The sequence below is a fragment of the Rousettus aegyptiacus genome, unplaced genomic scaffold (assembly GCF_014176215.1).
Source record: "Rousettus aegyptiacus isolate mRouAeg1 unplaced genomic scaffold, mRouAeg1.p scaffold_m13_p_1, whole genome shotgun sequence".
Classification (NCBI taxonomy): Eukaryota; Metazoa; Chordata; class Mammalia; order Chiroptera; family Pteropodidae; genus Rousettus; species Rousettus aegyptiacus.
This window is the reverse complement of record NW_023416284.1, coordinates 22,073,715-22,145,803: the sequence shown is the minus strand read 5'-3', so window position 1 is coordinate 22,145,803 and position 72,089 is coordinate 22,073,715. Positions and strand designations below refer to the sequence as shown.

General features: G+C 35.7%; 3 protein-coding genes across 6 annotated transcripts; 1 reads left to right on the top strand and 2 right to left on the bottom strand.

Moving 5' to 3' along the window:
• Positions 1-3,007: 3,007 nt before the first annotated feature.
• Positions 3,008-3,469, bottom strand: LOC107512065 (calmodulin-like). Its single transcript, XM_036220135.1, has one exon. It carries the CDS (start codon positions 3,452-3,454, stop codon positions 3,023-3,025), a length of 432 nt encoding a protein of 143 aa, XP_036076028.1. The 5' UTR covers positions 3,455-3,469; the 3' UTR covers positions 3,008-3,022.
• Positions 3,470-27,354: 23,885 nt separating this feature from the next.
• SFPQ (splicing factor proline and glutamine rich) lies at positions 27,355-42,288 on the top strand. Of its 3 annotated transcripts, XR_004954259.1 has the most exons (13): positions 27,356-28,256; positions 29,120-29,308; positions 29,655-29,956; positions 30,060-30,155; positions 30,651-30,847; positions 30,945-31,029; positions 31,359-31,476; positions 31,819-31,867; positions 31,944-32,065; positions 34,419-37,561; positions 40,663-40,709; positions 41,344-41,431; positions 42,198-42,286. XR_004954259.1 is itself a non-coding variant. In XM_036231543.1 (10 exons), the coding sequence occupies exons 1-10, from the start codon at positions 27,444-27,446 to the stop codon at positions 34,554-34,556; spliced, it is 2,109 nt and encodes a 702-aa protein (XP_036087436.1). In that variant the 5' UTR covers positions 27,355-27,443; the 3' UTR covers positions 34,557-35,412. The 3 variants fall into 3 exon arrangements, 1 of the variants encoding a protein (XP_036087436.1); XR_004954260.1 differs by lacking the exon at positions 34,419-37,561 and having other exon boundaries at positions 27,355-28,256; positions 42,198-42,288; XM_036231543.1 differs by lacking the exons at positions 40,663-40,709; positions 41,344-41,431; positions 42,198-42,286 and having other exon boundaries at positions 27,355-28,256; positions 34,419-35,412.
• Positions 42,289-43,359: 1,071 nt separating this feature from the next.
• Positions 43,360-71,526, bottom strand: ZMYM1 (zinc finger MYM-type containing 1). Of its 2 annotated transcripts, XM_016147279.2 has the most exons (10): positions 71,435-71,526; positions 61,461-61,642; positions 60,309-60,381; positions 59,864-60,113; positions 54,459-54,633; positions 54,151-54,363; positions 53,304-53,457; positions 52,325-52,462; positions 52,120-52,157; positions 43,360-51,651 (listed from the first exon to the last, which is right to left on the bottom strand). In XM_016147279.2, the coding sequence occupies exons 2-10, from the start codon at positions 61,554-61,556 to the stop codon at positions 49,339-49,341; spliced, it is 3,450 nt and encodes a 1,149-aa protein (XP_016002765.1). In that variant the 5' UTR covers positions 61,557-61,642; positions 71,435-71,526; the 3' UTR covers positions 43,360-49,338. The 2 variants fall into 2 exon arrangements, with proteins under 2 accessions (XP_016002765.1, XP_016002766.1); XM_016147280.2 differs by lacking the exons at positions 60,309-60,381; positions 61,461-61,642; positions 71,435-71,526 and adding an exon at positions 56,409-56,559 and having other exon boundaries at positions 59,864-59,962.
• Positions 71,527-72,089: the final 563 nt, after the last annotated feature.

The following is a 72,089-nucleotide window of genomic DNA, read 5'->3' as shown; positions in this document are numbered from 1 at the left end:
TTGTCAAAGATTTTAGTTGTATCACTAATTTAAATCTTGTTACTAGATATTAAAAATGAAAGTAAGGTTCAGAAAGGGGAATTAATATCTCAAGCCAGGAATTAGAGGAGTTGGGATTTGAACCCAAGTCTGTTCTAGTTCAAAGCCTGTTCTCTTAGCCTCTTCTTTTGCCGGTCTGGAGCCAGTCTGGTATATTGGTGTGGGGGAGGGGCAGTGGGGGGGGAAGCGTTCTCAGAGTACAAGGTCAGCTTTCATTCAAATACAGCCTCTGCCACTTAATAGCTGTTTAGCCTTATGAAAGTTTCTTAACCTCAATAAGGCTGTTTTGTTACCTACAAAATAAATTTCCAGTAATTCTTACCTCGTATAGTTGTTTTGTTTGTTTTTATATGATTTAATAGACTGTGTTTGTGAAAATTATTTAGCAGCACTTAGTAAATTATGGGTGTATCCTCCATACATGGTAGGAAGATCGGGGCCTGAAACTCAATCTTTCATCCCCCTTTCCACCACCATCCATAAACCTGCTCCTCATTTTGTGTCTCTTTCAGGGTTATGGCATCAGCCACTCTGCCTGAAAAACTAAATCTTTTTTAATTCTTATTTGTCCTTCCTTTAAACTCCATCACCACCCACAGCTTCAAAATCAAATCAGTTATCAAGACCAATCAATTCCACTTTTGCAATGTTCTTCATATCTGTCTCCAGCATTCACTGCATCGACCATAGATAAGACCCTCATCAACTGTTAGAACTATTTTCTTTTTCTTGATTATTTCAGTAAAAATTTTGAGTATAATACATATTCCTGATGTGAAATTTTTAAACGATATAAGCGGTTATATAGTGAAAAGTAACTGTTCTTTCCATTATTGTTTCCCAGACATCTAGCTCTCTGCCACAGAGGCAGCCAGATATTCTCATATATCTTTCCAGAGGGTACACATCTACAACACACACACACACTTACTCATATTTTTCATAGATAATGGCATACTATATACAATATTCTCTTTTGTTACTAATAATATTTTTAGAGATAATTCTATATTAGTACTCATTAAACCTGACTCATTATTTTCAAAGGTTTCATTCTACACCATTGTATTTCTTTGATATATGTGTAATTTTTTGCTGTATATATATATATGTAAGTTTTGCTATATGTAAGTTTTGCTATATGTGTGTGTGTAACTTTGAACAAATATACATACATTTGTAGTATAAATTCCTAAAAGTCAAATGTCTAGGTATTTTGATATATAATGTTTTGTAAAGGTCTGTTTATCCATCAGCTATGTACGAAAGTTATTATTTTTCTGTACTTTTAACAATTAAAGCTTCTTGTAGTTTTGAGTAATCTGAAGTTTCTACTGAGTTGAAACTTTTCCCCTGTTACCTTTGTTACTTCTTTGCACTGAGATTATAGAATGTTCATTACAACTGTTTTAATAGCTTCCGCCCTGCCTCCAGTTCTTCACCATTTGGGGCTTTCCATTTACCATCTTCAGAATTATATTCTTAAAAACAGTTCTAATCATGCTGCATTCAGCTTCTGAATCACCAGTTCTCCAGATCTTTGTATCAAGACCCCTTTACACTAAAAAATTATTGAGCTTCTGTTTATGTATATGTACCATATTTGAAATTAAAACAGTTTTAAAATATTTATTAGTTTACTTAAAATTATAACAATAAATCCAGTGTGTTAATATAAATATTTCATGAAAATGACTATATTTTTAAAAACAAAATATTGGTATGAAAAGTGGAATGTTTTACATTTTTGCAAACCTCTTTCATGTCTGGAAGACAACTGGATTCTCATATCTTCTGCATTCCTTTTATTGTGATATACTGTTTTGATCGAAGTCTATGAAGAAAATCTGGCCTTATACAGACATAGTATTAGAAAAAAGAGTATTTTAAAAGCCTTTGGATGTGGTTATCCTTCTTTAATATTACGCCAATAATAACATATAGTAGTTTATTAAAGGTTAGTTTCAATGTGGAATCTGAAACCGTGTCAATGAATTCTGTATTCTGTATTAAAATTCATTGGTCTATCTTCTACCTTGAATGGAAGTCCTGTTTAAAATTAATTTTATAGCACCATGCATTGGTCATTTGGAAAATATTAGTTCACTACATATTCTAATCTTCCAAATGTTGACATGTTTCATTACAAAATATCAAAAATCTCATTCATTAATGTGTCCACCAATCTTATCACAAATGTCTTCAAGCGCAGTAGTCCCCCATTATCATGGTTTTACTTTCTGTGGCTTCGGTTACCTGAGGTCACTTGTGGTCTGAAAATATTAAATAGAAAATTCCAGAAATAAGCAATTCCAGAAATAAGATTTTTTTTAGGGGGTAGGGTAAAATTTTTTGTCAGAAAACAAATATGTAAGTTGAAATGGATTTGAGGCATATTGTGCCATAAAGGGATCTTCTAAGTGACTAAACAAAGTTTAAAAAGCAAGTAACAATAAAAGAAAATGTTTTTTGGTACAAGACCAGCAGTACAGAAAAATAGTGTATGAGTACCTGGATAATTCACCCGTATTACAACAGAGCAACTTTTAAGTACATATTGTTGACTGTTCATAGTCCACACAGTTACAACTCTGCACTTCAACAACATACTGACAGTTCCTAAAGAACACTACTTTTAAAAAAACTAAAATGAAATGCACTAATTTAGATCATTAGATTGGTAATACTAATCATAATGACATTTTAAAAATACATATATATATTTGGTTTAAAAAAAACTGCTTTAAAAAAAAGCATAACCTCAATGTTCCCTCATTTGACCAACTCTATGTAAGTTTAGATGTACAAAAGGGCTTAGATATCTCCAGAGTAAGCCACAGTCAACATGTTACTTGATCAATTTTCTAAAATAAGGTTTCAGGGCAATGACAGTAAGATAAGGAAAGAAAACATGAGGAATAAAGTCTTAATTACTATAAAGCATATTTTTTTTGGCAGTAGGGGGAGACCTTTTATGGATAAGTTATAAAGAAAAGGCAAATGAACAATTTGGTACAAAAAATTTAACACGTTCAGTACAACATCTTCCCTGTGTTGTCATCATTTGGACAAACTCTTTATAGTTTACTTGACCATCACCATCAATATCTGCTTCCCTGATCATTTCATCAACCTCTTCATCTGTTAACTTCTCTCCAAGGTTTGTCATCACATGGTGAAGCTCTGTTGCTCTAATATAGCCATTGCCATCCTTATCAAACACATGGTAAGCTTCTCTAATTTCATCTTCACTGTCTATGTCTTTCATTTTTCTTGCCATAATTGCCAGAAACTCTGGGAAGTCAATTGTGCTAGTACCATCAGCATCCACTTCATTAATCATGTCCTGTAACTCTGCTTCTGGGGGATTCTGCCCAAGAGATTTCATTACAGTTGCTAGTTCCTTCGCTGCCATAGTTCCAACATTATCCTTGTCAAAGAGAGAAAAAGCTTCTTTGAACAATTCATAAGTTTTAAAATACGCACCATTCTGAGTATTGTGATGAAATCTTGTGCCATCCCATTCTATCCCACCTGGGATGTGAATCATCCCTTTGTCCAGTGTATCCCCATCACTTCACCTCATTACGTAGATATTGTATCATCTTATGTCATCATAGGAAGAAGGTGAGTACAGTACAATAAGATATTTTGAGAAAGAGAGACTACATTCACATAACTTTTATTATAATATATTATTATAATTGTTCTATTTTATTATTAGTTATTGTCATGAATTTTTACTGTGCTTAATTTATACATTAAACTATCATAGGCACATATGTATAGGAAAAAATGTAGTACAATATATAGCGGGTTCAGGACTACCTGAGGTTTTAGGCATCCAGGAGATCTTGGAACACATCTCCCACAAATAGGTGGGGGCTACTCTGTCACAAAGCTGTCAAAGTCATGATGGCAGATACAAATTTTGGAAAATTTTAATTTCACATGAAAGCTTGAATTTTATTATTGACAACAAATACTGTCAATTGTTTTCCTTGAAGTAATAGTCTCATTTTATTCAATTTTGAAAAAATGTCTGTCAAATATCTAATTCTATATTACCATAGTTTGTTCGTCAATCATTCTTTCAAGTAAAAATGGTGTTCCATGGAAAAACCAGCTAGATCTGCTCCCAACTCTAACAATTCCACAAGTTTTTTTCCTTGAAACAAACTTCTTGCTTTAATATGCAACTTAAGTGCTTTATGCTTTTATCACATTTTATCACAAGGAATATTCAAAAGATATGTACTCGAGAGTCAAGATTTAATAAAGTTAATAATTTTTACTGCTTCATCAGGAACATTTGTTTTACTGTGATTGCGTGGCAGTAAAAAATACAGATTCACTAAAGAACGAAAAGGACAAACTAATAGAAAACAGACTCACAAATATAGAGGACAATCTAGTGACAGCCAGGGGTGAGGATAGGGGAGTAAGCGGGGAGGAGGGACTGGGAGAAAGTGGTGAAAGAGGTGAAAGGTTAAAGAAATACAAATTAGTAGTTGATAGATGGTCATTGGGGGTGGGGAGTGTGGCATAGGGAACCCAGTTGGCAGTAATGTAATGGTTATGTGTAGAGTCAGAAGGAAGATAGAGTAAACAGGGGGATCATTTAATAAACTATTTACATTTCTAACCAATGTACTATATACTTGGAAATAATAATAAAATATATATTGAAATTTAACTTTGGGTGGGGAAAACACAATGCAATATACATATGAAATATTATTAAATTGTACACTTGAAACCTATATAATGTTATTAACCAACATCACCTCAATAAATTTAATTAAGAAAGAAAATAATAATAATACGGATTCAGTTTGGGGCCACCGTGCTATGGCAGCAGCTGATTAACCCACCATTGATTTGTAACATCAATGCAAATTTCAGCACAGTTAAAAAGGCAAATAACAGAATGTAAAATGATAGAGCTACGATGGAAAACATAATTAATTATTAATTTAAAAATTAAACATAGAATTTCCACATCAATCTCACTTCTGGGTATATATCCAAAAGAATTAAAAGTAGATCTCAAAGAAATATTTGCATGCTCATGTTTAGCAGCAGTATTTGTAATAGCTAAGAGGTAGAAGCAACCCAAATGTCTATCAATGAATGCATGGAGAAACAAAATATAGTATATTTATACAATGGAATACCATTCAGTCTTAAAAAGAGATAAAATTCTGACACACACTATAACATGGGTGAACCTTAAAGAATTATGCTAAGTAAAATAGGCCAGTCATAGAAAGACAAATACAGTACTGTATCATTCCACTCACAAGAGTATCTAACGAGGTCCAATTTATTGAAACAGGAAATAAAATGGTGGTTTTCAAGGGCTACTGGAAGGGGAAAATGGGAAGTTATTGTTTAATGAGTACAAAATTTCACTTTCACAAGATGAAAAAGTTCTGGAGACGGATGATGGCGATAGTGGACACACAATGTGAACACACTTAACACTTAAAATAATTGAGATGGTAGATTTTATAGTATGTGCTTTTTACCACAATTTTAAGGGTAAATAATGTATTATTATTATTATTATTATTATTATATTATTGTTATTATTAAAATAGTTTTGATCTCATAGACTCTCTGAAAAGGTCTCAGGGACTCTCATACACCACATCTAAAGAACTACTGTTCTAATCCTTGTGTTAGCTTCTAAGTGCCTTCAGAATAGAATCTATACTCCACAGCATGGCCTTGAACACCATTCGTGATCCAGCCTCATTTCCCTCTCTTTCTCTACCATCTCTGTGCTCCAGCCACACAGACAGTTGCTGTGCCCCAAACACAAAACACACTTTCACATGTATGTGGCTTTGTTGAAGCAACATTCTAGGGATTCCTATTTAAAATCCTACTAATCCTTTAGGACCCCGCCCAAACACCTGCCCTGTCAAATCAGGTCAAAATCTCCCTTCCTTTGTGCTCTCTGGACATTTGCTTCTACCTTTACCTTCCCATTTATTTCTTTTGTTTTCTATTATGGTCGTTTGTGTGCCATTAGATTGCAAAACCTCCAGAATAAGAGCCTGTTTCCCTTACAGCATACTTAGTATAATGTCTTCTTAGGTGAACCTGGGCAAGTTGGCGTCCCTCCTAACTTCAATTTCCACATCTGCAAAACAGGGATGACACCCATCTTGCAAGTTCCTGGGAAGATTCAGTAAGGTCATGCCTATAGATGATTAGCCCAGTGCCAGGCACATTATAGGCTCTCAGTAAATGGGACCCTTTTTCCCCTTAGTATGTGTTGAATGAACAGATGAATCAATAGATTTGAATAGGGCTGTATTGTAAAATTCACAACAAAGGGATTTAGAGAAACATTTGAGATCTTGATAAAGGTTATTAATAAATAACACTGGGATTATGACGTCCTAACAGTTGTTGTTAGAATACCTGGATCAAATACTTTGTTTCAAAGGAAAACTAGTCATCTTCCATGGTCCCCTAACTTTCCTCATGCAGGTTTGGGCTCATGAATCTTTTTAGGCTCCTCCAGAGAACCCTGGGCACTTAAAAGTTGGTAGGATGATCTTTTAGGCAATAGCTGCAAATTAGAGAAAACCTATGAGATATTTAAAATTAAATGGACTTATCATTTAAAATATTCAAAGGAATTAATTGTCTTACTCTAGGAATATGTAAGAATGCAAGATTTTAAGATTATTTCAAGTTTAAAGTCCCTAAAATTCAAAATTTTAGATGGAAGACATTAACATATCCTAGAATCTCATCAAATTCAATGGTTTTAAGAACTAGGAGGAAATGACATATATATATCTCAAGAACCAAAAAATGTAAAATTCAATCAATTAATTAACTTGAGTAGAATATGAAAAGAAGGAAAAGTTATGAAATGTGTGTATTTTAATAGGCTGTGTTATACTCCACTTCAAGTTAATAAGTCATTGATGTAATAATTTTAAATAAGGTTCAGTATGTGTGTGGTCATTCATGATCTCAGCAAATGTCTTTCTTTCTGGTCAGTATCTTGTAATTCTGAGTTTTCAAATTTAATATAAAAAGTTTATGAGAATCAAATTATATTATTAATATTTTTCTGTTAAGACGGAATCTACGATAGAATATTAATATTCAGCTATCAGAAAAGATGAAATACTGCCATTTGCGACAACACAAATGGACCTTGAGATTATCATGCTAAGCAAAATAAGTCATACAGAAAAAGTTGAGAACCATATGATTTCCCTTCTGTGTGAGATATGAAACTGAAAGCAACAAAAGAACAAGACAAACAAACAAACAAAAAATTATAGATGCAGATAACAGTTTAGTGGTTACCAAAGGGAAAGTAGGTCAGGAGAAGGTAAAAAAGAGTAAAGGCACATTATCTTAAAATTTCAGATTACCAGCTATAAAAAGAAATGAAAGTTTCCAGAGAGGAGGAAAACAGATAACATCCTAAAATTGGAATGTAACACTGGAAGCTAAAAGGCAATGGAGCTAGCCTTTACAAATTCTGAAGGAAAAAAGTGGGGCATCAATCTAATTTTTGTCACCTAGCCATATTTTTGTCAGGCTAGAATTAAAATATTTCCAATCAACAAGGATTCAGTAGATTACTTCACATGTTCCCTTGACAGAGAAACTACAGGAGGCTGTGCTCCAATAAAATAAGGGAATACACTCAGAAAGAGAAGAAACAGATGTAGGAAACACAACACAGGAAACACAACACAGGAAAATGGTGAAAAGGAGTCCTCTGGTAATAGCTTGTGGCAGATCTGGAAATCTAGCTTTTACTCCAGAATAGAGCAACAGAAAGCTCTGGAATAGAGATTTCTGAGAGAAAAGTGAAGTTGATAGAATATCTGATATATCTGACCAGTTAAAAAATAATGTTGATAGACAATAGCAGATTCCATAGAACCTATAAAGCAAGTTAAAATTTATGAATATTGAAAACTAAGTAAATGTAAAAGTGAAGCAATAATTATAGGAAAAACAATAATAACAACAACAACAAAAGGGAAAAGAGTAACTGCAATCATAATATACTCCATGGGTACAGAGGTGAATAATGCTTATGAAATCATAGTAATGCAAATATTGATTAATGATTTAACAAAGAATTGCAATGCTAGTAGAATGAAGAGAGGAAGTGGGAGCAGTAAGTATAAGAAGCTAAATCCTCACTTACCATAATAGGAAATCAATGAATCATCTCTGAACTTAAAAAATCAAAAAATAGTGGTATGAACATACGATTAAAAGACATAAAAGCACAGGCATACCTCGAAGATATAGAGGGTTCAGTTCCAGACCACCACAATAAGCCAGTATCACAATAAAGTGATCTTTTTGCTGGTGGAGGCAAATTTGTAAAAACTGCACCATCTCTCTGTCCGAAGCAATAAAGCAAAGCGCAAAAAAAATGATATATGCCTGTAGGTACCAGAAAAAAATATGGGTAACATAGTCAACAATCTGGGGAGTAGAATTAGTGGGTGGGGACAGGTACAAAAAGGATCTCTAGGTTTCATGATAAGCCTGTTTAAACTGATATTTTAATTACTTGTATATATAAAAATTTTGCTCATTTTTTAAAATGAAAAATGATGCTGCAATAAGTATATGTGGATATGTATACATATATGTGTATATATGTGTATATCATTGTACTTACTTCTGATTTTGCCCTTACAATAAATTCCAAGAAATGAAATTTCAGGGTTGGGAGCATACATTATTCAAGGTTTCTGATACTGGCTGCCAAATAACTTTCCAGCAGTACTAGGCTGATTTTTACTCCTCTCGACAGAGAACTAGCCTGGCCTATCACCTCCCTGAATCAGGTTGCCCGCAGCTCCAAATCCAATTTAACAGAAGGTTATTCTTGTTGCCTCCTGGGTCATTTCTCTGCCTTCTATTAAAAACAGATTTCTGAGCTGGGAAGTTTGTTTGATCAAAGATAAGCCTGAACCAGGATTTCTATTCTACATCTATTATTGCCTGACTATTTGGTTTTGAACACATTCCCCCTTTTCTGGCCTCAGTTTTAGCATTTGTAACTGAGGACCTTGGACCAGAACAGTACTTCTCAATATTTTTACCAGTAAGGCTCCTCTGTTGGATGCCAGTTTTTAATCTACTAAACAAATTGTATTTATTCTCTTTTCTGGTGTGTATTACTATACAAGGGGACAGTCAATAAGAATTTCTGAATAGCAGGAGAGAGATATCTCCTGTAAGCTAAGTGAATTAATACATTCAAGCCAAAAATATTTTATTATCCAGCTTGCACTGCTAGGCTGAAGCAAATACATAACTGTGTTGGAATCCTCACACGCTCCTTTGCTGTTTTCAGATTTCCCCAGAATAAATGGGATGGGATAACTCTCTCAGATTCAATAATCCATTTTCTTTCCTTATACGCCACCATTATCAGAATTTATTCTGTCAAGATTGATCCCCAGCTAAATCAGTTTAACAACTGACCTTGTGCATATTTGCTGGAGCTAGGTTACAATAAAGACCACTGGAGTAAAGATTAGCACTTTGCCCTGCAAAGAAAGAAGGAAGGAAGGAGGATTTATTGTGAAGTTAATGCAGCTTATGTTTCAGGGAACCTCACTGGCAGGGGTTCCTGTGAGAGGTGGGAATTCCTGGGAGTTGTAGTCTGGGAGTTGAGAGGAAGCAGTTTGCAATCCAGAAGTTTTTCTGTGTTAGCCTCAAGATCTCAGAAAAGAGAAATCCAAATCTCTGTGTCTTCAATAATTTGTCTTGATCCATTTTTTCATTCTAAATAAATATTCACGTTGATAGTGTACCATACGTTTGTATTCTTTTTCTTGGAGAGGGCCTCCAGAATTGTAAAAGCACAGGTTCTATAAAACCTGGATCTGCTGTATATATAGAAATATATCCCTCCCTACCTAGATAAAAGCTAGATAGAAGCAGAAGAGTAATGGTTTTCTTGCCTCTCCATGTTTGACCAGTATATCTGGGCAGGCATGTTCTAGTCCTGTAACATGAGAGCGCATAGGTAACCAGTAATTCCTGTGTAGTCCCAGATTCCTGCAGCTAATTCTCTAGAGCCACTGAGAGTCCATGTGAGCAATGGACCATTCAGATTTCTTAATTGCTTTCAAATCTTCTTCTCCCCAGGTTTTTGTCCTGTCTTCTAATATGTTTCAAAAGTAATGTGTTTGCTTTCCTATGCCTGGCACATCTGAAGGCATGCAATAAATAATTGTTAAATGAATAATTTAAAAGAACGAATCCTAGCCTTTCTGGTTTCCAGCCTCTGACAAGAGTGCTAACAAGCTAAAAAATTACAAAAATATGGGCGATCATAGGAAGGAGGATAACAATTCTTTTCTATTTATTCATTAAACCAGTGATTTACAAACTTAGTGTGCTTTAGAGAGTCTTATTTAAAATGAAGATTCCAGGACTGTGTCCCCGGAGGTCAAAATCAGTAGTTTGGGAAGGAATTCAGGAGGCCACATTTTGATTAAGGGCCCTGATGATTCAGATGTAGGCCACTTCTTCAGAAACACTGTGAAAGAGACCAGGTCTTGCTGGGTATAGAATTTACTCATCTTTTGAAACCACTCCCTATGTTGCTAATTCTGGTCCAAGATCTTTCTGGGGGTAATTCCAGAGAAGATTTGTCCCCTTGAGATTGGTAACAATCTTGATTTCTTTTTTTTCCAGGCAAATAGTCACAGCTGCTATTGTGGAACCAATGCAGACCTGGAATCAAATTGTTACATCCCTCTGAGTCTCAATTTATCCATGAAATAAGAATTCAATGCCACTTAAAATTAATGTGAGGATTATATACACTGTATGATGTGAAATTGTTGTACACAACACCCTAGTACATACCAGCTGTGCGTCAACGTTTGTTTTTATCTCATTCTTTGGCCTGAATGAAATCGAGGATGAAGAGTCTCCCCTGAGAACAATGAGATGCTTAAAATTCTCCCATTTTAGACATTCACCTCTTAGGCTTCAGCCTTTAGTCTCTGTTTAAATGTAAATGGCCCTGAGATTAGTAACTAGATGTCCCACTGTTATTTATACCTTAATCAAATATGGCTCGTAAATTGTTTTGAGAAAGCAAAGACAGGAGGATGGCTTGGGAGTGCCATGAAGGGAAAGGAAGAAGAGGAGAGGCTGAGGGATTGGGGAAGAGTGTTGAGGGAAAACTAAAGGCACCTGAGAAAAACTTTTCCAGTGTTACAGTCTCATATGGGGCCAGGAAGCCTGATGCAAACAATGGTTTTCAGCTTATACTTCTGGTTGCCATGTGAAGAAATAGTCAAGGAGTGCCAGACACAAGAAACTGCCACCTCCTCTATTGGTGGGAAGGTTGTTCTTAGTGTAAAGGTGCTGAAAATTTTAACAGTTAATCTGAGGGCAGGTCTGTCTTTGGAAGAATATTTTGATAGTACTCTAGAAGTAGAATGTAAAACTCTAGGTTTGATAAACTACTTTAAGTGAATTAAAGAGTTTGGTTTTGCTCCTGAGAGGGAGAGGAAAGGAGAATGGGATGGGATAAAGAAAGATAAAAATGGCATGAGCTTGGGGACTATGTGGAGTGTAAGTGGTTAGTGTAAATTCTTTAGCAGTGGGGTAGTCAAATGACACTAGAAAAAGGAATGTCTGGTGTTCATAATGAAATTTTGAGTGGTAATGTGATGAAGGTAATGATTAATAGCCACTAAGTGTTCAATTTTCCACATGTATCTTTCATCCTTAAGATGCTTACAATCCAATTTTGGCAGACATTGCTGGTTTTTTCCCCAAAATCCAGTCTCCCTTTCTTTAATTGTTAAAGAAGTTTTATTTGAGCACAGAGCCACCTACACTTCCCAGTCTCCCTTGCAGCTAGGCGTGGCTATGTGACTAGTTTCTGGCCAACGGAATATGAGCAGAATGAATGAAATGTGCCACTTCCAGATGTATCTTTAAAAGATGTGTTTGTGACGGCAGGCTCCAGAGCAGGAATCCCCAGTCCCCAGTCCATGGACTAGTACTGGTCCTTGGCCTGTTAGGAACAGGATGCACAGCAGGAGGTGAGCAGCGGGTGAGCTAGCGAAGCTTCATCTATATTTGCAGCTGCTCCCAGCGCTAGCATCACTGTCTCAGCTCCACCTCAGATCATCAGGCATTAGATTCTCACAGGAGCACTGGTCCCTGGTGTTAAAAAGATTGGGGACCACCGCTCTAAACAACCCATCTTAGCCAAGCAACCATGGAAGCTTTCGTTATAGCCATGGAAACTGCTAATTAAGGAATACAAAACCATAAGATAGAAGGAACTTGGGTCTTTTACCAACCTTGTGAAGCAAATCGCCCTATCAGCTCTGGACTGCTGTGTTTAAATCTTTTTCAGGGGAAGAAATTAGCTTCTATCATGTTTTAACATTTTTATTTCTTTTTGGAGTGGCAGCCAAACTTACAATCTAAACTAACATAAAAAAATGTATTATATATGTTCTTAGGCAGAACTTTAAAAAACTCATTTATTTTTTTCATTATAAAAATAACATATCAACATATCAACAAGTTATATAAGTACTCTTACTATATGATGAAAATGGTACTTCACTTCTGTGGTCTTCCTCTGAAAAACTTGTAACATCTGTCTAACTATGAGAAAAATATCAGACACATCCAATTGAGGAACATCCTACACAATACCTGCCCAATGCTCCCAAAACTATCAAAGTCATCAAAAACAAGGAAAGTCTGAGAAACTGTCACAACCAAGAAGAACCTAAGGAGACACAATGACTAAATGTATGTGGTATCCTGGATGGGATCCTAGAACAGAAAAAGTACTAAAAACTAAGTAAAAACTAAGTAAATCTGAATAAAATATGGACTTTCAGTCATAATAATGTATTAATATTGGTTCATTAGTGTGATAAAAGGTGTTAATAAAAGGGAAACTGAGTGTGGGGTATAAGAAAACTCTCTGTTCTTTGTTTGCAACTTTTATGTAATCTAAATCTACTCTAAAAGAGAAAGTTTATTGAAAAAGTAATTTAAAATAATTTAAGTATTTTATTTTACTTAAGTAAATTTAAAAATAACATGCCCTGTTTTGGAATATAAGTTGAAATGAATTTTAAAAGATCACCCCAATGGAGATGGCAGATGAGTTCATAGATGATGGAACTGAAACTCCAGGATTGGGAAATATGACTGTTATATAAAGATCGTCAGTAGTAGAAAGTGGGAAAAAGGGATTATTCATATTCTCATTGTGGGTAATAGAGAAATCCTAGAGATTCTTGAATGACTTCATGTTAATAAATATTAATCTTAAGAAGTAATTATTAGGACTTTTAGATTACTACAGTAATTAAATATGTTCAATATATACTTCCTGGTACATTTAGTTTGCCATGTTTTCATTTTTATAGTTACTTGAAACTGTAATGTTCCAAGGGTTAAGAAAAAAGTGATGTAAAAAAAACCAACAACCCTGCAGTTTATTTTGTAAATAATGTTAAAATTATTTTAAAGTCAAAAGGATAATAAGATATGGACCAAAATCACTAATGTTTTACAAGAGGAAATTTTACTATAATAAACACTACAAAACATTTTAAAAATCACACCAAATGCCATAATTCAGCCCTTCGCTCTATCCTTGTGTGTGCGTGTGTGTGTGTGTGTGTGTGTGTGTGTGTGTGTATTTAATAAAAACTACCATACCATATACCTAATTTTCTGTCTGGATTATTATACTTACCATTTATCATTAAGCATTTTTACTTACATTCATTTTCTAGCCCTTCAAGAGAACTTAAAAGCAATGACACTCTAATAACACCAAATGTATTTGGTTTATGAGGAACCAGGCAGGGCCCCTTAGAAAAATGACTAATTACAGGGCTGGGATAGAATGAGCCTGAAAATATCTTGCTGTGCCAGAAAGTAAGTAGTACTCAAAGAATGATGGAACATATGAGCCAGTTTGAAGGGGCTCCCACTGGTCAAATCTGGAACAATTAGAGAACCAACACTCATTGATTAGTCGAACATTAGCAATAGTAATGAAAAATAATCCATTGAATATAATAAGAAAATTGGTTTTCTGGTTTATTCTACCTCCCACACCTTCGTCAATATTAGCAATGCTTTACTTTTTGCCAATCAAAAGGGTAAAAAGTAGTAGCTCACTATTGTTATACTTTTAGGAACCATTACTTACTGGTAAGAGTTATTTATTAACCATGTGTGTTTATTTCTTCAGTGAATTTTTGAATCACATTTTTTGCTAATATTTCAGCTAGATTATCTGTGTTTCTTATTGATATATAGAACTAGACTGCATTAATTCAAATTCAGATTCTACCACTTAATAATCTTGAGCAAAGTATTAATCTTATCGGGCCTAGGTTTCTCTATTTGTAAAAGGGAGATAATGATGCCTGCATCGTAAGATTATTAGGATGCTTAAATGAGTTAAGACATGTAAAATGTTTGGAACAGAAAATGGCACATATAAAATGACAAATAATTGCTGGTTATTATTATTCTTCAGGTAGAAAGTTGTTGTTTTTTTTTTAATGTAGTCAGATCTAGTTAACTTTTTCTTTATGACTTCTTGGTTTTCTTTCTTATTTAGGAAGTTTTGATGTTCCCCAAGAATGTAAAAATAAAATTTTCCTATATCTTCTTCTAATATTTTTATAGTTTGCTTTCTATGTTAAAATCTATAACAATATACCTGGCATTGTGATAAAATGGTAAGCAAGACCAAAGACTTGTTCCTTGCCCTCCAAGAACTTACACTATTGTAGAATAACAGACAAAAACAAAGAAGCCAACTAATAAAATGATAAAATAATTAAGTGCCATGAAAAAATATAAACATCATTAACTTTCCTACATAGTTGTAATCGTTTACATCCTCCCAAGAAAGGCGTTTCTTCATTGTAATGTAGTTTATACTTAGGAAAGCAAATAGAAAAGAAAAAAAGGAGAGATGATAATAACTCTGTCCCAGCAGCTTTTGGTTCAATTTGCATCTGTTTCCCTCAGTCTTTTCTAGGCTACTATTGTCTCCACTGTTCCATTTGTTAGTGGAGGACCCTTATAACCTTTTGACTGTACCCTTGCCACTGTCCCCTGAACATTCCTCTTAGGATCTTGTAGGCTTTGGTACAGAACCAAGAAGAAATTACGAAGATTCAGGATGGACGAGATGTAAAGAAAAACCTGGACTGGCTCAAAGGGGACATAGGTGAACTTTCAGAGTACAACTGCAGTTGTGTGGTTGTGACCGGAGCTAAATTAAAAGCCATTGAAACTCATCTTTTGTTGTCTATGATTGTGGACTCCGCTGACTTGTCTAACAGATCAGTCCTTTATTCCTTTTTAAGGGTTATTCTTCATTCAACTTAGCAAACGATCTCATTTCCATAAGTTGAAATCTCTTCAAATCTAGAAATTGAGCCACTATGGTTTCACCAAAGCAGAAGTTCTGACCAGATGGGTACATGTCTCTTTTTCAAAGATGGAAGTTACTTTATTCTTATAAAAACAAGCTTTCAAATGGCCAAATAGGAGAAAGGTATAAGGTTGAAGCACGATTCAAATGGACTGGAAATGGTGGATTGTCAAAATGTACCAGGGTGGCTGAGCTGTTAAAGACAAAGGATATAAATTCAGTTGCAATCTACATATTGGAGTTCAAGTCTACATTCTAGTAAAATAATAGCATATGTTTTTATAATATATCTCACATGCAAGGTACTCTTCTCTGTGCTTTAAATGTTCATTTAATTCTCTTGATGGTAAAAGTAAGTACTATTATTATCATCCTCATCTTATAAATGAGGAAACCTCTCTCAAGGTCCAAAGAGAGTAAGGGACTGGGACAAAGCCATATAACTAGTAAATGGCAGACTCAGGATTCAAACCCAGACAGTCTGGCTCTAGGGTGCACATCCTAAAAGCTGTGCTTACTGCCTCTCGGGAGTGAGTTTGTCTCTATTTCCTGAAACATTTTTTGGTTTTGTTGTTGCTTTTATTTCATAAGAAAGAAACTGATTGAAGACATCTAGGAGTAGACAAGTCCATGAGAATTTTGACAGGATGAGAAACATAGCATAGGACAATTTTCATATGGAGTTGGATATAACATCCCAAGAGATTGGAGGTGCTGTTTTAGAATTAAGGTTTTTGAGATTAAAAAAAAAAAAATCATGATTTTTAACTTGTGAGGCTGAGGTAATATTCTGAAAATTATTTTAACTTAGAAAAGATAGTCGGGGCAGAAGGGGCCATTCTCCGCCGAGTGGACTGCAGTTGGAAGGCAATGGGAAAGAGAATGGGGGCAGTGGACAGTGGCGAATAAGTGCTAAAATAATTCAAAGGAGTAGGAGGCAGGTGATGGATTTAATCCAGTTTTGCAAATACATTGTTCAGAATTTTTGACCATTGAGTTTTACAGTCTTCTCTTATATGACTGCATCTTTTCCACCCAAATAATTGGGGTCAACTGCGGAAAACAGAAAGAGCAGGCTGTCTGACTTTGTGCGGTGGATCACTGGGCTGCTTCAGAAGCATCGGATTCTCACTCCCTGGAGGGCTCTGAAGAGGCAGCAGGCACGTGGTTTGTGGTCTAAATTCAGCAAGCAGTGAAAAGGCAGTGGGGGAGGTGGGTAATCAGGATTTGGGGGAGGAGCGACTACGCAACCTCTGAATCTGGTTTTCATGGGCATTCGTAGGAAAATCTCTCCATTTACCCCTTAGGTTTACCTTCCCTTTTCATCATCTTTTACACTCTGTCCAATCGGATTTGTGTTTATTTAAAATCCAACCCCCTCTGTTAGACTCAGTTCCTGCTGTCAGCCATCCACCAGGCCTGATGAATCCAGAGTCCTGTTTCCAGCTTTGGTCTGGTTGGGGTGATTCACAAAGAAGCCCCAGGGGAGGAGGAGGATGCACTTAGCAGGGTCTATTAGTGTCTGTGAAGAGGGCTGGGAAGAAATGCTGCTGCCTGAGGTGGGGGAGCGGAGCCCGGCCTCCCCGATGACTCCTGTCCCAGACTTTCCCTCTGTGAGTAGTGTTCCTTAAATTACCCCCAAGGAGAATGTATTTTCTTCCATTATTGTAGGATATCAAAGAAGACTTAATTATAACTTAAGTATAAGCCTAATAACTCATTAGACTTTTCCTTCAGCTAACACAGCCATTGCTTAGCCAAAGACATACTTGTACTTTACATTTATCTCATGTATTCTTACTCCATGAGAATTCTAGAAATGAAGGAAACTGGGAGTCCAAGAGATCTGTATTTTCAGTATAAATCCCAAGAAGTGGAAGGGAACTCATTTACTTGGCCAGGGCCGGGGGCTACATCCTTTCCTAAACTATCCTTTTTAATCCTCACAAATGTTAGGAGGGAGTTATCATCATCCCTGTTTTCAGTAAAGTAACTTACTAGGGAAACACAGCTTCAATGTTGAGGTTAGGATTCAAATCCAGGTCTGTAAAGATTCCAAAATGCATTCTTTTATCAGTGTACTTTGCTTTATTGGACAATCATGAAACACTTGTTAAGCACCTAAGATAGGAATTCACAAAGGATGTGGTCCCTTTAGCGAACTCACGGCCTTGTGGAGGAAACATGCAAGTCAGTGGACAGTAGAAAAAGACTGATAAGTACAATGATAGACCAAGAATGGGGAGTTTAGGACCCCAAAGGACCAAGTGGCAGGCTCTGCCTAAAGAAACCCAGGAAAGAAGACCTTTAATCAACCAATGGCCACTGCATTCCGGGTCACATGAAGCGTGGAGGTACAGAGGAATAACAGCCAATATTTTGTGGTAAGCAATGTTATAAATACATATCATTTCATCTAGTCCTTACAACCTTGATCCAGTGTTGGACTTTGAAAGACAGCAAAGGGATTTCAAGGCATGCTGCCTCCCATGTCGTGCCCCTGTTCCTGTGGTACTATGTTGATGGAGCCTCTATGCATGTTATGTGTTGATAATGAGTTTCGAATATAGGCACTTAACCTGGAGTTTAGGCCTTATTCTGGGCCTGAGGGAGGGGAGGCAGATGAGACAAAGGCTCTTTTAGTGCTCTTGCAGCAGCCCCAGTGATTAGGAGGGGAGAGCCAGCGCCCAAACCGGCTTTCACTACAGTATCAGGAACACAGCAAGCCTATCCTCTTTGTGGCCTGAAGGATATTCAAATTCAGTCCAGCTTGCCCTAGATATCCCCCTGCAGTGCTTAGCATGTGTGGCCAAAGTCTAACTGCCTCGATGATCTCGCCTTCTTTGTCTTGCCCTTCCAGATTTTTCCCATATGTCCTCTTGAGAAATGTCGCTGGAGCTGTGCTTCCACTGTGTCCTTTCTTGCTCAAGCCAGTGAGGGTTTTTACAAACCTCATCTAACTGGAGTCACTACATAAGAGCCCCAATTAAGTTCCCAGAAATTGGACATCACAATGATAACTAACTTTAATTGAGAATTTACTAGAAGCCAGACCATGTTAGATGCTCGGTGTGACCCATTTCACTCAACCCTCAAGCAAACACTAGGAAGTGTTGTTCTTATTTTACAAGTGAGGGAAATGAAGCTCAGGGAGGTTCAGAAACTTGCCCAAGGACAAATGGCCTGAGATGGAGCTGGAATGGGAATCCGAATCTATTTCATTTCAGAGCTGTCCTAAGCTGCTTCCAATGCCTGAAAATAAAACTAGGAAATGTCAATACACAATGGATGAGAAAGCTACAGCCAAATTTCAATATGATCTGTAAATCTATATAGTAGGGGAGACTTGAGAACACTCAAGCCCATTAAAGGGAATTTAATTGATTGGTACCAGCATACTATGGTTCAGAATGGTGAGGTGATACTTGAATACACCAGGCTCCCTTTTAAGGAGACAATTTACATTTTGTCCTTCTGTAGTATATAATAAAAATATAATTTTAAGTTTATTTTAGATTAACATATAAAGGTAGTATTACAGTTTTTATAAATATTTAATAATGCTCATAAAGTATACATACTTTTTTTACATTTCCTCATTTAAATAGTAATGCATATTGTTTAATTTACTTTAATCATGTAAGAAAAATATTGTCCACCAATACATATAAAACATATTTTTATTGTGTGTATTTTACGTACATTGAAATTTAAAAAGAAATATAACCTCATATCAAAAGAGACATTTATAACTTGGTGTTTGAGATTCTTACGGTTTACTTATTTGTTCATGACTTTTTGCATCTTATGTTTTTTTTTAATCGACTATTTATATTTTTAATGTGTTTCTAATTAGTGGACTTAAGAGAAAAGATTTTGTTTCTAAGAAATAAAGAGGGACCTTTTAGGGCTATTATTTGTAAGCACTTTTAAAAGAACATTTATGAGCATAGGTAATCATTCTTCTTCCATAAATGAATAACAAGGCCAATTGGATATTACTATGGCTAGGCTACCTTAGTGTTTAAAGGTCTTGAAATAGATTGCTTGGGTATAAATCTTGATTCCACCCATTAATGACTCTGTGACGCTAGGTAAATAACTTAATCTCTTAGTACTTCAATTTCCTCATCTTTAAAATGAGCAGTGAAATAAGAAAAAAATAATTATAGGTCTTTGAAAATTAAGTGAGTTAATCCATGTAAAGCCCATAAGCATATAAAGTTCATTTTTAAAAAAATCTGAATATTACAGAAAAATAGAAACAAAACCAGAAATCACCCAACCTCACGTGACTGCCATCAGCCAGAAAGCTGTTAACAGAGGGCACCATTTAATAATTACACTAGGACATCAGGCATAAACCAAGAGTCTTGAACAAAACAAGATATTTGGTCACCTTGTCTATGGATGACAATGTTGGAGGTTTTCAGTTTGAGGCTATTACTGATCATGTTGAACTGAGTACATTTGTACAGGCTAGATTCCAGCACCCAGCAGGCACACAGAGGATATTTGTTGAATAAAAATAAATGAATGAGAGAGGGGGAGAGAGCTGAAGGGAGAGGGAGACTGAGAAAGGAGAAAGAGCAAGAGAGGAAAGAGAGTGAGTGGGGGAAGGGAAAGAGAAAGAGGGAGAGAGAGAGAAAATGTATTTGCTAAAGGGTATGCTAAATTATTTTACAAAAGGGTTATATCAGGAGTGGCTGTTTCAATTTCTGTTAACTTAGATAAAAAATGGTTACTTCATTTTACTTTACATTTCTGAAATTATCAGTGAAGACAAATACTTTCCATATGGTTTTTCATTTATTTGGGCTGTTTATTGAGATCTTGTTTATTGTTTATTAGCAACTTAGTATAAATTTTCTTTGCAATTATTTTTTCCGTTTGACTTTCCATTTTTGTTATTGTCTTGTTTTTTCACATGGTGATTTCTAATTTTCATGCAGTGAAATTTATTGGTATTTGGTTTGTAATTTATTTTATTATATTAAATCTTAAAAATTTCTTTTACAGACAAAGATTTGATATTCTAATTTTTCTTGTTCTTTCAGGATATGTTTTAAAGTGTTTATCTTTTTAATCCTCCTGGAATTAGTTTGATAATTTTTTTGATAAACTTGTTATTCTAATACCATTTGTTGACTATTTCTTTTCTCATTGATTTCTGATGTCTCTTTATGACAAAAATTCATATATATAGGGTCTGTGTCTGTGATATCTTCCTCCATTTGGTGATTCTTTAGGTTCTTTTTTTCAACTTTAAAAGCAACTCAAGTGGTCAATTTAGCTGTAGTCAAAGAGTGATACATGTCTTTAAGACTGTATAGTACCTGCGTGGAGAAAATCTGGAAGGACATTTAGTTCACTGTAGGGGTGAGAGGTGATCAAGAAAGATCAGGTAGACCAAACATTATCAGGCTAAGACTCCTCCCTCTCCCATAAATAAATAAACAAATAAATAAATAAATAAATAATAAATGCAGCATGTTATCTCTAAACAAAGGAAAGAACAGTGAGAGATTATGGTTAATCCAATGTTTATTATTGAGAGAGGTTATCTAGAAACTGATTAGATCTGCTGGAAAATTTACCCTGGTATTGAAATAAACTCTTCGGAAAGCTTATTTGCCTAGAGGCTCAATAACAATAGAGTAATGGAGTGTGGGCACATAACTGTTTTCCAAGGAGATGGAGGAAGTGGCACGGCCACTGAGCCACCTAGTGGTGATGATTTTTACTGCACCGTTAGAATTTGCCAGTTGGGTGGGTCTAGGAACCACTTATTACAGTGGAGTGTGCGTTTTGGGAGCTTAGGTACCCTCCTTTCTGTTCCCGTTTTCTGCTCCCAAACAAAATAATTTGCATTAAGCTACAGAGGCAAGTTCTGATAAATCTGAAAACTAAACAACCTCTGTAAAGTTGGAACTATGAAGCTAAATTAACACAAACTAAACTGACCAACATGGTTTCTCAGGCTCTGGGATACAGTTGAAGATGTAAATTTAGTCAATTCAATTAATATTCATTGAGGAGCAACAATGTGTTGAATGAAGCATATTATCTCCATCCTTTATCCTTCTGGGCTTCATAAGAAGTCAAACCAGAGACTAATTATACTTCATATTTATTGTAATTATAGTTTTGAATCTTTAGTTCATCCACATTCAGAGCATTCCAGGATGAAGATTGTTTAACATGCCATCCAGCATAATTTACTTTGAACTATGTATGGACTATTAGTTTGAACTATTACATCTGAAATTAATAATTTATGACTAGTGGCATTCTTCAATGTTTCAGAAAAGGAAAGATTAATGTATTCATTCATTCATTCATTCAAATATATATTGCGTATCCCAGCACCAGGCTCTGGAGATTTGATGGTTAAAAGAGAATCTCAGTCATGGCCTTCACCATCTTCCAGTCTAAAAGGGCACAATTTAGAAAGTCTCTACAGTAAAGTGGGATGACTATTATCTGAGTGAAAATACAGGGTCCCAATCAAATGAAGCAACTTGATCTATGGGGTCATAGAAGGCCTTCAGAGAATGGCAGGTATAAGTCAAGTTCTGAAAGATGAATAGGAGCTAACCAAAAAGTGGAAAGAGAATGGGTAGGGAGAGGTTATTTCAGCTGAGAGCATAATGAGTTAAAAGAACTAAAAGGCAGGGGGACTGCAGCAAAGAATGCAAGAGGGAGAGGAAAATAATGGCCAGGGAATGGAAGGCAATCTTAGTTTGTATTCTTCTTCTAAGGGCAATGTGAAGACAAAGAGTTTTAAAGAAGTGATTATGAGGCATTATATATGCTTTTTAAAAAGATGATTTTGGTTGCTGTGTGGAAAATAGAATGTAAGAGGGCAACTATGACACCATTTAGGAAGCTTTTGCAAATGTCTAGGTGAGAAATTATGCTACTGTGTTAGCTTGGATTACAGAGGTGGTAGTTTTTAAATCTATAAGTGGAAAAAAAGACAGTTCTATCAATCTCAGAGCTGTAATGAAAATTCAATATGAAGTGCTACAGTGTCTAGCATATAATGATTAATTAATTTGTTATTGTTATATTTATTACTTGAGGTAGATATTTCTTATCATATTAAAGAACTTTCCTTTTGATACACACATCAAACATTTAACAATATGGCGGGAGTGAATGAGGGTCAGAATTTGCCCTAGAATTTACTTTTATTTATTACTTTACTCTTTCACAGTTAGCATGTATGTAGTCTACTACTCATTTAATTTTTAAAAATTAAAAACTAAATCTATAATGGAAGCATCAACTTCTAGAATGAAAGAAAAAATACAGTAGAATGGCTAACACTGAAATTTAGAGTAAAAAAGATCTGAATTTGAATCCCAGCTCTATCATTCATTAACTGTGTGTAACACTAGAAAGGTTCATTAGCTCTGTAAGCACGTTTCCTCATCTATAAAATGGGAATAATCATAATATCTAGTTCATAGCATTTTTGCGAAGAGTAATTGAGGTAATGGAGTGTCTGGTAAGAAGTACTAAATGGTCACTAAGTGGTCACTACGTAGAATGAAGGAAATCAGCAGTTTTCAATTTCCAGCTATGCTTGGGATAATTTTAACATTTTTTCACCTAACAAAATTAAATAAAGATCTTTTTAGAAAAATTATCTTCCTGTTCCAAATTTTTTAAAAATTTAAAAATTTAGCATCCCTATGCTTTTCCTTATTTGATTTATTGATGTGTTGTATTAGCTTGATACTCTTTTAGTATTTTAATAACTTTCCTAATATTAAGACATCCCAACATTCCCAAGAAAAATCCTACTTAGTTGTGGTGAACCATTCTTTTAATCTACTGTTAAATTCAAGGATAGACTTTTATCTAAAATGCATTACAAACTTTCTTGCTTCTTCAAGAATACACTAACCAGACTTTAATTACTCAACTCCATTTGTCTTCTTGGCACACTCAAGTGCCTTTAGAAGTCTCTGATTTTTTTTTTTTATAACAATAGCTAGTTTTTGCTGAGCCCTTAATACTAAACACTTCACACAGTCCTCATGACTTCCCTAAGGAGTGTGTCAGAAATGTGAAGGACTTGGGGACAATGCCCTGGAGATGGAACTAGAGCCTGTTCTTCATTGTTAAGCTTTCATTCATTCATTTATTCATTCAGTACATATTTAATTAGCATTTCTGTGCTCGTAGTCTCTGTGTTAGGTACCAGTGTAAAGTCTTAAAGAACTCAGAATTGTAATCTAACAGAGGACATAGACAATAAACAGGTGAAAAAATAAACAAGATAAATGCTGATTTTGAAGAGAGCTATCATACACTTTACATCATATACAGGATTGTGTAACAGAGAGGGAAGGCTTACTTTAGATGTAGTGACTGACAGGGAAGGCTTTTTTGTGGTGACACACAAGCTGAGATAGAATAAAGAAGCCATAACTCTGCATGAAGTTGGCAAAAGAGCAGGTCAGCTTCAATAAGGAGCAAGTTCAAATACCCTGAAGCAAAATGTATGCAAAATAATTTGATAAATCTTCAGAACAGATAGGGGCCTCCTTTGGATAGGGTTAAGCAACTAGAGAGATAAGACTAGGGAAGCTGACAGTAGTCAGATCAAGTCAGGCCTTGTAGATCTTGGTAAGGTGTTTCGATTTTATTCTGAGATGAATGGCAGCCACCGAGGGCCTTTGAATAGGGGAGAAAATGACATCCGAAATATTTTTTTTTTAAAAGATCACTCTGGCTGACATATGGAGAATGGATTAGAGAAGATCCAGAAAGAGAGCTAGGAGATGTTAAAAGGTGGTTGCAGTAATTCAGGTGAGAGACGGAGGTGAAAAAGATTAGGTTGTAGTGACAGAGATGGAGAGAAGTAAATGGATTCGAGATATACTTTGGAGTTAGAACTGATTTTTGGATTTTAAGAAAAGGATGAATCTTTGTTTTAACAATGAGGTGATGCTATTTACTATGCTGGGGAAAATTAAGGGAAGGGACAGATGAGGTTGATACAATAAGAGCTCCAGTTTGGACATACTGAATCTGACATACCAGCTAGAACTCTAAGCAGATATATCTAATTTGTTGGATATGAGTTGGGAACTCAAAGGAGAGGTCTACCCTATCATGGAAATATATATTTGAAGATTAACATCTAGATTTTTTTTTCTTTTTTTTGCTTCGAGGAGGATCCAGAAATGAGCCCTGAACTATCCCCAAGATTTAGAGGTCATACAAGGGAGGAGTCAGAAAGAGATCACTGAGGTAGGAGGAAAATTATGAGAACGTGGTTTTAGAGGCCAGTGAGAAAAGTGTTTCATAAAAGGCAGAGCACCATCTATGTTGAATGTTGCTAACAGGTAAAAAGAGATGAGTATAATGTGTTTATTGGATTTGACATATGCATCATTGGTATCCTTGGCAAGTTTAAGAGGAGAAGGGTGAATAGATTGAAGTGGACTGAAGAGGAAATAAAGGTGAGGAATTGGAGACCTCTAGTGCAACTTGTTTTAGTTTTGTTGCAGAGTGAAGAAATGAGACAATAGGATAAAGGGAAGGTTTTGTTTATTTTTCAGATGGTAAGGATCCAGGAAAAGTAATTGGTGATACAGCAAGGAAAAGTCCTAGAAAAGGCACAAGGGGTGGGATCCACAGCACCAAGGGGTTTTGCCACTAGATAAGGGGGCAAAGACACATCTTTTATGGTATTAGGAATGTGGAAGAGAAGATGGAGACCAAAGGTGTGCCACCAGAAAATGTGCCTTTTGGAATACTGATTTTAAGTTGGTTATTAAGAAATAAAAGATTGAGAAAGAACTTCTTGCCTAAAGGAATTAAAATAGAAAACCTGCTTAAAGAAGCAGCATCTTGGCATTAAAATATAAACTAAATGTGGCAGGCAAGGAAAAAAATTGTGGCAAAGCCTGTTTGTTGAACTTCCTTCCGTGTCCCATTGTTTCTGAGTGGCCCGACAAAATAATTGTTTTATTTTTATTATTGTTATTTTTTTTTTTTTACCACATTTGCTCTTTCTCATCTACCTGTGAATTGCCAACTTCTCCTTTGAAATCTCAGACCTTGACTCTCTTTTCCTTTGTCTAAAAAGGCATATAAACCTCAATTGCTCAACGTGCCTTCAGGTCTCATGTCTTATGGCACCCTCAAATGTACATCCATAATAAATTTTGGACATTTTCTTCTGTTGATCTGTCTTATGTTAATTTATTATCTTAGCCAGAAGAACTTAGAAGGTAGGAGGAAAGTTATTTTTTGTACCTCCACAATACAAATCAAATAGGCTTGTGTCTTTCTGGTAGGGTGAGAATGTTCCTTTCTGATTTTTATTTTCTTAAATATGAGAAGTCATTAGTTATGGTGGAGAGAAGAATGTGTAGGAGTTTGAACAGAGAAGGTGTGAAATACACTCTCTGGATGTGGGAAAGTGAACTTAATAGGGAAATTCAGTAAGACTACCAGGAAAAGTCTAATGCTCTTTGAGACTTGTGGTCAAGAATTAAAAGCGAAAGCCTCAGCCCTTATTAGAGAAGGAAATTGTTTGGTCCAACTATAATTGGGGTTTTACCAGGTGAGTATAATGGAGAAAGAGGAAAACAAGAGTTGTATTTGTAGGCAATCGTAATATCTAAACTGTGTGACACAAGTCATGAATATAAGAATGTGAGAGAGAGTGAAAAAGTAGCAAATTTAATGGTTTGGAGATTTTGATGAAGTCAAAGAATCAGAGTTACTATAATCAGATAGTTGGAATTCTTGAAATAGAGATTTTAGAGATGGAATTCTTACTGGCAATAATAAACACAGGGATGACCAGTGGGGACAGTCATGGGAGTGGAGCTGCTGACAGGATTGAAGGAGAGATTATTGGAAGTGAAGAGGTAAAGAATTGATAAGAGTATTGGGTGATCATTCACATAAATACTGGATGATGAACAAAAATAGAGGTAGAAAGGAAGACAAAAGCCATGAGCTAATATTGAGGGAGGAATGATCCACCAAAAGGTTCACCGATGACAGTGACTGGGAGGAGTATTATATAATATGGCTGGTGCACTTCAAAGAAGTTGGAGGTTTTTAAGTAAGCTTATACTGTTCATTGGATGATTCCAAATAGATATTTTAACATAATTTTAAAGTACCTTAGTCTTTTCATAAAATGAGTGGTAGTGGAATTAAGAAAAATCTTATATTCCCTGTTGTGTTTGTAAATTATTAGTCTATACACACGAATACACACACAAAATCAAGGACTCCTTTTCTTAGAAGAGTGCACCCCCTTGACTCTATTGCAAAGTTTATACTGCTGGACAAACTTGTACTCCGGTGAGGTTCCAAAACGAAATGAGATTGTGTGTGAAATCGGTAACATTTTATTTCTCTAATTTCACAGGCCCAGCACAAGGGAGAATAGATAGCAGGCACTTAATTTATGCTTTTGAACCAGAGAATGCCTGTTCTTTCTGGGTACAAGCAGACCGCTCTCAGAGAAATCAAGAAAGCAAAGGGCTCTTTAACATCTCTCCCCTGGAGCTGATGGAGCCTTTGCGATTTGCTTTCATGGGAAAATTGGTCCGCCGAACCCATTCAAATTTCTCCCAGCAAATCATAGTGGTCTACAGCCAACTCCTTTTCCGCTCATTGGCCAACATTACTCCCGCCTCTCACCTAGGAGCCAATAGAAAAGATTAGCGCTTCGTAACTTAGTGTTATCAAGAACGACACTTGCAACTGGCTATTGGAGCTACCGATCAAGAAATGGGCGGAGCCATGCCAGCTGGCCTATATAAGAAGAGGACAAAGGCGGCGCGCAGCCTGTGTCATCCGCCATCTTGTGCGAAGCAAGGTGGCCTCTACGTTCCCTGAGCGTCTTCTCCGCTTCTGTCTTGACCGCCCCTTGACCACAGACATGTCTCGAGATCGGTTCCGGAGCCGCGGAGGTGGCGGTGGTGGCTTCCACCGACGCGGAGGAGGCGGTGGTCGAGGCGGCCTCCATGACTTCCGTTCCCCGCCGCCCGGTATGGGCCTCAATCAGAACCGCGGACCCATGGGCCCCGGCCCGGTCCAGGGTGGCCCCAAGCCCCCGATCCCGCCACCGCCTCCGCACCAACAGCAGCAGCAACCACCGCCGCAGCAGCCGCCACCGCAGCAGCCACCGCCGCCGCTGCAGCCGCCGCATCAACAGCCACCACCGCATCAGCAGCCGCCACCGCCACAGGACTCGTCCAAGCCCGTCGTTCCTCAGGGACCCGGCCCGGCTCCCGGAGTAGGTAGCGCTCCGCCGGCCTCCGGATCGGCGCCGCCCGCTACTCCCCCAACCTCCGGGGCTACCACGGGGCCGGGCCCCACCCCGACCCCACCGCCTGCTGTCACCTCCGCGCCCCCTGGGGCGCCCCCGCCTGCGCCTCCGAGCAGTGGGGTCCCCACCACTCCCCCTCAGGCCGGTGGGCCGCCGCCTCCACCCACGGGGGTCCCGGGCCCAGGGCCCAAGCCGGGCCCAGGTCCTGGCGGCCCCAAAGGCGGCAAAATGCCAGGCGGGCCGAAGCCCGGTGGTGGTCCGGGCCTAAGCGCTCCTGGCGGCCATCCAAAGCCGCCGCACCGAGGAGGCGGGGAGCCCCGCGGAGGCCGGCAGCATCACCCACCCTACCACCAGCAGCATCATCAGGGGCCCCCGCCCGGCGGGCCCGGCGGCCGCAGCGAAGAGAAGATCTCCGACTCGGAGGTGAGTGTCTCCCGGAGGTACGCGTTGGCTCCCCTAAGATGGCGGCGACCCATTCCTCGTTCGGCCTCCATTTTGTCGGCGACCGGAAAGGCGTCTGCGCGCGGGCGGCGGAGGGCGGGGCGTGCTGCGGGGGAGAGGGGCTGACTGCGTGGGTTCGCTAGCCGGCTCCAGGATTTCCCCCGCCCTCCCCACTGACTACGGACAGAGGATGGATGGCCTGAGGAAAGAGGCGATGAGAAGCCGTGATGGATCTTGTTAAAGCTAGCGGATTTGGCGAACCAGAGTAAAGTACAGCGTGATACATAGGGTTGCAGAGATCGGGAGAATCAACGGTCTGAAAAGGGCAGGTTCTTGTCAGTGACTACCAGTTAAAAAGCGCGTATTAGGGACAACCGGATTTTGGTCATTTTCTTTCTTAATTCATTTTAAGTTTTGTATGGTAAGATTTGGATTTGTCAGGGTCGCTTAGCATACAGGTCTCACCAGATAGCTGATAGTCTGTTCTGTAGCGAGGTTTGAGTGACAGTTCTCAAAGAGTATTTTGAATGAGTTGGAGTGTCTGCTGTTAGGACAGTGATTATGTTAGAAACCGCACCTATATAGTCGAATCTTACTTTGACTTTAAACGGAACAGAAGAGCAACCCGATTGTTAACATCAGTTTGGGAAAAGTAAAAATTATTGTTGTGATGGCTATGTATAGTGCCAGACGGGTGCTAGAGTAACCGGATCACTTCATAAGCTATATAAACATCCAACTAATGTACCGTAGATCTGAAACTAAAAATAAAAATCAAAAAGTGATTGGGTTTCCTTGTTTGCAGAGGTCACTGATGTCTGAAAATTCCCTTTCTTTTTTATTAGGGGTTTAAAGCCAACTTGTCTCTCTTGAGGAGACCTGGAGAAAAAACTTACACTCAGCGTTGTCGGTTGTTTGTTGGGAATTTGCCTGCTGATATTACGGAGGACGAATTCAAAAGGCTGTTTGCTAAATATGGAGAACCAGGAGAAGTTTTTATCAACAAAGGCAAAGGATTCGGATTTATTAAGCTTGTGAGTGTGATTTTGTGTATTAAGAGTCTTTTTGCTCTTAAATGTTCTGGTTTTTAAACCGAGAATAAATTAGTCTTTAAAATTTTTATCATTTTTACAAGAAAGATGTGATTGCTTATATAGTGCATAATTGTTGGAACCTAAGGAACAAGAGGAGTGGCTGGGTAAGGTATTTAAGTATCTGCCTGAATGGTGTGTGTGTGTGTGGAGGGGGAGGCAGCTGCCTGAAGTTAGTTTGAACCAAACTGATGGAAGAATGGTAATGGCAGTTAGGCTTATGACAATTTCAGAGTGGGCATTAGCCTGTGTTTGAGGTTATTAACATGAGATATCTGCTAACTTTCAGGAATCTAGGGCATTGGCTGAAATTGCCAAAGCTGAGCTCGATGATACACCCATGAGAGGTAGACAGCTTCGGGTTCGCTTTGCCACACATGCTGCTGCCCTTTCAGTTCGAAATCTTTCACCTTATGTTTCCAATGAACTGTTGGAAGAAGCCTTTAGCCAGTTTGGTCCTATTGAAAGGGCCGTTGTAATTGTGGATGACCGTGGAAGATCTACAGGGAAAGGCATTGTTGAATTTGCTTCTAAACCAGCAGCAAGAAAAGCATTTGAAAGGTGCAGTGAAGGTGTTTTCTTACTGACAACGTAAGTTTTTGTCCTTATTTTAATAATTTCTGTTTAACTTTTTTTATGAGGAAGTTGTAATAAGACGGGGAAAAAGTTAAAATGGAACCATTTTTGTTACTAGAACACCTCGTCCAGTCATTGTGGAACCGCTTGAACAATTAGATGATGAAGACGGTCTTCCTGAAAAACTTGCACAGAAGAATCCTATGTATCAAAAGTAAGATTGATTAAACTATTGGGCAGTTTTTAAATGTCAGCTAGAACTTGTTCTAGTAATTTTTCAGTTTTGCCTAAAATTTGCGAAATACTTAGAAATGGATATGATTCATAAAAACTTCAGGGTCAGAAAGTTAGAGGATTTGGAGTAATTAGTTATTCAAATGCCTATTTTTATTTTCTGACATAGGTATATTTCATGTACTCTTGTCCTTAAACAGTTGTATGATGTGTAGGTATTCTGATTTCTTAAGGGTGGGGAAATTTTTCTTGAATAAGAATTTGGTTAGAGGAAATAATTGGGAAATGAAGATAGGGTTTATTTCCTTTTCTGGAATGTGTGTTTTTGCTGTGAAGATACTTTATATGAACCTAGGTGGTCTTTGCCTCTTGGTATTATAAGTGATAGGCTAGGGGAAAGACCAGTGTTTTTAGGGGATTCAGGTAGTATTTCTTCAGTGCATCCCCAAATTGATTCATGTTTAAATATTGTCAGGGAGAGAGAAACCCCTCCTCGTTTTGCCCAGCATGGCACATTTGAGTACGAATATTCGCAGCGATGGAAGTCCTTAGATGAAATGGAGAAACAGCAAAGGGAACAAGTCGAAAAAAACATGAAGGATGCAAAAGACAAATTGGAAAGTGAAATGGAAGATGCCTATCATGAGCATCAGGCAAATCTTTTGCGTCAAGGTAAAAGACTATGAATTTTGTTGATAGAATCAAGTGCTTTTTAAGCTTACTAGGACCTCATTAATGTGAATCCAAAACAAAATTTCCCAATGTGCAGATCTGATGCGACGCCAGGAAGAATTAAGACGCATGGAAGAGCTTCACAATCAAGAAATGCAGAAACGTAAAGAAATGCAATTAAGGTAAAATTTTGTTAAACTAGGCCTCTGCTTTTCAGTTAACATTTAGAGAAAAGATGTATCTAAATTTTGCAGGTGAGTCAGATGAAGAACAGAGAGGTTTGTCAATGTTGGTATAATACTTATGTTAGAACTGTGTGTAAGATTTTCATAAATAATGCTTATTTTCTTTGCCAGAATGCCTCTGGGGCTGTTCTAGATTTAATCTCAAGCTCTTTACATGTGTTTGCTTCTTAGACTTTGTAAAGCTGTTAAACTGCTAGTTTTCTTCAAATTAAATTTTAAAAGATGTGGATAATGCTTTGGTATATGTGCTTGATGTGCATTTCCAGGCAAGAGGAGGAACGACGTAGAAGGGAAGAAGAAATGATGATCCGTCAACGTGAGATGGAAGAACAAATGAGACGCCAAAGAGAAGAAAGTTACAGCCGAATGGGCTACATGGATCCAGTAAGTAAACTTCTATTGCAATCTAATTGGAGTTGTCTACAAAACTTGTAGGTACCTAGAATGAAATTTTACTCTGTTGAATATAACATTTCACATAGCTGTTTTATTGTGGTATGCCTTAGAGTTTTATCTTTTTGGGTGGGCCAAGTATTTCATTGGTTGGGAAGGAACTTTTAGGTCGTTTCAATAATTGAGTCATAATAACTGGTTTCAGAATACTGGTTTTTAAAATTGTCTTAACTTTTTTTTTAAAAAAAAGTTAAAAACAGGTTAGATTTAGGAATTTCTTTGTACTCAAGTACAAGCGTGTGAAATAGATTCCTTTTTTTTTTATCTTTTCAGAGAGAAAGAGACATGAGAATGGGTGGTGGAGGAGCAATGAACATGGGAGGTAAGAAAATTAAATTAGCAGTACCATTAGAGAGCAATATTCTGGTTGAGTTGTAACCAGCCTTTTTGTTTCCTAGATCCCTATGGTTCTGGAGGACAGAAATTTCCACCTTTAGGTGGTGGTGGTGGCATAGGTTATGAAGCTAATCCTGGAGTTCCACCAGCAACTATGAGTGGTTCCATGATGGGAAGCGACATGGTAATGTATCCTGTGGGACGTAGTACAAAGGAAATTCTCATTTTCACAACTTACATGTGTGTTTTTTTTTAAAGTAGGTGACTGGACCTCTTTTAGTTCCCCTATCATGTAAATCGTAGTATTGAGGAATACTTTGGCAACGTAGAAGATCTCAGTGTGTGGTAACCTAAACAGAGAACGGTTGCCAATGGGAAGTCAATGCTGTCAGTAGTATGTTGGAGTTATCTTTGGCAATAAGTAGACTTAGGTGCTTTCCATTATATTGCTTGTGTCCTTTTGCACTCCAGCGCATGGCAAATCCAAATTCTAAATGTTAGATAATGTACCTGATTATTCTACATCCAAGTGAGAGTAATCAAATGGCAAACTGTTGTTCGTTTAGCTGGTATTTGCCATAAGTATGTATTAGACTTGTAGTTTGCAGCTTCTAGGCATGTTTTAGTGATGTGTAGGACTTTGACCTATATTTGTGGCTTCTACCCATGAAAGAGGAATTATTTAATGTTTTGACTCGTCGTTTCCCATCCGTTGGGCCTGTCTATAGGTACATCTTCTAAAACAGACATCTCTATTTTGCTGCAGGGTATCAAAAATAAGTGATAATTTTAAGCATACTGGTTGTGTGCATTTGATTTGAAACTTATTAATACTACCATTTAGCTGTGCAGATAGCCCGTCAGTATGCTTTAGAACAACCAAGTGAATTGGTCTGAGTGGCTGTATTTAGGGCTTTACAAAATCCTTAGGAGAACTGAGTATTGACTTTAGAGAAAAGTGCATTTTCACAACTGAATTGAATCTGATTAATTTACCTATAAGCTTTTGGCAAAGGAAGGAAGCTGCAGCATGTAACTCATTGGATTTATTTTACAAATAGGAACATAAGGATTTAGTATGGGGCTTCACCTTTTTAAAATCCACTTATGGCGTTTTGGGAATTAAAACTGCAAATAGCTGGTTGGGTTAAATGTAGTGCTATTATCTTTCTTCAAATTGAATTTTTAAAGTAATGTGGGTAACATTGGCTTACGTGCTTCCTAAAAGGCAGATTGTAGGTATGTAAACAAATCTGTAAAATTTAATTTGACAAAGTAGTCACATAGTAGTTTTTACATTCCATGTAACAGGTAGCCTTTTCAGTTTCTAAGTTGTAATAACAATCATGAAACCCCCAAGTTCTCTTTTGCACTTTTTGAAATTCACAGTAACAGTGTGCTAAAACCCTAAAGTTTTTAGGATTTTGAAAAATAAAGTATTGAGACTTACTTTTATCAAGTAGCCTTATAGTATTTTGTAAGAAACACATTGAAATTATGAATAGCATTAGTTAAACCCTGATAATACCATTTTTCTGTTTTATGTTTTTTGGGGTAATTCTCAGTAACTGATCTGTTTTAAATGGAGTTTGAAAGATAGTTCAGACTGTTGTGCTTGCACATCTGTAAGGTTCTTCTGTTTGGTTATATAGATTTCTAAGACTAAAGGTACCTAAAACTATACTGTTTTGAGAGAGAATGAAAACATGGAAATCATAGTTAACTGACAGTGGACTTAACAAAGACCTAAGGGAAAAGTTGGGCTCTATGGGGGTGGGCTTGTATATTCAGTCAGTATGTAATAAATAATACGTATTAGTACTGTGAACGTAATTGTCTCTGGTTATATAGTGATGGCTGTGAAGGTGGTATACTTGTGAGAATTTGGCAATACGAGTTCTTTCATTCAAGTTACTGTGTCGTTTAAGGTGACTAAATCTATTAGTCTTTTATGCTTTTTCTTTTTTGTAGTCTGGTAGCATTTTATTAAAACTTTGAACCTTTTAAGATTTCTGCAACTTAGCAGATGTGTCTTAAGATCTTGAAAAGCACAAGGTTTCTTATGCAGCACATGCCACTAACTGGTGAGTAGGTCTTTGTCACTTCATTGAGTGAATTGAATCTGTCTGGTTGGGCTTGTCAGGCTTACTTGGAAATTAAATTTCCCGTTCAGACCTTGAAAGTGAGAAGTTTGCAAGCTTTTCAGTGGGTTACTCTGATGTGAAATTTCTTAAAACTCATTTTGGAATGGGTTTTCACATCTGCACTAATTTTTAAATTTTTTAGCACTACAGGGAAGATCTGTTCTGTGAAACAGGTGTATGAGAATGGCTCAAGTGGGAACATACCACAAGGCATGTATTATCGTAAACTAATTTTCAAATTACCCTTTTTTCCTTTCTATGTTCCCGGTACCTGTGGATCGACTCATTGGTGATTGTATCGACGAACGTTGACTACGGAACCTTCTAAAATATTTACTTAACACACATGGACATCAACTACATATAATGAACTGTTAATTACTGTTCCAATAGCGTACTGAGCGCTTTGGGCAGGGAGGTGCGGGACCTGTGGGTGGACAGGGTCCTAGAGGAATGGGGCCTGGAACTCCGGCAGGATATGGTAGAGGGAGAGAAGAGTATGAAGGCCCAAACAAAAAACCCCGATTTTAGATGTGATATCTAGGCTTTCATTCCAGTTTGTTTTTGTCTTTTCTTGTTTAGATACCAATCTTTTAAATTCTTGCATTTTAGTAAGAAAGCTACCTTTTTATGGATGTTAGCAGTTTATTGACCTAATATTTGTAAATGGTCTATTTGGGCAGGTAAAATTATGTAATGCAGTGTTTGAAACAGGGGAATTTTTTTCCTTTTTATTTTACTTTTTTTTAACTGTATAATGTCCCTCAAGTTATGGCAGTGTACCTTGTGCCACTGAATTTCCAAAGTGTACCATTTTTTTTTTTTTACTGTGCTTCAAATAAATAGATAAAATAGTTATATTGATCTTCAACTTTGCCATTCATGCTTCTATGCACATTAGGCTAGGTATTCCACTTTGAAAGCATGAGAGTGTCTAGACCTTCAAATGGCATATGCCATTTCTGGGAAATGTATTTGTAGGCTAAGTATTGCTTTCTACAAATAAGTACCCCCTTGTTTTAAAAAGAAGAAATGCATATCGAAGTAGTTTCATGATTTGATTTGTTTGGCATTATAGGAAGCAAGCGGTGCTAAGTACTTTTAAATGGTTATGTAAGCAAAGCTGAACTGTAAATCTTCATTCAGGAATGTCTATTAAGATTATGGAATGGGTGTAAGACTATTGGTAGGGAGAGAAAGTGGGTATGAGTAAATGGATCTTTTATGGCCCTATGATCTATCCTTTCCTTGAAAGTTTCTGAAGAAAAAGTGGAAAGATCATTTTGTTGCATTCCTCCATTCTTGTTTTTAAAAGAATTAAGTCCCAAGCCCTACAAATGGCTTGTATTGAACTTTCATATTTGAATTAAAGATTGTTAAACATGAAGTCTTTTCATGTTATTACTTCAAGCGATTTCTAAAGATGGGGTTTAGTCTGGATAATTAAACTCGAAAATAAGTATAGTAAGCATAAAGTAGGTTTAACAATATATACATTTGTACTCTAACTTTTACATTTTCTTGTGATACTTCTGTTGGGCAAAATCTGTAGGACTATAAAAAATCTGCTTGCTCTCTTCTCTAAGAGTTAGTGGTGACTTAATAGGGTTGCAGATAACCATTCTTAATTTAAAATATTTGTTAACCTGTTTTTTCATAGTTTCTTTTGTTGTAGTACAATCTGGAGAGTCGCTCAGGCTACATAGTAAAAATATGAAGATCTCTCTCACTGTAAGACTTGGGAGTGTTTCAATGGTGTTGTCAGTTCTTTGGCAATGTCATTGACTCTTCCATAAAAATAAGATTTTGACTTAATACTAAAAGTACATTGTTACTATTGTCTTAGTACAGTGAAAACTTGCTTTTCCAGTGTATGTATTAGCAGAGGAACAGCTTTCTAAAAGTAGGGTAAAGTAATTGAATGGTTTGGCTTTGTTCTTAGTTATGGTTCCATTCAAATTTTTGTACATTATAGAACTCTTGAATGTGTCTTCCTCCTTTTCACTTCTGTTCTTGGTGCTAATTGGCAAAAGTAAAATTCTAAATGAAATCTTCATTAAAATGCTAAAGTTTAGTATGGTGCCTGAGTACAAAGGGAAGTCCATTGTTGAAACAATTGAGCACTTTCTGCATAGGAAACTGGATAATACTAAAAACACTAGGGAGGTATACAGGCATGTCACCCAATTCTAGTCGTGTGACTGACAGGTACATGGTGTGCTAATTAAGGAAGAGAATCTCAGAGAAAATGTCTATTCACCAAGACACCTGGAAATGGGTAGTTCTGCCATAATTATATCAATGAGGAAGTTATGAATTGGTGATATTTGAGATTTTTTTTGGACGGCAACAAGGGTCTTGATTTGAAAGGAGTCCATTACAATTTGATATTGTATGGTAGGGACTCCACTAATGATAAAATAAGGGGTGTTCATGGGACACCCACAGAGGGTGAACTTGTATATATGTGGGCGGGGGCTGGTGGGGAAATGGGAAAATCTGCCTATAAAATTAATGTTTCAGTTTATTTTTCAGATTACATGCCTTTCTTTATAAGGGATGCTGGCAAAGACCCCTAAAAATAAGCTTTTGGTAGTACTGTTCCTTTGAAGAGTGGTGAAGGATGCTAATGGATAATCTGCTGAAAGTTGTGGTTTTGATAACCTCACTGGGCTGTAGAATGGCTAAACGTTGTTTAGCAAATAATGTTGCTTAGTTTCAACTAAGTTTTTTTTTTTTTTTTACTTTTATCACTGAAATAGCAGTGTACCAAGGGTCATAAGCTACTCAAATAGACTTTCTATAAGTCTTGCAACATAATGTATATGATAGTTTTTAGTCTAATGTGGATTTAAGTCATCTTAAAAAAAGTAGTTGCCTAAAAGCTGATATGAAACTTGGGGTGGGAAAGGGAAGGTAGTACTTTGGTAGAATTTAGTCATTTTTCTTACTTAGGTAAATCACCTGCCCCCATTTTCCTCTTCTCCACTTTCTCTCAATATTTACTATTTTAAGAGGAACACTGATAATTTTTAAATTAGTACTCCTAATCATTAAAATACTGCATTCTCTAAGAGACACCAGTGTATTTCATTAGGTAGTTTAACACATTGGCTCACATTATTTAGTGAAATCATAATCTTCTTTGCTTAGAACACTAATTACACTCCTTAAGAAGTACTATAAACCCCACCACTCTTTATAGATGTTATTATACCACTAATATAAACATTATAATTTGGGAATTTGTAATGTTACGCCTGTGCATTTTTTATAAGTGGCATATTATGGCAGATAAAAATTTAGATACTTGGCTTTTCTTGGGCAAGCCACTAAGTTGTGACGGAATGTTTTCTGGTGTTCTTGGACTGCAATTATGCACTATTAAAGTAGTGGCCTGCTACATAACTGCATTTAGCCAGCATTTCTGCAGTGCGTAACTGTGAGGAACGTAGTACCGCAAATGGCAATGGACATTAGGACCCGGATGTAGTATTCCTGCTTGCTCCAAGATTCTCATTGCCGACTGCATACAGGTAGGTAACAAGCAATATAATCTAACTTGGTGACTTGCTATGTACTTTTATTCCGTGGGCATTCTGACATCACACTTCTGACGATGAAATAACAGTGCAGCACCTAACTAACACTTGTATGGTAAAGCTAGCTTATCAAAACTGCGTGGGTTTGGGTTTAGAACTGTAATTTGTCAGGCAGAATTCAGTGCTGTTGCAGTTCTCAGATAAAAAGTGCAAACTTGCTTCTTTGGTATATCTGCTTCAGTTGTGTGGTCTTCTTTAGTTGCATCGTAACTGAAGATAAGGTGGAACACATCAGTGGTGCGGGGGAAAGGGAACCAAACCATACCTGATAGTAGAATGCTTTTAGCATCTTGACGTGGACTGTATAGCCTGTGATAATTACTCTGTTGTAGAAGACTGACCTGCCCAATATCAGTTTCAGAAAGCAATCTTGGTAATTATTCTGCAGGTCCAGTGAGTTAAGACAAAGTACAGTTTTTTTTGTAATGTGATTTAAAATGTTTTTTTTTTTAATGGGCTCCATGGAAACACCTTTGTTACTAATGGGATTAGATGGGAATCTAACGTGAATAGTTCCAAGTTATCTGTCTAAATATGTCTGTTCTAAACCTGGGGGAAACTGATGTGGCACATTGACCTGCCTGCAGTTGAATACATGTTGGGAATCATTTCCCAATCATAAGACTCCGTCGTATTCTGTAGGATAACTGCAAATGTTCAGAGTAGCTTTTTGAATTTGGTTCCCTTAGCTTTAGAGATGTGATACTATAATCCAAAATGTGCAATTACTAAAAAAAAAGTCTTCAAAAACATCTTTTGTTGCTTAGGACTTAAGTTTTGCTTCGTCTGTTGTTCCAGACCTCAACTCAACTCAGGTCTTAATTGGTTTTTAACTAGCATGCGTGAGAAACAGCTTTTCACGTAAAATTCTTTCTGCTTTGTAACTGGAAAATTTGGTTATTTTGTATAAATGTGTGAGAACTTTTTGACTGAGAATTTTCTTCCGTTCAATCAAAAATGGCTTGCTGTTTGGCAAGCAATTCACAAGATGGGGGACAAATTTGTACTTTAATGTGTAGTCCATTCAAGCAAATAACTTGACTCCTGCTAGATGAAAGAGCAAATGGTGACAAGTTTAGCCCTCTATCTGAATAATACAATGCAAGGCAAACGTACTGCTAGATATTAGTGACAAAAACTGTCACTAAATTGGCATATAACCCGGATGGGGTTTTCGTGTGGCATAATCCATTAAATCGGTGGCCAGCAGTTGACTACCGTGATTTAGTGATTGAGTATTTAGAAATAAAAAAGCTCAGGTTTATTTCTTAATAATAGTAACAATTTTAAGAGACTGTACTTGTTATATATAATACGGACTTAAGGAACATCATTGGGGTGGGTGGGTTAATTTGCTTCATTCTGCTCATTTCAAGATGAATATAGGCTTTTGCACTTTCGAATGAGAAACCTGTGACTTAAGTCGATTCTTACTAGTTTTGATTTGTACGTAGCTGTAATTTGCGAATCATAGTGCAGAGGATTTTTTAAAAATCAGTCAAAAAGCTGGGAATAAATGGGTTTCAGTAATAACACTACCGAGGTGCTTGCGTTGTATTTCATAATCTTTCCTTGCTACAAACCAAAATTATTCTTTTTACTGAGAATGGTATGACGTTCAGAAGTGTGATGCCAGAATGCATTTTCGTACTGTTAGGCCCTTGGAAACAGATACAGGTGCTTTCTGAAAGATGAAAGAAATGCAATGGGTGCTCTTTACACAAGGTTGCAAAACCTACAAAGAATGCATAATAGTCTCACTTTTTCCAAATAAAGAGATGCGTGTGACTAGTTTTGGACTTTTAAACTTAATGGGGGTTGCATGTCTCCTATTGTTAATCATTGTCAGCTGCAGTGACATGATCTACAGTCCTGCATTTACTGCCTTTCCCTTAATGATTTTGGACAGGTTTTAGAGAGCCAGGATGTTTGTTCTGGGCCTTTTTTGGTTTTGGCTTTAGCTGATAATGTTTCAGTGCTCTTGTCAGCTAGTGCAGTTCTCAAATGGCTGCCTATTAGGGAAAGAACTCGGAGGATTTGACTGCTCCTAATCATCTGTCATTGCTGCTAGATAATGATTGGCAATTTTTAAGAAGATTCAACTGTGGACATCTCACAGTTGTTGATAAACCGTCAACCATAAAAATGTTGCTTTTGAACACCAGTGCTGAAAAGATTTTATTCGGAGGGTGAAAAGGGGGGTGGGTACTGGCTACAGAATAAAGATAATCTGGAGAATGGGGGAAGAATGCAAAACGATATAGTATCCCTTATGGATGGTACATGTGCAACAGGGAACTCTATTTTATGTACCCTTGGCAGTAACTGATAATCAGGGAGGAAGAAAAACCTGGAACTTGAGTTAAGGCTGATCTTTCTGGTTTTTGTGCACTGTGGCCCTGCAGGCATATATAGTGAAGGTGAATGTCTTAAGAAAAAACTCAGGTTCCTTGCTGTCCCAATAAGGCGTAGCTTCCCTACCCAAACTTTAAAACTCAGTGAGGACTTAAAGGGAAAGAACAAGGCAAGTATATAGGATGGCAGGGTAACAACTGCATTTTTGTGTACTGTGGAATGGGAAGGGTACTCTTGGAGGACTGCTGAAGGTGGTTCAGTCCACCTGAGAATGGAAGACATACTTGAATGAGGGAGCAGGGGTATGTGCTTTTATGGAGAAAAAAAAAAAAAAAAGCCAATGTTAAAATGCATTTAGTAAGGTAAACGTTGTCACATACCTTCACATAAGGGATAGTATATTTTGGGTTGCAGTCAAACTTTATTGTGCTCAGACTGGTGATAATAGGCTTTTGTATTTTAAAGAAGATGCAGTTTTCATTCTAATTCAGGTGTCTGTTACTTGACATAAGAATAATTTTAGATTCCCTCCCCCATGAAATTTCTTCCTATTTTTTTATGCTGTAACTTGCCCCCAATCTTGGTCTCTGGAATTTTACTCTTTAAATTTTGAAGTTAACTAGCATTTTCAAACCTTATACCCTTGTCTTTTACATTAACTTTTTCTTATTATTCTTTAGGTACGAATAATTGATGTTGGCTGATACTGGAGTGATGTTGACTGGAAGTAAGTTACCTTAGAAATCTTAACCTTAGTAGTAGAGGACTTTTGGGTTTAATTTTCTATTTAATGGTTAAATAAATGGATTTAGCTATGTGGGGGTGAAACATGTTTGATTTTTAAAATGTCTCTCCTAAGACAATCTATATTTCTGTTTTCAAAAGTAGGTGTGTGCATGTTTGTGATCCGGAAAGAGAAAAGATGGAGAATATTACCCCCTGTCCCCCCACCAAAAAAAAAAAAAAAAAAAAGCACACCTGGGAAAAGATGGTGGTGCATGGTTGTATAGAGAAAATATAGAAGAGCAGAAAAGGCTTGAATTAGTGGAGAAATGCTATATTTTTAGTAGTCTGAATTCAACTTGGGACACATTTAGAATCCCCTTAAGATTTCTTTGTACCTAGTAAATAGTAGAGGAACAACTGTGTAGTTATTGGTAGGGAAGAAAATTTCATAAGTGCACGTGAAAAAAATTTAATAGAATATGACCTTGTAAGCCAGATCTTCTCCAAGCAATGACATAGCAAAACAAAAGAACCCCACTGATGGGAACCTAAACATAAAATGTACATGTTAAATATTAGTAAGAATATAAGATGCCAAGCATGTTATTTTAATAAAATTACATTTTTAATGATAGGTGGATAACATTTGTTCTCAAGACATCATACAACATGAGCCAACCAAGAAGGAAAGCCAAAACTTGCCAGACTATGGAACTGTCTAGGGTAAGTTAAGCAGTTCTTACTCTGTAAACCGCTTTCAGACAAAAGGATTCTGGTGGTTCAAAAATAATTACTTGTGTGTGAAATTCTTATTTTAATTTCTTCTACATTAAAACTTTTCTTACAGGAAATGTTTTTACACAATACTTGTTTTAACAGCCTTCTGAGGTTGTAGGCTTTGCTGGTTTGGCTCAAGCCTCAGAAAAACAGGGACTTCAGTTTTCAGTAAAAATGTGTATGTATTCACCTGTGTCCATAGCGCACGATACAGAAGAGGGTTTGGAAAATTTGAAGTTCCCTGTTTTGTTTTTCATCTATGGTTATATGGTGGGATTATTTATAGTTGAAAGTAAATGGAGAGAATAAAATAATATAAATGATGATCTAGAATGGTTGCCAGTTTTAAAGGGTACAACTCTGCTGTTTAGCTAGCTGGAAAGCAATCATAGACAATGTATAAACAAGTGAACATGGCTGTGTCCAATAAAGTTTTATAAAAAGGTGGCCATGGATGGTAGCTTACTGTCCCTTCATCAAATATGAAATATAGATAGGTATTACTCAGGTTTAAAGGGCTCTTATAGTCATTTGAAATTTAAACAATCTCTACATCTTGAAGTAGTTATATAGACCATTAAATATTAATACCACATTCCTTGATTAATATTTCTTTGGTGTTAGGAAATTTACTTGGTGCTGATAAATATTTGAGAACTTGGTAACTGATTCTTAACGTCTTTTGGGAGTAATTGTTTCCTTTAATTGGCAGGATCAGGTGAACTGTGTCCAGGAAACCAGTGAGGACGAGGGCAAAGAGGAATGAACAACTTAATTGTTAATAAAGACATTTTAAAATCAGATTGCCTTTTTATTTGTTTTGTTTTTAAGTAGGATTCTTTTCATTTTCTAGAGTTTTCCTATGTCATCACTTGTTCTTAGGTAACTTAGATGTTCAATATCTAACAGAACAGGATTCTATTTCTAGGGACTTCACAGAGCTCCTTCAACCTCTTTTAATCAATTAGATAGATGGCTTTTCACTGTCATAACTAATCTAATTTGGCCATTTTAAAATTGCCTTCACTCTATAGGTTTATACTTAACGTGCTAACTTAATAGCTTGCTCTGATTAGGGAGAAGAAAGTTGGAATTCAGAACAGTTTACTCAAGATTAAAGTAGCCACAAAGGAAGAGAGTTGAAAGCCACAGCAGTCACTGGTCCTATGGAATTTGCTTTGAACTGTGTGTATGCCAAGGCATGAGACCAGTCATTCTGTTTATCTGTGGTAGCCATATTTTTTTTAAATGCTAGGGGGGCCAGTCATCCTAAATCAAGAAATCTTATTGACTTCCATGTCTTCATTCAACTTTATCTTCTTTCTAATTGCCAAGTTAGGATCTGAAGCTTTATGTATCTCAAGGCAAAAACAATCTGCAGTATAATACATACAGTGGTTTAAGGGCATAATGGGGTCTTAACTACTTGAGTTCAAGTACTTTGCAATTCGCCCTGCTACATTATCTGATGAGTTACTCAAGTAGTGGTTTGTTCACTGGTAAAATGAGCATGCTACCTTTTTTAATTGGATCATAATTTTGATAAGCTTTAGAGACCATATGTATAGCTCTTAAGGGAAAATTAGTAATAGAACCTTAGTATTGAAGGGATTGGAAACTCTGGGAGAGACCTTTTAGTTTTAACAAGTTACTTAACCTCAAATATTAAACAGGGTTAAGAAAGAATTCCTGCCTAATGGGGTTGTATGTTGATTAATTGGTAATTTAAGTATTAGGCACAATACCTGATAATGTCATTAAGTGTGGAGACAAGGTTGGGGAAAAGCAAGCATAAGAATCTCAGAACTTAAAACATGAAAAAGCTCAAAAGATTTTAACAAGTGACTAAAACATGTAATGTTTTGCACCAAAAATGGGTTGAGTTCCACTGAACAATGCCTGAAGTAAGAGGGAGCCCTTAGAAATAACTAAGGTTAGAAGTAAAAAACACTTGGAATTATGAATATCCAAATGGGAAAAGATCTCATGTTTATGGATTGAAAAACTTAACATAGCATTCCCCAAACTGTTTTATAGATACATGACCCCAGCTTCCTTAAAACTGAGCTCATAAGATTCACAGGGCCCCTTACCTTACACCATATGCAAAATTGACTTAAAAAAGCAACTAAATGTAGCAATGAAAACTAAAACTTGGGAAATGGGTAAATTTTCATGACCTTAAATTTGGCAAAGGATTCTTAGATACGAAACCAAAAACACACGCAACAAGAACAAATACGTAAATTGGACTTAGCAACATTAAAAACTTTATGCTTCCAAGGACACCATTAAGTGAAGAAAACCCACAGGATTTGTGAATTGGTTATCTGATTAGGGGCTTTTATACAGAATATATGACAACCAATTCTTTGGAAAAAATATAGACAAGTAGCTAAGAAGCACATGAAAAGATGTTTGACATGGTCAATAGGGAATTGCAAATCAAAACCATGGGACACCACTTTAGTAAAGATGAATAAGGTCTGAGGATCTAAAATCTAGTGACTATAGTTAGGAACAGTACATTGAAACTAAGAAATGTTCTCAAAAATGTATACATTTCAGAATGTATATAGTCATGTGCTGATGTTTGTCAGTGTGGACTGGACTGCATATACATTCCATGGTCCCATAAAATTAGTGGAGCTGAAAAATTGCTATCTAGTGATGTCCTTATAATGTGCAATGCACCTGTTAGCAGTGATGCTGGTATAAACCTATGCTGCCAGTTGTATAACAGCACATACAATTATGCATGTTATAAAATACTTGGTAATTTCCTGTTAACTGGTTATGTATTTACTATTATTTTAGAGTATACTTAAAAGTGCTCTCAGGCAATATGCCATGTTACACCAGAAACAGCCTCATCTCGTTTACTGTCAAATGCCTCATTTTCTCTTGTGCTTGATTTTTTTTACCCTTGTGTTTTATACACTAACATGCTGTACCAGGGTTATAGCCTAGTTGTCTTGTGGGCTATACTGCCTAGGTTTGTGTGAGTGCACTCTGATGTTTGCACAGTGGACTGGACAAATGATGCATTTCTTAGAATATCCCTTTTAAAGTGGCATGTGACTATATCAAATCACAATGTACACTTTAAATATCTTACAATTTAATTATACCTGAGTAAGGCCGGGGGCGGGGATAAAAGAAAACTACTTTATACTCACTACAATTTCTATAAACTGTTGGCCAAGGATATGGAAAAACTGGAATTCTCACAGACTCCTGGTGGGAATGTAAAATGGTACAGCCACCATAAAAAATGCTAGTAGTTTCTCAATTATCCTATAACTCATTAATTCCAATTCTTGAGAAACAAACATGTTTGCACAAAATTTGTATGTGAACGTTTATAGTGTTATAATGAAAAGGTGGAAACATGGCTGTTGATGGATGGATGGATAAATTTTGGTATATCCAAACAATGGAATATTAACCATAAAAAGAAACGAAGTCAACACAGATAAACTTTCAAAACATGCTAAGTGAACCCACTCACAAAAGGCCACATATATGATTCTATTTATAGGAAATGTTCAGGGAAATGTACAAAGTGGTTAAGATGGGAGAATGGGGTGTAAATGCTAAATGGGTTTCTTTTTGAGGTAATGAAAATCTAAAATTGGTAACAGCTATATATATCTGAATACACTAAAAACTGTTAATTTGTATGTGAATTACATTTCAAAAAATTTTTAAAACGAGGCAATGGGTATAATATTAAGAGGCCAGAGCAGTAGGCAGAAGTTAGATCATGAAAGGCCTTGTAGGCCATTATGGATTTTTATCTTTATCCTAAGAGTTTTTTCCTTGTTCTTGCAAACCGCTTGAACAGGAGGTACTGAAATCACCTAGACTATTAAAATGTCTCCTAACTTGTCTTATTCCTTGCCCACTGTGACCCACTTTCAGCACAGCAAGTTATCTAATGCTTCATAACAAACCACCCCAGAACTCAGTGGCTTAGGGCAGATTATGGTGTTGAGGGTCAGCTGGTCTCAGCTAGGCAGAATGGAGGCTTCTAGACTGTTGGAGTGGATGATATTGTCCAAGATGGTTATTTCACTCATATCTGATGACTCAGTTGAGGTGGCTGGAACATTGACATTGTTTCCACAAAGTGATCAGATATCTCAATTCCTAAAAGGAAAAGGGAATTTGGAGAATGTTCCACTCAGCCTGTGGTGGAGAAGACATGACAGATGGCTGTAGAAGTGAGTAATCCCAACAAACTGGAAATCAGCCTTACATTGAAAACAAGGGAAAGCCAGTGTGTCCAAGAAAAGGGTTTTTGAACTGAGCAGTAGAAAAACACTTTGCCCATGTCAATAGTATTTGAGAATTTATATTTTACTTGTATCTTAGGGAGGCCAGCTCTCCAGTTACCTAATGGTTTGGAACCAAGGATTTTTCATCAAGACAAAAATCATTGGATGGTGACTTTAAAGCCGTGGTCATACCACAAGGACTATGTAGTTTTTAGTGTTATTTTCCATTGCTTTGGAATTATTTGAGGATTTATTTTATATGGATATATTGGGTGTTCTATAATCTCAAATCATTTTAAAGTCTTGATTTAAAACTTTTTCCATCAATTATTTTACTTTTGAGTTCCTTCTAGTTTTCAAAGTGATTTTCAATTTCTAATGCTTTCCCGAATTCTTGTCACTTCAAATCTTTACTCATCTGATTTAGATTTTTATAGCTTTTATTATTTTCTTTCATTTAGCTTGGTTTGAAACAGGTTAATTTTTATGTTCTGTAAGGATTTTCTCTGTTCTAGTTTTAAAATTTTTTATGATTTCAATTCTATTTCTCAGTTTTAATGTTAAATGCATTTTCTTTTTAGGAGGGAGGAAAAGGGACAGAATAACTTTTCTAGCCTCAAGTTTCATGAAATCCCATTTTTACGAAATGACCAAAAGTTATGACCTAGTACTAAGCTGTTTCCTTTGCTTCAATCCTCCACTTTATCCCTGTCCTGCTCAATTTGGTATCTACAGCTAGCAGTTGCTCCTTAAATGGATTGTTTTGGAATGAAGCAGGTTAGTTTCCAGAGTTCATTAGGATCCCGTCTATACTAACATCTTTAGATAAACTCACTTGCAAATTGGCCTGTATGCCTTCCAATGGAAACCTGTTGATTTTGAGGAATCTCCTATTCTCAAGGCCGTCAGAGACACTCTGTTGTTTTCCCTCCACGACCTTTTATACAGGTAGCTGGTACCATTCAAATCTTATACTTCCTTTTCAGTTTGTCACTTCCTAAACTTATTTTGAGATTGTGGGGATTACTTTGTCACCAAGGTTTGTTGTAGATGCCATGCATGGGTTCTTTTATGGAGGTAGCCTAAGGAGATTAAAAAACTAGTTATTTCTGCTGTCTCCTATTTTTAATGTATTTCTGGTAGACAGTCTTACATTTAGGAATAACTAATATGTTTGTATAAGAAGTAGCAGAGCAGAGTGACTGAGAGCATGGGCTTTGGAGTCATTGCCTGGGCACAAATTCTAGATTTACCATTTACTATTTGTTTTACACATAACCTCTGTCTTCATTTCTTCTATAAAATAATAAAGTACAGAAAAGTACTAGGTTACAAAGATAGCTGTTTTAATGTGGTTTTATTTTTTTGTTTCCTTTTTCAGGTCTAGGTCTTAAATTACTAGCTTTTTAGATTTTTAAAAATTATAAACCAAAACATTTTTGGGAAAAAAACTCAGCCTCTTGAAATTAACTTACTTTCATGACAAGACAATTGCATTATAAGTGACTAGAAAATAATGAAAATGAGAAAAAAAACAAAGTAGACCCAAGGTGACTTCAGAGGAAAGTTCATAGTGTTAGGCATATTCATTACAAAAGAATGAAAATATATGCAATAAGCATTCAGTACTAGAGATTACCTGCCTTCTGTAGTTTTTTTAAAAATAAAAGTATAAATTTTTAATAAAGAGTAAAATGACAAAGTTGGCAAAGATGTGGAACAACAGAAACACTCAGATGCTGTTGGTGGGAATGTCAAAGCGGTATAACTGTGAGGAAGTAAAAGATGCATATAACCCTCACTCATCAAGTCCACTTCTAAATAAGCACTCTAGAGCAGACCTTAGCAACTGGTGTGCCAGAGGTGGGTAGTTGGATAAGGCCTTTAAATGGCCACAGTTCCCAAAGCTTAATCTTTTATCATAGTATGGCATACAAATATTCTGTATTATCATCTTACATGAAAAGAGTTGGTAAGCAACGTCTAGTATGCTTCTTAGATTTCCACATTAGAAAGCTAAGTTTCATTGGAATCAGGACCTTATCTGCTGGATATCCAGCAGCTTGAATAGCGTCTGGTATACAGTGACTTGCTCAGTAAATATTTGTTGACTGTACAACTGCATACCACATTCAAAAATGACCACTAGAGTATTATAAAAGTGTAAAATCAGACAACAGAAAATATCCATGTAAATAGAGAAAGCATGAACTTGTATACTCTAATGTATTACTCAGCAGTTAAATGAACTAGACATTCAAACATCTCAAAAACATTGAAAAAAGCAAACTGCAGAAAGGCATGTACAATGCAAATTATAAAGTTTTATGTAAAGTTTATAAACAAGGGTATGTACTAAGTATAAAATTATATATATACATGGAATGATGTACACCAAATAATCATTGCCTCTGGGGAAAATAGAAATGTTACCAGGAAAAGATTTGCAAGGGAGCTTTAACTTGAGCTATAATATTTTATTTCTGAAATAAAAATCTGAAGCATTGCAAAATGTTAGGACTTAATAAGACTATTACTTGTTATATCCTTTGTATTTTTATGTTAAAGTCAACCATAATTTTAAAAGTAGGGTAAGTCGATCTAAGACTGTATGAAAAACAAACCACTAGTTGGCATAATCAAGAAAACTGTATAGAAGATTAACGAAGTATAGGTATACAGAATTAAGAGAATACTTTCTACAACTCTTAAGCAAATACATTTGAAATAAAGCCTTAATTAAATGGATGCTCTTTCTAGAAAAATTACGAATTCTAAAAAGTTGATGTAACAGCAAGGGAAAGCAGCAGAGTAATATTCCTCCAAAAAGAGAAAAAAAATTCCAGGCCCAGCTATATCTACTACTAAATTCTTTCAGGTCTTTGAATAACAGATTTTCTTCATCTAAACTTTTGTAAAGCATAGAGAAAGAAAAAGTCCTTTCTTTTGAGGTTACTTGAAAAATAGTCATTTTCATAAAGTAGATTAAGAGTTCCTATTGTGTCATCCAGCTACTGTATCAATCAAAAACGGCAATATTTAATGTTTAAATGTTAGTTCACAAAAAAAGGATCTACGAATGGCTCAAGCAGATATCCAACCTTATTCTTAAGTAAAAATACAAAATTCCACTCATTTAATCTCCATAGAGATTAAAATACCAACTAACATTGGCAAAGATCAAAATGTTTGATAAAACTGCTTTATAAAGATTTGACTAGGCACTCTCACATTGTTGGTGGGACTGTAAATTGGCATAATCCTTGGAGAAACCAATTTGTCAATATAAAAAATAATAATAATGCACAAATCTTTTTACCTAGTAATTTTCATTTAAAATTTTATCTTGCAGTAACTAACTGATGTGTAATATGACCTGTGTATAAGGTCATATTACAGCATTATATTAGCAAAAGATAAGAATCAAAATGTTTATCAGTGGGACTGTTACAATATTTTATGGTACATCCATACAATTAAATCTTATGGAGTTATACAAAAAGGATCAAGAAACTAAATTTGAAATAAACACAACAGAAATACAAAATTCAGGGAAATTCAAATTAGCAAGTATTATATTTCTTTCATCTGATGGATAAACTTTTCCACAATTCCATTGAGTCTTTCAGGCTCCATCAGTTTATTTACCAATTCCTGCTCAATAGCCATTAGGGCCAAGCCACTGAGTTTCTCTTGCCCCATGGTATGACATAAGTAAGTTTTAAGACGAGACAGTATAGAAAATGAGTTTTCAACATTTGCTAAAGTAATTGGCCAAGACAGAGCAATATATAATAGCTCTGATATGCAAGGAATATTATTGTGAAGACCATGCTGAATAAACAAATAGCCCAGATTGATGAAATTGATATGATCATTATCTATGACAAAGTTGAGCTTTGCATATTGCCGATAAAATCTAAGTTCTGGAATGATGTCTGCATCAAGCTTATAGAATTCTTGGACATGTCTGGCTGTTGCTTCATTTAATGGTCCATTCCATTTAAATAATAATTCTGAAATTTGCTTCATTTTGCAATAATCAAACTCTGAAAAACATAATTTTAAATTTTGTAATATAGTATCTAACGCTTGGTAATAAATATTAATTTTATATTGTTCTTCTACTGAGGTAGGAAAAAACATACTGTCTGAATTGCCAACATCTATTGTTTTCTGTATTTTTCTTCTCTTCTGAAAGGAAGGTCTTTCAACTTCAAAACCTTTACAGGTTATTTTTTGACATATTTCCTCTGCTCCATCCCAGATAGTCTTGAAATATACATCATTTCTTTCAGATGATAAACATTCCAAAATTGCTTCTATTTTTGAAGACAAAGAAAAAATGTCTATGGTTTCACTCTGAAGCTCTTTGGAAAGAATTCCTATAACACTTAGTATTCGATAAAGAAATTTCAAACAAAAGATAAATTCAAATTTGGAAACCAATGTCAACAAATCACTCAATTCATCAGCCAAACTTGTGTTTGAAGAATGGCTTGATACAACTTCCAGTGTTTCAATAATCTCTGGAAGATCCTCGATCACAGATAGTAATGTATGATCATGGACTGTCCAACATGATTGTGATGTATGTTTTTTGCATGTTTTGTTTTGACTTAGCTTACAAACCTTTTGAAAATTTGCAGACATTTCCCCAGACATATGAATAGTGTTGAATAAAGAATTGAGAATATTTAGAGTACTTCGGAGTTCTTTTACTTCTTTACAAAACCTAATAACAGCTAAATCCAAAAAATGTGCATAACAATGTGTGTATAAAGCTCTTGGCTCTTCCTTCTTGAATTCTTCTGCAGTTTTGTTAAATTTTACCCTCAAATTAGTGGTACTGTCATAGGCCTGGCCTCGTATTTTACTCAAATCAACTCCAATTTGCTGCAAGTAAGTTGTGATAGTCCTGTGTAAGTTGGTCCCAGTCATCTCTTCAATAGCTATGAAACCCAAGAATCTTTCTTTAATTAAGATAGCCTTTGGTGTTTTTTGTGAGTATCTCACACAAATTGAAAGCTGTTCTTTAGAGGCACTATAAGTTGCCTCATCACATATTATTGAAAAAGCTGAGGAGTAATTGATCTCGTTCACAATATCTTGCAACATTTCAGTCTTTATTGTTTCAATAATATCATTTTGAATTTGTGTACTATTATAGAAGTCAACTTGTGAATTCATAAGTTGAAATATTTCTTCGCCTTTATCTTTTGCTCTGATTTCTAACAATTCTAAAAAATTGCCTTTATTCACAGATGAAACAGACTGGTCGTTTTCTCTTAAGGGTAAACACTGCTTCCCAAGAAATAAAATATTTTCAATTATAAGCTTTAGGAACTTTTTATTTCCTTCAATCTGTTTTGAACGAACAGATAAATTCTCATTGACGGCTTCATCACAAAACTGGTAATCCCTCCAAAATTGCAATGACTTCAAATGCATTTTACTTTTTTCATGCTTTCTGAATTTTTCCAGAGTTTTTTTCCAATTAGAAACTCCTTGGGTTGCAAATGATTCTCTTTCATAGCTAAAATTTTTTTGGCAAAACAACTGGCATGAATAACAGAATGTCACATCCTTTGTAACACTGTTTTCTAACTGCTGAAAATTTGAACACCAAAATTTTTTAATACTTCGTGATTTACCTTTAACTTTTTGTACTTTGGATGTAAATTTTGGGTGATTTAGTCCATCAGTTATTTTCATAGATTTCAGATTGCATGTAGTATCTTGGTTTGATGCTTGATCTTTTTGTACTTCTGTACTGGAGCCAACTGTATGCTGACCAATTACTGATGAAGATGGTGAAAGGCTTGGCTGTTCCACACTGTTATTAGCAACACCACTACTTGACTCACTGGGTAAACCCTTAGAAATCTTTAGGAGAAAATGATAACAGTTGTTTTAACAATTTTGAAATAGTCAATTAAAATATCAGACACATCTAGTAACACAAGAGAGTAAACGAGTGAGTTACAGTATGAGCTCCATTAGGGGAAATATTAATAATTATTAACTTATTTATTTGCACTCTAGATTCAGCATTAATTGTTTAGAGGATCTTTTGGTATATAATTATAATAAAAATAATTTACATTGTTCAGGTGAGAACTGCATAATAAATATTAAGAAAATAGTCCAGAGGAAAAACTATAATTAATAATACTTCTATTTAAATATTCTTATCAATGATTTCAAGTCAAACTTAAGATTTGAGAAACAATGTAAACATAAAAAGGTATTTATTGCTTTACTTTTTTGAGCTCTAGGATCAAAACAGGAATTAATATACTCAGATACACATACACACAAGCACACCATATATTTTTAAAGTTTCAAACTTACATCTGCAATGACATTTGCTGTTACTGAAGAAACTGTACCTGATAAAATAAAGCATAAATTCAAGACCTTATACCATAATCTATAAAATAGCATCATAAACTATAATTCTTTGATATCAGGCAACAAAGAGAAAACAGACTACAGACAGATTCATCAAGTATGGCAAAACAGTATATACATCAAATATTTTCACATCAATTTTTACCTTGTAAGACATCAGAGTTCATGATGGGCAGGGCCACATGAGTATCTGCTAATGACACTATATTGCTTATAACTGGAGTTGTATCTTTCTTTGGAGAAAGGAGCTCTGGTGAAGTATCTTGCACCATGGAAACATTTACTGATAAAAATAAAAAGATTTCTTATAAACCAGGAAGAATCAATCAGAAAACACTTTTTAATAGTAAGTATTTCAATGAACAATGCAAACATCTAATAGCTTTAAGTTTTGCTGGGTACTTGAGTAATTTTTATTAGGGCTTAGGCATAGCCAGGTTCTTTAATATAACGTTTATAACAACATTAAACTGATAATTTACATTTCCTATCATTGTATATCTCTTAACCTTTGCAATTTGTTTTTATACTATTTACTTGAAATTTCAAGCAAATCTTTTCTGTGAAATTACCAAAGAACAGAAAAGAGCCTCCTATTGGGTGTTGTTTCTAACTCTTCCAGGATTCATAACCTCAACATGAATGGAACTAGGTTATTGTCTAAGCTAGTACTCCAGTGATTTCTGTAAGCCAGTATGCAAGATATACAAAGCCCAGGAGCATCATTCACTTCACTGTGTATGTAAATAGCACCAGTCTTATATACATGTGGCTCTTGGATGGAATACACAGTTGGCCCTGGATTATCTGTGCTTTTCCAAAGTATTTCCAACTAGCTCTACTTCATGTGAAAAATGTTAATAGCCTTGTTTTTACAAGGCAGAGGTAAGTAAAAAATTCTATATTCTATAATACATCTTTATAAATAGAAATCAAATCTCTGGTAGTGAAATAGCCTTCCTTTTATACAAAAATACTGGAAACCATTACTTTGCAATAAGCTTTGAATGGTTTTGACTTTTAAGTCAGTTTAATCTGGTAATGAATCAAGGTTATAAATTAAAGGAAGCAGTAATATTTTTCAATAATTACTAAACCTCAGATAACTACTAAATAAATATTACCTGTAGAAGATCCCATCTTAGTTTTACTATAAACAGAGAAACAATGAACAGAGCAGAAAAGTTCTGTCTTCCCCAAGTCACTGGTAATCTCAATCATTTCATCTGAGGACTTCAACGATTTGCAAAGACCAGATGTCAGTGTTTTGCCTGGTTTCTGTTGGAGATTAAAATAATATTCATATTCCTGGTATATGATAAATTAACATTATAAAAATATACGCACTAACACAGCTCTACAAATAATGACAATGAAGCTACATTTTTTTCACTTTTTTAAAAACCAGAAAAATTGCATCATGGATTGCAATGACCATAATGCAGGAAATCAGTCACTTATTAGGTATCTTTGTATTAGTCAGATATACTAATAGCAATAATACATATGTAAGCAATGAAGTGGTCATAGATGACATTCATCATCCCAGGCAATCAAACCCAACTTTATAAATAATAAACAAGAGTCTTATAATTATAGGTCTTTTCTCAATGCCTGTTTGGGCATCAACTCAGGTGCTAAGGAGAAGCCGGAAAAGGGTGCTTAACATATGTTACAACAGGTCCCCAACTACTGAGCTATGGCTAGTATCAGTCTGTGGCCTGTTAGGAACTGGGCCACATAGCAGGACGAACTGTTAAGAAGGAACTGTCAGAAGTATTTTATTTCATCTCCATCATCTTACCAACTATCCTCAATGGTACTAAAATCTATATCCCCTCCTTTTCCTAAAATGGAATGATTCACAAGCCAATTAATGGAAGGAATTCATCTTTCTTGAGTCCTATGCAGTCAAACAGTCAAATTCAAATGGAGTGGTCCTCACTTCGGACAACAGACCTTTATTCATACCTGCTTATATGCCATAATACTCTTTGAACTATTTAAGTAACGAGACTGTCCTTCCATCTGAAGTATATGGAACAGATTAGAGCTAGTGTAACAGTAAGCTCCACAGTTCTCACAACAGTTCATGATGAGGTTGTTAGCAGAGTGAAACTTTGAAAAACAAGCATTACTGCAAAGATTATGTTTCATGTTCTGGTATTTTACTTCGTATTGAATCTAGGATAAAAAATAAAGATTCAGTAAAAGTTTTGATATTTAAGCAGAATCAGAGCCCCTAAAGGCAAAAATAAATAAATAAATAAATAACTTACAAGAGCGGTTTTCTGACACATGCTGCATTTGGTTAAAATGCTGTTAGTATATATAGTAACAAATAGTTTTCTTTTTTCTTCATATGATGAGAGACAAGATTGGCTGCAAAAATTTTTGCTAGAGGTGCTATCTTCCAGCTGGATACTGATCACATCCTTTAGATTTAAAATGTCTCTGAAAACAAATGAGAAGGGCACCATTAAATACTTTACCACAGTTATAATTTCTTCAGAAACTACATCGCTCCCCCAAACAACCCTCTCCCCTGTTGTTTAATTTACCTGAAGAATTGTTAAATAGTTAACACCAGCCTCAAAATAAGAAAACCTGAATTTGGTATCCAGTTCTTTCACTTGAATTAAGTAATGATGAACAGATCATTTATACTCCCTAAATGTTAACTTCCCCATTTTTAAAGTGGGAATATAAAACACATCTGATGGTGTAGTTTTAAGGGTTATCCACTGTGATTAATTGGTGCGAGCCTTAATAGAATAAGTCACATTCATACATAATCAACTTTGGAATCTATAGGACAGAGGATTTCAAAGTCTGGTCTGCACATCCCTGTGGATCTCCCAGATACGTTTAGGGAATCCACGAGATCAAAACTTTTTTTATAATATTAAGATATAATTTGCCTTTTTCACCGTGTTGACATTTGAATTGATGGTGCACGAGCAACAGTGGGCCCCTGCAATATTACTCCTAGGGTCAATACCCAAAGAATTGGAAATAAGTACTCAAAATAAGTACATGTACATGCACGTTCATTAACAGCACTATTCGTGGTAGCCAAAAAATGGAAATAGCCCAAATGTTCATCAATGAATGAAAGGGTAAATAAATTGTTGTATATTCATGAAGTAGAATATTATATTATTTAGCTATAAAAAAGAATAAAGTACTGATATACATGGTATAACATGGATAAACCTGGAAAAAATGCTAAGAGAAAGAAACCAGACACAGAAGGTCACATATTGTATGATTCCATTTATAAGAAATAACCAGAAGAAATAAATCTAGATAGAGCAGGTTGGTGCTTACCAGTGGCTGAGGGGAGAGGAGAAAGAGAAATGAGAAACTGCTTAATGAATAAAGCATTTTACATTGGAGTGATAGAAATATTTTGGAACTAAATAAAGACAGTAGTTGTGAAACACTGTAAATGTATTAAGTGCTACTGAAATGGTTTTTTTATATGAATTTCATCTCAATAAATTGGGGGGGAGGGGAAGTAAAGGTGGGTAAAACTTCCAGTCAGCACAAATTAAGGCAGTGGCACCAAAATATACTAGTACTAGTGTTATTCACTGCCAGCATTTGCTATAAAAATTATTCATTTTATTAAAATTGTTGAGTATATCACATCTTTTTAATATTCTGTGTGATGAATAGAATAAAGGCATAAAGCATTTCCCCTGTGCACCAAGTATAACAGTTGTCTGAAGGAAAATCTCATGTGGGAATGTTAAGAGTTACGATCTGAGTTAGCTACTTTTTTACTTGAAAGAACAACTATCAGATTATCTATTATCCAAAAGTGGGTACCTAATAGATGTTTTCTCAAAAATGAATAAAGAAGATTGTTACTTCAATAAAAACAACTGGCTGTTTTCCTTGCCAATGATAAAATCTGAACTTTCATTGAAAATAGGAATTTTGGAAAACTTGTTATCTGACACCTCCATCTTAATCACTTCCCAACACTTAAAAGCTTTTCTGATGAGATTAATGATTTAAAAAAAACATGGTTTTAAAATATTGCATAATGAAATATGTTAACATTTGGAAAAGCTGCATAACTCAGTGAACAAATATTTCCTAATGATTACAAGTGAGAAAAATCACTTATGGGTAAAAGAACCAAAGTACTACTAGACCAATGAATTTTAATAGTATAAAAACTTCATAGATATGGTTTCATATTTGACATTACAACTAACCTTTAAAAAACTACCCCTTGTTTTCTGATGTTGTATCAAAGAAGAGCATCCACAATTAATCTGAAAGGCTAGTAGAACACTCCTTTTTCCAATTAATATTTGTAAGGCCAGATTTTCTTCAGACTTCAACAAACCAATATTTTACAACAAACTGAATGCAGAAGCAGATATGAAAACCCAGCCATTAAAGTGTTTTGCAAAACTGATAAAACAATGCTCACTAAATTTTTCTTAAAATTTCTCATCTCATTAATATAAATGGCTTTTTTTCCCACAAAAATGTCAACATGCACAAAGATTATTATTTTAAATGAGTTATTAAAAATTTCTTGGTTTTAATTTCTAACAGTATAAATTGGTAGACATAACCCACCTAAAACTAAAGCTCTCTGGCTCTTCAATAGAGTATGAAGGGGTCTGGAGACCAGAAAATTTGAGAAATAGTGCTATAGGAAATACCAAGATACATAGATCTCTCAAAATATCAATCTTCCAGAATAGTTTTTCATATGAAATACTCCTGAAAACACTATTGTAACACTTCAACATTAATGAATTTTTTAATTAGGTGTTTTTCTACCCTCAAACATATGGTACCAGAAACAACAGATTTGTTCTCACATCATCAATCATTTTATTGGTTTAAAATACAGCTCTAAATACAGTTAATCTGAACTGTGCTGTGTACTTCATTTGACAAAAATTCTAAGGTTTGCTGTGTGCCAGGCAGTATTAAGGCCTTGGGGATATAAAAATGACTATAATCTAGTCCCTAATGTTAAGAAGTTCACAGTCTAACCTGGGCAATATCAATTCTTTAAAAACATTAATGATCAATGTTTTAGGAGTTATAAACACTATGAAAACACAGACCATGGAACAATTATTCTGGGTGGGGGTGGGGTAATAAGAGGAGAAGGGTTGTGGGAATACACAAGAAGTAAAGATATTTGAGGTGGACGCTTAAGAAACAAAATTAGCCAGATAAGAGGGGCAGAAGAAACTGCACTGACAGAAGCATGAAAGTGAAAATGCTTACTAGTTTATACCGCTATCGGCATACTAAATTGCTGGCTTCTAATTTACTAAGGTTTTAAAATAAAAAATCAAAGTGAATTGTTAAAAGAACCTAAAATTAGCTTTAAAAACTATGAGCATAGGTCTGAACAACTTTCCTACAAGTGTTATAGCATTAGTGCATGGGCCTATTTTGAATTTTATTGATTGCTCTCAGGCTCTCTGGTTGGTTCTGAAGTACAGAAATGACACTTGTTCAATATAGTTCTCAAAGAAAAGTCATCTAACACGATTCAAATGTCATTTTCGAAGCTATTTTTCATTTGGTTCATGAACTAGAAAAAAAAACTTCATTAACTCAAAAAACAGATTTTAAACCATTGCTATAAAAGAAACAAGAACTGATAATTTGCTAAAATCTTCAGAACTGTATTAATACCAGAGGCTACTAAATGTGGAATTTTAAAAAATTTCAAATAAAGCACAGGTTCCTCTGAACAACGGTCTCTCCTAGCCCAGGAATTAGTACTACCTTTCCACCAACCTATAAATAATATTTTCTTTCAAAAGGTTTTTTATTCCAAAGGAAATGAAACATTTCATATTTTTGCTCATATTCGATTTCTTTGCCTTAAAGAACAACTTACACACTAAATCTTTCCTGCTCCAGCCTTTTCAACTTGTCTGGGAGATCTGCTAGAGATGTATAATGGGTAAACTGCAAACATAGCAACATGATACCTTAACTTCTCAGGGCCTCAGTTTCCTCAAAACCAAAAGAAAATGTTTGGACTGGATGATCTCTAAGGTCCCTTCCAGTTTTATGATTCTGCAGAAGAAGCAGGCTGAAGAGAATGCCATATAGCCCATAGCAAAAAAGAAAGACAAAGTACAGTATTAAAAGGTTGAAAAAGCACAAGAGAAAAGTAAGTAAAGTTCCAGGGAGTAAGACTTGAAGCAACAGATAACATCTGAAGCAGCAGCCAAACAAGGAACCAAAGCAACCAATCAAAAAGGTTTGTGAGTTTGTTAAGAGAATAACAGTGAAACCTAACATTTATGAGTTAATACATGCCAGTATTGTTCAGACCACTTAAATGTTATTTAATGCTCATATTTCTCATGTACATTTAACAAAACAGATGGGAATACTAAGAGAAGTTCTTTATGCTTTTCAAACTTTAGCATGTACAGTAGTCTCCCCTTATCCAAGGTTTTGCTTTCTGCAATCATAGCGTCATTACAAAAGGGGTGAGTGCCGTACAATAAGATATTCTGAGAGAGAGAAACTATTCACTTAATTTATTTTATAGTATATTTGGTTATTGCTGTTAATATCTTACTGTACCTAACATAAGTTAAACTTTATCATAGGTATGTATGTATAGAAAAAACTTAGTACATAAAAGGTTTGGTACTATCTATGGTTTTAGGCATCCACTGGGGGTCTTGGAATGTATCCACTATCAATAAGGAGGGACTACTGTAAATGAAGCACCTCTGAGGATAAATGCAGTTCTTATTTAGTTAAGTCTGGATGAAACCTGAAATTCTGCATTCCTAACAAGTTCCCGAGGATGCGGATACAGCTGCTCAAGGATCACACTTTGAGTAGCAATATTTAACTGTAAATGGAGTAAGCAAGAGTCGAATTATGGAAATCCAATTCTAAAACAAGACATTTGAAAAGAATTTACTGTATCTAGAAGTTTTCTTGTTCTGAAACAAAGATATTTAAAACTAAGCATTATTATTTAAGGAGCAATAACAAACCAGAATTATAGTATGATTAAGACTCTCAAAGACTCTCCTTTATACATCTCAGGGTAGAGTTCAAAGTTCTGGACATTTTTCACTAACTCATTATGAAATTACTACTACTTCCTTTCTCTGCATCCACATTGCCTTACATATGTACTGAAGTCAGCAACAAAGACCACAACAATAGCTCACAGAAATCTTGAAAAGATTATATTGATCCACTTATGTTTACCTATGGCTATGCAATTTTTCAAAAGAATTAAGTAACTTCATTTACCACTGCAAAAGAAACATAATTTTATGCCTTGGAAAATCCAAAATAACTTATATGATTAATTCTTAGTAGGCTGCTCCTTATATCGTTAAATAAAATAAAATGGGCACAAAATAATTTCACTTATAGAGAATATCAAATGAAAAGAATATGAAAATATTCTTTTGGAAGTCACGTTAAAGTTAAGAAAAAGAACTCACATTTTAATTTCTGCAAATCTCTCAATAAACAATAAAAACCTATTTCTAAAGAATCTAGTAGAGGAACTAAATGCAGAAACAGCTTCTTTTCACTAAACCAAAGTGATAGTTCAGAAAAAATGAAAACATAGAAAACTATAGCCAAGACTCTGATCAAGATCTATGTAGGGAAGTAAAAGGGGGCATAATTTAGAATGATATACTTTGAGCAGTTTGAACAAGTTCTCTTGGGAAGAGCTGGTGAACTGGCAGATGAAATGTATTCAGTGATGCACGGTGTGGAGCAGAAAAGCTGAGTAGACCCTTTCCTCTGATAAGCAGTTTGCCCCTTCTGGAGAATTTTTTTACAACCAGCACAGGAAACCTGAATAGCTGTTGTTGAAACTGAAGGAAGCATTTTATTCATGCCAGATGATGCCAGAGAAAGTGGAATGCCTGTAGTCAACTGTGATGCTACAAACACAAAACAGGAAGGAAAAAAATTAGTATTTACATAATAGTAAGTAAGGATTCTTTCATTTTATTTTAGAATTTACTTCTGGACTTAAAACTCAAAACAAATACATTATTCAGAGGAATTCTAAAAAAGAATAAATTGGCTATCATATTGATCAGAATAAATATGATTAACTTAAATAATCCTATTACCACTGTCTGAAAACGCAGTATTTATTTTCAGTTCATTCTCCTGAGTTTTGGACTGTTGGGCTTGACAATACTCCTAAAAAAAAAATTGAAAATAATGAATACAATGTGTTTTAAACAACCAGTCATTTGATAGAAAATGATAAATTATGCTCAAGTCTATTTGGTGAATTGTATCACTGAATTGAACCATAATACACAGGTAAGCACTCCCCTTTTGATGACTTTTAGCTGATAACACCAATCAATTAGTACATTATTTTCTATCATACCTAAATGTGACTTCAGAAATTTTTGTTAACAGTCCTTCAGCAGCTACTACAAATAAGAGAGTAGACATATTCAATAACAACACCTATTTTCCCTCCTTGTTTTAATCTCTAAAAGCTTAACACAAGAATTGTTAATTGGGCTTAATGAGTTTTACAGAGGAGGATTTTTTTACAGAGCAGCAGGCAATCTATCTAAACTTCATCTAATTTTTGTATGTCTACTGGCTGAAAAAGCAACGGGTATTTTCCAGATGGACAACATTTCACAGTGTTACCAATTCAATGAGAGTCATATCCTTACTTAATACTGATTTACTTTAGGCTATTTCTAAACAGAATACTAGAAATAGATTAAAACTGATTTAGTATTTGTTTCATTAGAAATTTTGGCTAGATCCTATATAAACATTCTAAACAAATTTGGCATACTTACAGAATACTCACAGTTTGAATCAATTTATCCTTTATATATTCTTTAGCATGAAATATCTTACGTCTAAGAATAAAATCACGAAACTAATTTGGATTAAAAAATTATTTAATTGTATTAATTCTACTAATTAATAGAAGGCGGTAGTATAAAAAGTTATTGTATTATTTCAAGTTAAGAAAAACAAAAACAAAAATGTATTAACTAAGCCTAAGATAACCTAAGCAATCCTTTTATCAACCCAAAAACCTAATTCCCAACAGTTCATTCTCTCAGATCACATTATAACATATACTTGTTATGGCACTTAACACCACATAACTTGGATTATTATTTGATCAACTGCTTTGGGGAAGATAAGAATTTGAAGTTTTCAACCAATAAACCAGTATCTGCACAACTAAAATTTATAAGTAAATATTGCTCTAGAAAAAAATAAGTTAAAATATTTACCTGAGTATTATCAGGTTCTGTCTTAATTCCATCTAGCCGTAGCAACTGTGGTGCCACTGCCTTGTGTGGTTCACCTTCTGCTGGTGATTCTTTCATTTGAGTATTTGATGCAAAGGAATCCTCCAGTTCCGAACTAATGGGTTTCTTCTTGGGGAACAATTTTTAGGTTCCTAAAATATGAACTGATAAAGAAGAATCTGATTTTAAAATTAGTCCTTTTAAATAAGGTAATTTTCTGGAAGCACCAAAGTATCTTTAGACAGATAGCTCAGCCTCAAGGTTCTCACAACAGCAACACTGGCTTTCTTCCCTTCATCCACTGTTCCCCAATACAGCTTTGCTTTACACTTTTCCACTAGACCCACTTCTACGCTTTCTTCTGGGACCAGTCTTCACTTCTATTCTCCCGGGTCCAACTACAGCAAAAAAGCAGCAAGCCCCAAAGCTTATTTTTAAGTACCAAATAGTCTTAGACAATGTAAAGCCTCCTTTCTGTCTGAGGTTAATCCAATCACTTATACTCTCTACCTCTCCCCACCACTGCCCTCCTATAGGGCCAGTTATCTGCATCTTCAATTCCTCTTCCCCTCCTTATTGGTTCATCTCACATAAACATTTAAGTACATTCACGGAACCAACTTCTAAAGTTATTGCCCTCCCTCTGACACTCTTTCTCTCTTTGATATTCTCTCTTTGAACCCTAAGACTCCAAGACCTATTTCATTTTCCACCTACCTCTTTGCCAGTCTTTATGAACATTTATTTCTCCTGTTTCTAAAGTATTTGTGTTTCTCCAAAGCACAATACCCCATGTGGACCAAAAAAAAAAAAATGGTTCTATGTAAAGTAACCTTACATAGGGTGATCTGATCTGAAATTCCTAACTGGGCAAGTCATGAGGGGTAGTCATGCCCCAGGCATATCACTGTTTAGTAAAAGGTTTATCTTTGCCTTAAGCAAGACCTGTCTATTGTTTCTGTGAATCTAGGTTAACACATCTTTGAAATGCACCTTCAGATCTCTTCTTATAAAACTTAACTACCCCCAAGAGGGCAAATACTTTTAACTATCCTGTAATCCAATCCCTGCCTTGCTTTCTCCCACCTTCCTGTAATCTTCCTTACATCCGGAACTTAATTTCAAATGCATAAAAGAAACTGCAAAACTGTTATTCTCTGAGCATTTGATATCTTGGTCTCTGGCATATGTCATCAATTTGGCTCAAATAAATTATTAAAATTATCTACAGGTTTGGATGTATCTTACGTTGACAAATGGGACTCTTCTCACTTGCTCTATGGGAACAATCTTGGATTCAATAAACACCTATAGGCTCATTTTTTGCCTACATTCCTGATCTCTAGCCCATATACCTAATTACCTATTAAATACTTCCACTTAGATGTTTCACAGCTTCTTAAAATTCACAAAATTTAAAACCATATTCTTCTATTATTCCCATAAACCAGCTTTACACATGTTCCCGTTCTTGGAAAATGGCATGATCATACATACCCAATTTCTCAAACCAGACATCCAGGGGTAGTCCTAAATTCCTTGGCTCCAAAGTTCCCACAACTAATCACCAAATTGTATTAAATATGTCTCAAATCTATTTTCCCATCACACCTCATACCTGTGACCTCTTCCCCTATCAATGGATTCCTTTTTGGTAAAAAAAATCGCTAAAATCCAAAATCATAATGTAAGAGATTATCGCACATTCAGGCTTAAAGAATTCCTTTGTATAACTTCTGTAACTCAGGAGCCTTTTGATTGCTCAGTCCCAAGGCTTCTTTTTCAAGTACAGACTGGTCCTTTTCTTCTTTCTCCTTGAGGTCTACTTTCCACTTTCCTGGTAGCTGCCACCTGTGACTTTAAATCCTTTGGAACTCGTTCCCTTCCTGCCACCCTAGCTTGGCTGCTGAGTACAAATCTGGATTCCCCTTCCTTGATCACCCCCAAGACAAGACATTTTTTAAAAAAGGGCTTTATAACTCCTGATGATAGAGGTTAAGGAATAACTAAAACAGATATGGATAAGTTAAAGTTCTAACAAGAGAAATTCCAGGCATACAGTTTTATTCTGAGTGTATTGGTGCAAATCTTCACTTCTTTAAAATGACTTTTTCTCTACTCTTTCTCCTGGATTCAAACTTACTAACTTGGGCTAACTTGCTTCTTTCCTTAACCTCAGGCATACTGCAGGACCACTTCCTCAATCATTAAGCCCTTAGGTCAGCATCAAATACTTTGAGGAACAAAGTCTCAGGTTTGTTGACTACAGAAACAGAGTTTGTCAAATTAAAGATAACAGCTCCACACCCATGAATGCTAGGTCCCTACCAGAACCCCCTTGAAACCAGACAGAATGACACCAGGACTGGCATCAGGACCTGATGCAATTATCAACTGCCTTCTATCCTAGCCCCAATCAGTAGAGCCCACGATACCACGATACAAACTCATTAGCTACTAATGAGTTTTCCCCTATATAACCTATCCCCTAAAGGTCAGGGGGAGCCACATCTTTGAGAGTTAGTTCACCTGTGCCTCCAGGTGTGGCACCATTTCCTTATATAAAACCTCTAGTTTGTAGCAAACTCCTGTCTGTGTGTGTCTCTTTTGGCTTTGATGCATGCAGGCAAAATGAACATCCTGAGTCCAGTAACATGAGTTAGTAGATGAAAAAGCCAAAGAACCCTGCCATTGTCTTTTATTTCTGAGTTTGGGACTCAATCACCTACCCTCACCCTGATCTTTAACTCAGCCTATATTGAAAGCCCCTATCTCAAGGACGACTGTGAAGTACAATAAAAGCTCATATGGCCTCTGCCCAGCCCATTTGAGCATGACACACACCAGCGAAACAAAACAAAAAAATTACTGAAAATTAACTACTAGATCGTCATTAAGTAGATTCCCTTCACCTTAAAGTAATTATGCTATGCAAGTCCAAACATCAATTAAAAATAAAGCATCTACGAGCTTTAGTATCTTGGAATCCCTTCAAAAGTGTCAGTCATCACACACATAGGCACATGGAAAGCACTCTGAAAATGTAATAAATGAATCTAAAATGGAAAGCACTCTGAAAATGTAATTAATGAGGTGGAGGAAAATGTATATAACATTTCCCTAGCTATTAGAAAGAAAAAAAATATATATATATATGAATAACAAATCCATGACTTTTTCCAGATGCACATTAAACTAAGTCCTTGAGATCACTTTAAACCAAAGAGGGATATATCATGGAGCAGAAAACAAAATTCACATTCATTTTTAAACTAAAACATGACACCACAAAGAAATTACAAGCTATTAGGAGTTATTTCCTGACACAAAGGCACCTTTAGAGGGAAGATACACATTTTCCTCCTAGAAAATTCGTGTAACATTGCTTATATAAACCTGATGCTTCACACTGCTTTAACCTAAATCTTTTTAGTACTTATTATACTTATGGTCGGTTTGTTCTACATGCAAAATCATTTTTGCCTATCCAAATCCTACTCAGCTTTTAACCAACTTAGCTCCAAATTTTATCAGACTGGCAAGAATTAAAAATAAGACTGATAAATCTATGCCTAATATTGTAGCAACTCTCCCACTAGAAATGATACCATTGATAGGGATTACCCAGAGGGTACTTTCCAGGACAGAGTAAAGGGAAAAGCCCAAGCAGAATATAGCATACTGAGCTCAGGAGACAGTTCTTGGTTGCCAAAGCAGTTGGAACTCAAGAGGCACAATCTAGGAGAGGAGGGAACCAGAGAGAAATAAAAGCCCCATACTTGCATAAAACTATCCCCCTCCTCCACTAATTTGGTGACTCCTAAACTGCACATCTACAGAGTAAGACTTCAAAAGACCTACCAGAAAGCAGCAGTTGGGAAGATAAAGAGCTGAGATTACAGCAGCTTTGCACAGCTAAGAATAGAATTAAAATTTAAGGCCAGCAGAGGTAGAGGAAACTTAGGAAAGACCTGGACTTTCAGTCGAGACTCCAGGGGGGCTATGACCTAGGAGTGAGGGCCAGACCCCAGAAGAAAAGACCACTTCCTAGAAGAAAGGGCAAACAAACAGATCAGCTCTAATAAGGCCTAACACCAATCTACAGAAAGGATCAATGTAATCTGCTAGTACTATCCACCTGCCTAAAGGAATTTAGTCCTCTTTGGAGGAAGCACACCTAGATTCTCAAAAATTTTTATTCGACAATGTCCAGAATACAATAAAAATTTAAGGGCAATCTCCCTTCCCCCTCAACACAAATAAAACTGACTAAAATCCAAGGAAGAAAAAAAGGCAACAGAAATTGGCTCACAGGTGACTCATATTGGTATTATCAGGTAAGGACTTTGATATGTTTAAGAAAATAGAGAAAAAGAGTTCAACAGAGTCCCAAAATTCCTTTTAAAAAAAAAGTCATGAAAATTTGAGAATTGGAAGGAAATTAAAATTAAACAGATAAATTTAATATTCTAGGGAAGAAACTTTCCTCTACCTTCAGGTTCTTTTAGTTGGTCTAATAAATAAATCTACATGAGTTTAACAAGAAAAAATAACCAAATTAAATTACATAGATACACATGGGGACCCCACATACATGACAGTCAGACCCCACATACAAGAGAGGGTCAAAGACAGAAAGGGAAGATTAAGTATACATATAACATTCTGAGCTAAGTAGGAGATAAGGTGCCTTGGGGATTCAGGGGTGAGGAAGGTGGTTGCAGGAAAACAAGAGCAGACGTTCACAAACAAATGTTGGTGAGGATGTGGAGAAAAGAGAATCCTTGGATACTGCTTGCTGGTGGGATTGTAAATTGGTGCAGCCATTATGGAAAACTGTATGCAGTTTCCTCAAAAAAAAAAAAAAAAAAAAAAGAAAAAAGAAACTAGAACTACCATATGACCCAGCAATTCTATTTCTGGGTATTTAGCCAAAAAAAAAAAAAAATCTAAAACACTAATTCGAAAGATATATGCATCCCTATGTTCAATGCAGCATTATTTACAATAGCCAAGATATGAAAGCAACCTAAGTGCCCACAGATAAAAAGTAAAGAAGTGGTACATACATACAATGGAATATTACTCAGCCACAAAACAGAATGAAATCTTGCCATCTGCAACAACAGGGATGAACCAAGAGAGTATTACGTTAAGTGAAAAAATTCAGGGAAAGACAAATATCACACTTTCATTTAAATGTGGAATCTAAAAAACAAAACGAACAAACTAAACAGAAACAAACTCAAATACAGAGAACAAACTGATGATGCTATTGGGGGTGGGTGGGTGGGGAGACAGGTGAAAAAGGTGAAAGGTATTAAAAAGTACAAATTGCCAGTTATAAAAATAGTTATGGGGATGTAAAGTACAGCATAGGGAATATGATCAATAATACTGTAATAACTATGTATGGGGTCAGATAGGTACTAGATTGATCAGAGTGATCACTTTATAAATTACGTAAATGTCCAATCACTATGCTGTACATCTGAAACTAATATAATATTCTATGTCAAATGTAACTGAAAAATTAAAAAATGACAAATAAAAGAGTAGGATTAAGTCAGAGAGAGAAAGACAAATGCCATATGATTTCACTTACATGTGGACTCTAAAGAACAAAACAAACAAACAGAATCAAACTCAGATATACAGAGAATACTTTGATGGTTGCCAGATGGCGGGGGAGTTTAGGGAGTGAACAAGGGGAAAGGATTAAGAAGTACAAATTGGAAATTACAAAATAGTTATGAGCATGTAAAATATTACATAAGGAAGATAGTCAATAATATTGTAGTAACTACGTACAGCATCAGACAGGTGCTAGATTGATTGGAATGATCACTTTGTTAGTTATATAAATGTCTAACCACTATGTTGTACATCTGAAACTAATATCATGTGCCAACTGTAATTGAAAAATACAAAAAAGACAACATGGATGTATTTGCTTTATACATCTATGTATCTGTTTATTGGTTTATTAGAGAACACTCTAAGCATATTACTTTAAATTCAATTATTTTTGTTTGTTCTTGCATGTTTCCATAAGTATCCCTTACAATTTAGCATTAACGGACATTCAAATATATTCAGCAAGAGACATTCTTAGTGGCATCTGATATTATAAGTGTATAGTTAAACTGAATATTGAAATTTACCAAAAATATCAACATTATATGCACAAAGATAAAATTGGTTGCTTTAGTGATTGACGTGTACTTTATATTTTATCTGAAACTTACAGGCATTTATTTTGAATGGTGGTGATCCGTACAACCATAAATAAGATGTGCTTAGACATTTTCTGAGAGCAGTGTGTTCTGAATAAAGTGTAATTAATATTTAGTTTCAGCTTGAGAAGTTGTACTGCAGTTATTTTTATCTTACAAAAGTATAGTGGAATGGTGAAAATGTATGAGATACTTAATTTTCTTCCAAAACTGAAAACAAGTAGCACAGATGTTTGTTATTACTTTCCCCCTTGTCTTTCCATATATATGAGTATGTATAAATTTGTATATTTTAATCTCTATGACAATTATGAGAATGACATATTGCATATAATAAACTCTTGTTTAAAAAAAGATGTTCAGTAATTCCTAGTTTGTTGTACCATATAGACAGGTCGAAAAAACTTATTTCTGGTGATAACTCTTATTATGGGCAAGGCCTCTAACTTAAATTCTTCTAGGTTGTTAAAGGGAAACATAAATTTCTCTTGATCCCATAGGGTATCGGTTGCCTTTAGCTCAAAATAATCCACATACCACAGAGGCATATCTTGGGATGACTTGTTTTAAACCCCTACAATATCGAATGAGTGAATTTAAGACAAGTTAGTAGAAGGAAATCAGACTGATGCATACAAGGATAAAAATACAAACAACATAAGCAACATGTGGGATGTGGCAAAACGGTCTAACACACATGTAAAAAGAGTTCCAGAAAAAGAGAAAATAGACACTGCAACAGAAGCAATATTTGAAGAAATACTGGCTGGACCATTTCCCCAAAATGAAGAAAAGTATCAAACCACACAAATTCAAGAAGCTTATAAATAACAAAAACAAAAACAAAACAAACAAAAAACCCCCCAGAACTATGCGCATTATAGCCACAGTGAAGAAAACCAGAGATAAAAAGACATTCTTAAAAGAAGCTAGAGAATAAAGATATTAACATCCAGAGGAACAAAAATGAGAATGAAAATTGTCTTCTCAGAAACAATGAAGGCCAGAAACCAATGGAATATCTTTAGAAGTGCTGGGGGAAAAAAATCTACCTAAAATTCTATAGCCAATAAAAATATCCTTCAAAAATAAATGTAAAGGACATTTCTAGATAAATAAAAAGGGTGAGAATTTATCACAGTAAACCTACAATAAAAACTGGGTGTAAAGACTGGAAAGAAAGCAGTGTCTTTTTTTGGTAGACAGCATGACTGTATTTAGAAAAACCACAGGAATGTCCTCTTCCCCCTCCCTCTAATAAAAAACTACTAGAATTTAGCAGGATCACGTTAATACAAGGTCAACATTTAAAAATCTCTCTCATCACTCTTATTCACTATTGTACTAGAGGTTCTAGCCAGGTCAATAATGCAAGAAAAAACAAAAGATATAAATCTTGAAAAGAAACAAGTAAAACTGTCATTATTTATAGATGACGTGTTGTGTACAAAGAAAACCCAAAAGGATTTCCAAATAATACTGGAATTATAAGTAAATTTAGCAAGGTCAATATTTAAAAATCAACTATGTTTCTTTGTACTAGAAAAATTAGAAAATAAAAAATTTTAATAACTATATTCTATAGCATTATAAAACACCAAATACAGGAATAAATCTAACGAAATGTCAAGACCTCTACACTGAAAACAATGCTGAAAGAAATTTAGGATGATCTAAATGAAGAGACACAGCATGCTCACTGACTCAATATTAAGTCAGTTTTCCCCAAATTAAACTACACATCAAAATCCTTGCAGGAGCTTTTGTGGAACTTGCCAAGATGATTCTAATATATACACAATGTATACAGAATCTAAAATAGCCAAGATAATCTCAAAAAAAAAAAAATTTGGAAGACTTACTATAAAACAATAATTAAGAGTGTGGTATAGATAAAAGCAAAAATAAAGTGACTAATAGTCTAGAAGCAGGTATACTTGTACATCTTATTTCTTTGCATTGCAACTATTCTTTATACGTTACGCTTTGCAAAGATTTGTTTATTTAGTTGAGTTCTGCAAGTTCTTTTACTGGCATGATAGGAAGGCTAGAGGTAGAAAACTAAATGCTCTTCAAACTAAACTAAACTGTCCATGCTCAGTCCTGTAAGCAATGTGGAGCCACTATTCATTAAATGCCCAGGTACTGGGGTTACAGAGATTATTAGGATGTCCCCATACTCATAATGCTCTGCCTAGCACAGTATTAACTGCAATAATGTAAATATACAGAAGGTATAAAGCAGAAATGAGTGAAGAGAAGATAGTCAGTCTTCTAGATGGCGAATTTGAGGTAAATTCTGAAGTAGGTTTCTATGATGCAATAATGGGGCATATTCCAGGTATAGGAATAACTTGGGCAAAAGCACACAGATATATGGAAACTATAAAGAATGGAGTTATTGTCGAAGATAAAAATGCAAGAGAGGTAGTGGAAGGAAATGAAGTTTGAAAAGCAGAGGGGAATATCAGGAAGGTCTTTGAACACCAAAAACTTTGAAATAATCTTATAAATCAGTGGCTTTTGGGTTTCAGCAAATATTTCATTCATATCTCATTTTGAAATAAAAATTGTTTTAAAAAACCTAAAAAAAAAATCACCAGATAAACTTAATGTGCTGTATAACAAATGCTAAGTATTTTGGAAATGTCCAAAGGATTAATTTGTGCTAAATTAACACAGATCTTCAGAAAATACCTTTTCCTGCCATCTGGATGAATATACTTCAATTCCTTGTAGCTGTGTCATTGATAAGGAAGGTTATATCTTTGCACCTGTCCTTTTTACCTCACAGAAAATCCTAGAAGCAAATTCACTATTTTAGCAAGGGCATCTACTACTCTAATCCTCTTGCTCAATCTAGGAGTTAAATGGGCAAAGTGTTGAGTCCTGTTACTGTCAGGGCTAAATGTAATATAGTTATAAATTTTAATAAAATTTAAGGGTGTCTTCTCTTATAAATTCGTGATGAGAAATACAAGTTATTGTCAGATATTATTGGTGACTCAACTCTTAAAATTCTTCACTTATCTAAATCCCGGCTTTTGGTTCAGTTTAATTGAAAAGTATAACGAGATTACATCCTGAGAAAGCTGAAAAAGTTACTGTTTACAAACACTAGCCCATGCAAACCAAGATACTCTCAATCCTGTACGCTATATCAAAACACTGAAATAAAGTGATATATAGGCTGTACCTTCATCTACCCTCATTACAAGGCCGAATTCATCAAGAGTCAAACTGTTATAGTAATCAATCTTTTTTTTGGCTGAGATCCCGTGTACAACTCAGTTTGCAAAAGAAGTTCCAGGTTTTTAAGTTTAAAAAAATCATCGCTTTATGAAGGTGAAGCCACAAACGTGATCAGACGAATGTTTTAGAAACGGAGGCCGCAGAGAGACCAAAGGCTTTTATAAAAGCCCAGTTAATGACGCCGGAAGAATAGGCGGCGAAAAACGCTAGAAGTGTGGGGGCCGGGGGAGGAAGGGGGCAGAGACCCCCGGACTCTCTACCGACAAGGTTAAAGGCGGCGACAAGCACAATCCAGGAGCCTGACCCCGAGTTCCTGAACCCCATACGGCGGAATCCGCACGCAGGGCCCAGTCTCTAGATACCCTACCCAACGCGACGCTTCGTCCGCCCTCCCACAAGCGAGGCTCCCCGCCCTTCCGTAAGGTTCGGGAACAAAAACCGACACCAGAGCCGCTCAAGGAGGCTTACTAATTTCTCTCAGGAACGCGCGCCACGCGAGGCTGCTCACACGACCTCCGACGCGGAAGGTTGCGCGGGGCCGGCCCCTTCCCGCAGTGCTCTGCGGCGGAGCATGCGCAGCGCGGGCGCCCCGTCGTTTCCCTTTTCTCCTTGGAAAGAGCGACCTTGGGATAGGAAAGGAGGTGGGTGAGGGGGCTGGGGGGAAGCTCTTACCTTTGACCATATCTAGATGGCAGGCAACTTTGGACCCTTAAAGGCCAAGGCAGCGTCGACTGACTCAGAGCTCAGGTGGGGCAATTAGATTTCCTGGATTCTAGAGATGTCTCTTGGCAACTTCTGTAAAACCCAATTTCTTCATCCTTGAAAGGGGGAGGAAATTGAGTGTGAGAATAGAAAAGCAATGTTAATAAAGGTGCAGAGTAAGTTCCCAGTAAAATAAATTATTCGCAGTGATAGAAGAGGGTTCGGGTTTCTTCCATTTTGAGGAACTCTTAGTATATTAAAATTAAAATAATCCCAAAATAGAGTGGTAAAACTCATGGTAGAATTTAAATTTTATTTAACAAGTTAATACCTAAAAAATATATAGGATCATAGGATCAAATAAATGTGCCCGTCCTAAAGTCATAATATGGTTATAAAAGATATGTAAAGTTGAATGAAT

Excerpts from the sequence above, each read along its gene's own strand:
- LOC107512065 (XM_036220135.1), bottom strand. The coding sequence starts at position 3,454 with ATGGCAGCGAAGGAACTAGCAACTGTAATGAAATCTCTTGGGCAGAAT.
- ZMYM1 (XM_016147279.2), bottom strand. The coding sequence starts at position 61,556 with ATGAAAGAATCACCAGCAGAAGGTGAACCACACAAGGCAGTGGCACCA. Across the intron at positions 53,458-54,150 it reads GTATTATGGCATATAAGCAG|AAACCAGGCAAAACACTGAC; the intron begins GTATGAATAAAG and ends AATCTCCAACAG. Across the intron at positions 52,158-52,324 it reads GAACTCTGATGTCTTACAAG|GTACAGTTTCTTCAGTAACA; the intron begins GTAAAAATTGAT and ends TTATTTTATCAG.
- SFPQ (XM_036231543.1), top strand. The coding sequence starts at position 27,444 with ATGTCTCGAGATCGGTTCCGGAGCCGCGGAGGTGGCGGTGGTGGCTTC. Across the intron at positions 29,309-29,654 it reads GATTCGGATTTATTAAGCTT|GAATCTAGGGCATTGGCTGA; the intron begins GTGAGTGTGATT and ends GCTAACTTTCAG. Across the intron at positions 31,030-31,358 it reads CGTAAAGAAATGCAATTAAG|GCAAGAGGAGGAACGACGTA; the intron begins GTAAAATTTTGT and ends GTGCATTTCCAG.